General features: G+C 31.1%; 2 protein-coding genes across 3 annotated transcripts; both read right to left on the bottom strand.

The window, feature by feature from the left end:
- Positions 1–30,147: 30,147 nt before the first annotated feature.
- On the bottom strand, positions 30,148–52,057 carry LOC134719378 (uncharacterized). 2 transcript variants are annotated; one of them, XM_063582386.1, is made up of 4 exons: positions 51,930–52,057; positions 32,344–32,541; positions 30,781–31,171; positions 30,148–30,227 (listed from the first exon to the last, which is right to left on the bottom strand). In XM_063582386.1, the coding sequence occupies exons 1-3, from the start codon at positions 52,012–52,014 to the stop codon at positions 30,789–30,791; spliced, it is 666 nt and encodes a 221-aa protein (XP_063438456.1). In that variant the 5' UTR covers positions 52,015–52,057; the 3' UTR covers positions 30,148–30,227; positions 30,781–30,788. The 2 variants fall into 2 exon arrangements, with proteins under 2 accessions (XP_063438456.1, XP_063438455.1); XM_063582385.1 differs by lacking the exons at positions 30,148–30,227; positions 30,781–31,171; positions 32,344–32,541 and adding exons at positions 49,421–49,500; positions 50,197–50,587 and having other exon boundaries at positions 51,732–52,057.
- A 13,440-nt stretch (positions 52,058–65,497) lies between these two features.
- LOC134719377 (uncharacterized) lies at positions 65,498–69,572 on the bottom strand. The gene is made up of 3 exons (XM_063582384.1): positions 69,281–69,572; positions 66,289–66,679; positions 65,498–65,578 (listed from the first exon to the last, which is right to left on the bottom strand). The coding sequence occupies exons 1-2, from the start codon at positions 69,543–69,545 to the stop codon at positions 66,297–66,299; spliced, it is 648 nt and encodes a 215-aa protein (XP_063438454.1). The 5' UTR covers positions 69,546–69,572; the 3' UTR covers positions 65,498–65,578; positions 66,289–66,296.
- Between the last annotated feature and the right edge of the window lie 2,517 nt (positions 69,573–72,089).

Here is a 72,089-nt window from a genome sequence, read left to right as displayed (position 1 = left end):
TAATTTTTTCGTGTAATTGTGTTTTTTTAAAGATGACAGATTAAAACATTTATAATTCTTTAAAACAAAACATGTTGATGATACATAAAGAGAGTATATAACTGCACTTGCAAGCAGTAAATCAGTTAACATCAAGCAATTTACCGTGAACAGTCATTTTCAAATACAATTAGTTGTTCTCAATTGAATTGTAGTCCATGTTTTTCGGTCATCAAAGTTATGCTGTAATTAGTGCTTAAGGTAGATGGGGTGTCTAAATCTTAATTCATAGAACTTTTTAGTAATTTACCAAAATGTATGTTATGCTTTTTTTTTTAAAGTAATACAAAGATTGGGTCACCAGGCTTATTTTCATGCTACACGATGTTCAAAATTGAAACGTTTTGTATAGATTATGCCTTATAACACATTCTATTAAAGATCTAGACCTTGTTTTCTTTTGGTATTTCCAAATCCAAGATGGAGGAATACACCCTATTTACCTTAAAACAAACATTGTGCACTCTGACTCAAACATAAAATTCTATGACTGGAAGCACAATCAGCAATGCTGTAGTTGGTGTCTAGAGAATAGAGTGTATACCTCGATGAAAAATCATTGTTATAAGATCATGAAAAATCTTATTAAAAAGTTGCAGTCATCTGCCTGTACAAATTTGTTTTTTACAATGTTAATACAACACAGCATATCAAAGATTTAACTGAACATACATTTATAATTGAAGAAATGATATACTAATACACATACATGGAGTTAAGCAACGAAGGCAAATATACAAACACATTAAGTGATACAACCAAAGAGTAACATGAAACTTCGAACAGATGAACAATAGTCCACAATAAATACAACTAGTATACATACATACAGCATCGAGTGAATGCAAAAAAGAGGATGGAAAACAGACAACTTAATATTAGTACGGACCCATATAAAACAAACTGCATTAGTGAATCTATTTTTGCATTTGAGATGCATAAATTATTGACACATAGGTGTTCGATATATTACAGTTCGAAACTCATCCATCTAATATTCGATAACGTAATTATCTAGTTATCATACGTTACATACGTATTTTACAAAGTTTTGTAAATTTTCTAAAATGGGTAAAAACGTTTCATCCTCGACACACCTACCGATCTTTTTGCAAATGCTATATAGTAAAGACATTGTTGTTCTTATGGATCAACCAAACCACATTATCCAATTAGTTAGAATTCACTTATATGTTCAGGCACTCTTTGACTATGAAGAGAATATATTCAATGAGATAAATTATATTTCATTATTGTATTGATTTCCGAGTTGAATAAAAATCGATAGTTTCACGTGTGAAATAAACGTGCTTAGTTCACTCTCTGACGTCATTCAACAAAAGGTGTTGTCAAGACGTCGATAACGGCGGATCAAAACAAACTGTAAATGCGTAGAAAACAGATATAATAGCATGGTTTACATTAATTTCTTTTTAAGACGCCATTTGCCAATGAAATAAAAAGAATAACTAAATTCAAATATCGAAAAATATTCAACTTGTGACTGATATTTAAGTCATGCTCTAAGTGCATTAGTGAATTTATTTGTTGTTTGGTTACTCATTGAATAGTTTCCTCTTTTTGAATTATTCGATAAGAGATTCTATAATTATCCGATTATTTATAATTATAAATAGACGATGTTGTATGATTGCCAATGACACAACTGTCCACAAGAGACCAAAATGACACAGACATTAGCAACTATAGTTATCCGTACGACCTTCAACAATGAGCAAAGCCCATACTGTATAGTCAACTATAAAAGGCCCCGATAAGACATGTTAAACAATTTTAAGGTTAGGGTTAGGGTAAGGGTTAATGTTAGGGTTAGGATAAGGGTTAGGTAGTCAACATTCACTCATATCATGTTTAGGCTTTCTTTGACTATGAAACGAATATATTCATTGAGATTTTTTAAATGTTTTTAGTGTTCAAAGCGTAATGGTGTTTACAAATAGCGGGACAATCGATATAATAGAAATATCAATGCCGCAGAAAAACTTAAAAAGAGGGCCAAACTTTAACAGTGAACATTCAAACTCATAAATAGAAAATTAACTGACAACTCTATGGCAAAAATAGAAAAACACAAGAACAGAAAAAACACAACATAGAAAGAAAGACTAACAACAACTATTAAATCATTGCTGATCTCAGGTGCTCCGGAATGCTTTAATTAGTATGGGCTCTTCATGCAAGTACTTTAACTAAATCATCTTAGATGCATTATGCAGAACTTTGTCAAACTATGGGTTCTTAATGTTTTCAAGCTCCCACTATGTTGCCCTTTTGACCTTTGTGACTCATGCATCACTTCTAGTGCATCTGGTGTACAAAATGACAAGGTTGGTTTCATGGAAGAACAAATAAAAAGAAAAGTCATTTCAAATGTAGTATCAAATCAGGAAAAAAAGAATTTGTTTTATTTGTTTATTTGTCATCCCATCAATTATTATGGAAAAAATGGAAAAACAATGGATTGATCCTTCAAATTGCAGTAAACCCATTCGGTGTAATCTAGAGGAATACGTGAATAATATTGCACCTTTTTAATAGTCATCCTTGTGAAATGGAAGTGGAGATCTCTCAGCCTTTTCCTTTGCAATATCGTTTTAGTATATAACGATTTTACCTATTATGTACAGTATGTAGTATTGTTTTGCGTGTGATATTTCTATATTGGCTAGAAGTATGGGGATGGGGTTGAGAACTAAAAAACTTTTTTAACCCGTCGTTCTTTTTTGAGACTGTCATAAGTCAGGAGCCTCTTGCTCTTGTAAGTCTTGTCGCTTTTTTTAATTTAAGATTCTTGTGCATAACTCGGAGTTTAGTATGATGTCCATTATCACTGAACTTGTATACATATTTTTTAAGCGGCCATATGAAGGTTACCTCCGGGTCTGGGAGTTTCTCGCTTCATTGAAGACTCATTGATTGCCTTCGTCTATTGTTTGGTGTTTTCAATTGAATGTTTATGTTATGGACACATGGTACGACTGTCAGAAAATGAAAGATTGCTAGGGATAAAATCAGGGTTAATCTATCATATTTTACCTTAACAAATTGTCAGTACTTAGTCAGGAGTATGACAGTTTTCATCCATTCGATTGATGTGTTTAAGTCATCCTTTATGATATTTTAAATAAAGGCAACAGTAGTATACCGCTTCATTTTTTATTGTTCTATTTATATTTGTGTTGTATACACATTTTGTGCATGTTAAAATAACAGATTTAGTTTCAAGAAAAGTATTAAAAAGAATGACTATTATGAATTTCACCACACTCAAAAGTCCATCCGACAACTAGTGACATTTTTGTTGATGACAAACATTTTGAGTACAGTACTTGCAACCTTAGGCGTTACTATTTCAGCGATCAGTCAGCGGTCATCGATCAGTCACCGATCAGTCAAGTTCGCGTCAAACTCACGTCAGCAATCCGTCAGACTTATAGTAAAAGTAATTGACTGATCGGACTGATCGGACTGATAGAACCGATCGACCTTGATGACGGATTGACCTGTAATACGTCACATGATAAAATAATGCAAATTACGGAATCTTAGTTTCGTTTAGTTTAATTAAAATGGCGACAAGTGAAAATCGAACGTTCAATGATCATGATGATACATTTTGTTTCAATAATAATTATTTAGCAAAGTTTTATTGAAAAGAAATGTACAGATAAAACTTAACATAAACATTATTATTAAAGAATGGTATTTTTGTTTTATTTAGGCTATATATGTTCAAACACGGCGGGTTTTAAAACGGTGTCTTTTTTTATTTTCCAAACATCCTCGGGTAAAGCAACGATTTGTATAGTAAGAACAAGGATTTGCATAGCTATACAAATCCTTGTTATCATCATAAAATTCATTAAAAAAAACTTATCATAATCAAGGACTTTCTATAAATATTCCTGTCACAATCGAAGCCTATAAAATTTTAATAAAAAGAAGACTAATTTTGGATATTTTAAACAACACGAAATAAAATGTCAGTAAGATTTATCTGACACTCTTAATTTCATAAAAAAAAACCTATTCTAAACTATAAAGAGTACAAAAATCCAATGGTGGTCAATAATTTTTAGTAAAATGAAGAAATATTTGCATTTAAGTCTATAAAAATTACAAAAAATACAAAGGCGGTCAATAATTTTTAGTAAAATATTTGCATTTTAGGCAACGCGTACAAAAATTCAATATTTTTTTCCTTAACATAGGCATATTTTATGAAGAACAGCCAATTCTGATGTACAAAAAGTACTCAAATCATATGACGATTAATAATGTGTATCAAAATAAATCAATAACTGCATTCTTGTTCCACAAAAATAAAAGTTTAAGTATTTTAATTCTCATTATTTCTCAATTCTGATTACAAGACTTGTCTTAAGATGGTAAAAATAACTGATTTCAAATAAAATAAAATCATTTCTAACAAAAAGAAGACTAATTTTGGTTATTTTAAACAATGCGAATAAAATTTTAGTATGATTTCTCTGACACTCTTTTAATTTCATGAAAAAAAATATTCTAATCTATAAAAAGTACAAAAAATACAAAGGCGGTCAATAAATTTTAGTAAAATATTTGCATTTTAGGCAACACGTACAAAAATTAATTATCTTTTTCCTTAAAGTAAGCATATTTTATGAAGAACAGCCAATCTTGATGTACAAAAAGTACTCAAATCATATGACGGTTAATAATTTGTATCAAAATAAATCAACAACTGCATTCTTATTCAACAAAAATAAAAGTTTAAGTATTTAAATTCTCATTATATCTCAATTCTGATTAGATGACTTGTCTCAAGATGGTCAAAAAATGACTGATTTCAAATAAAATGGCATCATTTTGAATAAAAAGAAGACTAATTTTGAATATTTTAAACAATGCGAATAAAATTTTAGTATGATTTCTCTGACACTCTTTTAAATTCATGAAATAAAACCTATTCTAATCTATAAAGTACAAAAATCCAATGGCGGTCAATAATTTTTAGTAAAATGAAGAAATATTTGCTATGAAGAACAGCCAATTCTGATGTACAAAAAGTACTCAAATCATATGACGGTCAATAATGTGTATCAAAATAAATCAATAACTGCATTCTTATTCCACAAAAAATAAAAGTTTAAGTATTTTAATTCTCATTATATCTCAATTCTGATTAGAAGACTTGTCTCAAGATGGTAAAAATGACTGATTTCAAATAAAATAGCATCATTTTGAATAAAAAGAAGACTAATTTTGGTTATTTTAAACAATGCTAATAAAATTTCAGTATGATTTCTCTGACACTCTTTCAAATTCATGAAATAAAACCTATTCTAATCTATAAAAAGTACAAAAAACCAATAGCGGTCAATAATTTTTAGTAAAATGAAGAAATATTTGCATTTTAGGCAACGCGTACAAAAATTAAATATTTTTTTCCTTAACATATGCATATTTTATGAAAAACAGCCAATTCAAATGTACAAAAAGTACTGAAATGATATGACGGTTAATAACGTGTATCAAAATAAATCAATAACTGCATTCTTATTCCACAAAAATAAAAGTTTAAGTATTTTAATTCTCATTAGGTCTTTCCACCTTTCCGTGGAAAGACCTATTGAATTTGTTCTGATTATTATTATTATTATTTTTAGGTCTTTCCACCTTTCCGTGGAAAGACCTATTGAATTTGTTCTGATTATTATTAGGTCTTTCCACCTTTCCGTGGAAAGACCTATTGAATTTGTTCTGATTATTAGGTCTTTCCACCTTTCCGTGGAAAGACCTATTGAATTTGTTCTGATTATTAGGTCTTTCCACCTTTCCGTGGAAAGACCTATTGTATTTGTTCTGATTATTATTATTATTATTAGGTCTTTCCACCTTTCCGTGGAAAGACCTATTGTATTTGTTCTGATTATTATTATTATTATTAGGTCTTTCCACCTTTCCGTGGAAAGACCTATTGAATTTGTTCTGATTATTATTATTATTATTTTTTTTTTTTTTTTTCTTCCGCCTAATTTTTTTTCTTGCGTATTATTGATGTTTCAAAAGATGTCGCTTAGATATTTGGAATATGGTATCGTATAGTTTATACGCTTTAAAACTTTACAACTGTGTAACAAAATACTTTACGTTGTAAGAGTTATCTCCCCAAACACTGTTTTTCTTGTGGCCACTACTCCTTCGCAACCGTTAAAGATTACGACAAATTTATTTTACCAAATTGCTCGTTACATCTTCAGGATTAGGATATTCATTTGGACCGAAGCTTTACGGAGACTCCATATGAGAGTTATTCCCCCTTTTCCATTTAATTAAGTGATATGCATTTCTAAATGGTAAACCATAAGTGATAAAGACATAGGGTCTTTAGATTTTGGGTCCTTGGTCGAAAATAATAAAAATGAGGTCAAGGTCAAAGGTCAAGGTCATATTCTAAATTTTGATTTTGGCTTATTTTCATTTATTTTCAAATACCTTATGACATATCTACAAATAATTTTTCATAAATTGTTAGTTGCGACATGTCCTTACTTGTATATTTTGATTGAAAGGGTGCGCAGACAATAAATGGAAGTTTTTGCCCATCTTTCATTTAGAATTACGCGTAAAGTGATATTACTAATAAACCAAACATATTAAAGACCTTGGGTCTTTTGATTTAAGGTCCTTGGTTGGTGACCTTGAAATTGAGGTCAAGGTCATAGGTTAAGATGACGTTCTAGATTTTGACCTTTGCTTTAAATTCATATAAATACATCATAAAGCCATAGGAACTAACATTTTAAACTGATTTTTCATATTTCAATATCAAAATAGATCTTTACTAGTGGAAAGACCTACAATTGTTCTCTGAACAATTGGTTTTTAATTATTATTATTTTTTTTTTTTTTTTTTCTTCCGCCTAAATTTTATTCTTGCGCAGTATTGATGTTTCAAAAGATGTCGCTTAGATATTTGGAATATGATGTCGTATAGTTTATACGCTTTAAAAATTTACAACTGCGTCACAAAATACTTTACGTTGTAAGAGTTATCTTCCCAAATACTGTTTTTCTTGTGGCCACTACTCCTTCTCAACCGTAAAAGATTACGACAAATTTATTTTACCAAATTGCTCGTTACTACTTCAGGATTAGGATATTCATTTGGACCGAAGTTATCCGGAGACTCCATATGAGAGTTATTTCCCCTTATGCATTTGATATAAGTGATACGCGTTTCTAACTGGTAAACCATCAGTGATATAGGCCTAGGGTCTTTGGATTAAAGTTCCTTGTTTCAAAAAAATGAAAATAAGGTCAAGGTCAAAGGTCAAGGTCATATTCTAAATTTTGATTTTGGCTTATTTTCTCTATTTTCAACAACCGTGAAAGATATTGACAAATAATTTTAACTAAATTGTGAGTTGCGACATGTTGTAACTTATAAATTTTGGTTGGAAGGGTGTGTAAACAATAAATGAGAGTTTTCGCCCATCTTATATTTAAAATCATGCCTAAAGTGATATAACTCATTAACCATACATATTACAGACCTAGGATCTTTTTATTTGAGGTCCTTGGTTGGTGACCTTGAAATTGAGGTCAAGGTCAAAGGTTAATAGGACGTTCTGGATTTTGACGTTTGCTTTAAATTCATATTTATACATTATAAAGTCATAGGAACTGACATTTTAGATTGATTTTTAATATTTTGAAAAAAAATAGATCTCGACTTGTGGAAAGACCTTCAATTGTTCTCTGAACAATTGGTTTTTAATTAGGTCTTTCCACTTTTCCGTGGAAAGACCTATTGAATTTGTTCTGATTATTATTATTATTATTTTTTTTTTTTTTTTTCTTCCGCCTAATTTTTTATCTTGCGTATTATTGATGTTTCAAAAGATGTCGCTTAGATATTTGGAATATGGTATCGTATAGTTTATACGCTTTAAAAATTTACAACTGCGTAGCAAAATACTTTACGTTGTAAGAGTTATCTCCCCAAACACTGTTTTTCTTGTGGCCACTACTCCTTCGCAACCGTTTAAGATTACGACAAATTTATTTTACCAAATTGCTCGTTACATCTTCAGGATTAGGATATTCATTTGGACCGAAGCTTTACGGAGACTCCATATGAGAGTTATTCCCCCTTTTCCATTTAATTAAGTGATATGCATTTCTAAATGGTAAACCATAAGTGATAAAGACATAGGGTCTTTAGATTTGAGGTCCTTGGTCCAAAATGATAACAATGAGGTCAAGGTCAAAGGTCAAGGTCATATTCTAAATTTTTGATTTTGGCTTATTTTCATTTATTTTCAAATACCTTATGACATATCGACAAATAATTTTTCATAAATTGTTAGTTGCGACATGTCCTTACTTGTATATTTTGGTTGATAGGGTGCGCAGACAATAAATGGGAGTTTTTGCCAATCTTACATTTAGAATCACGCGTAAAGTGATATCACTAATAAACCAAACATATTAAAGACCTAGGGTCTTTTGATTTAAGGTCCTTGGTTTGTGAACTTGAAATTGAGGTCAAGGTCATAGGTTAATATGACGTTCTAGATTTTGACCTTTGCTTTAAATTCATATAAATACATCATAAAGCCATAGGAACTAACATTTTCAACTTATTTTTTCATATTTCAATAACAACTTAGATCTTTACTTGTGGAAAGACCTACAATTGTTCTCTGAACAATTGGTTTTTAATTATTATTATTTTTTTTTTTTTTTTTCTTCCGCCTAAATTTTATTCTTGCGTAGTATTGATGTTTCAAAAGATGTCGCTTAGATATTTGGAATATGATGTCGTATAGTTTATACGCTTTAAAAATTTACAACTGCGTCACAAAATACTTAACGTTGTAAGAGTTATCTTCCCAAACACTGTTTTTCTTGTGGCCACTACTCCTTCGCAACCGTAAAAGATTAAGACAAATTTATTTTACCAAATTGCTCGTTACTACTTCAGCATTAGGATATTCATTTGGACCGAAGTTATCCGGAGACTCCATATGAGAGTTATTTCCCCTTATGCATTTGATATAAGTGATATGCGTTTCTAATTGGTAAACCATCAGTGATATAGGCATAGGGTCTTTGGATTAAAGTTCCTTGTTTCAAAAAAATGAAAATAAGGTCAAGGTCAAAGGTCAAGGTCATATTCTAAATTTTGATTTTGGCTTATTTTCTCTATTTTCAACAACCGTGAAAGATATTGACAAATTATTTTAACTAAATTGTGAGTTGCGACATGTTGTAACTTATAAATTTTGGTTGGAAGGGTGCGTAAACAATAAATGAGAGTTTTCGCCCATCTTATATTTAAAATCATGCCTAAAGTGATATAACTCATAAACCATACATATTACAGACCTAGGATCTTTTTATTTGAGGTCCTTGGTTGGTGACCTTGAAATTGAGGTCAAGGTCAAAGGTTAATAGGACGTTCTAGATTTTGACCTTTGCTTTAAATTCATATTTATACATTATAAAGTCATAGGAACTGACATTTTAGATTGATTTTTAATATTTTGAAAAAAAAATAGATCTTGACTTGTGGAAAGACCTTCAATTGTTCTCTGAACAATTGGTTTTTAATTATTAGGTCTTTCCACCTTTCCGTGGAAAGACCTATTGAATTTGTTCTGATTATTATTATTATTATTTTTTTTTTTTTTTTTCTTCCGCCTAATTTTGTTTCTTGCGTAGTATTGATGTTTCAAAAGATGTCGCTTAGATATTTGGAATATGGTATCGTATAGTTTATACGCTTTAAAATTTACAACTGCATAACAAAATACTTTGCATTGTAAGAGTTATCTCCCCAAACACTGTTTTTCTTGTGGCCACTACTCCTTCGCAACCGTAAAAGATTACGACAAATTTATTTTACCAAATTGCTCGTTATATCTTAAGGATTAGGATATTCATTTGGACCGAAGCTTTACGGAGACTCCATATGAAAGTTATTCCCCCTTTTCCATTGAATTAAGTGATATGTATTTCTAAATGGTAAACCATAAGTGATAGAGACCTAGGGTCTTCAGATTTGAGGTCATTGGTCCAAAAAAATGAAAATGAGGTCAAGGTCAAAGGTCAAGGTCATATTCTAAATTTTTATTTTGGCTTATTTTCACTTATTTCCAAAAACCGTATGACATATCGACAAATAATTTTTCATAAATTGTTAGTTGCGACATGTCCTTACTTGTATATTTTGGTTGAAAGGGTGCGCAGACAATAAATGGGAGGTTTTGCCCATCTTACATTTAGAAATATGTGTAAAGTGATATTACTCATTAACCAAACATATTAAATACCTAGGGTCTTTTGATTTAAGGTCCTTGGTTTGTGACCTTGAAATTGAGGTCAACGTCATAGGTTAATAGGACGTTCTAAATTTTCACCTTTGCTTTAAATTCACATTAATTCATCATAAAGCCATAGGAATTAACATTTTAAACTGATTTTTCATATTTCAATATCAAAATAGATCTTTACTAGTGGAAAGACCTTCAATTGTTCTCTGAACAATTGGTTTTTAATTATTATTATTTTTTTTTTTTTTTTTCTTCCGCCTAAATTTTTTTCTTGCGTATTATTGATGTTTCAAAAGATGTCGCTTAGATATTTGGAATATGATGTCGAATAGTTTATACGCTTTAATAATTTACAAATGAGTAACAAAATACTTTACGTTGTAAGAGTTATCTCCCCAAACACTGTTATTCTTGTGGCCACTACTCCTTCGCAACCGTAAAAGATTACGACAAATTTATTTTACCAAATTGCTCGTTACGTCTTCAGGATTAGAATATTCATTTGGACCAAAGCTATCCGGAGACTCCATATGAGAGTTATTTCACCTTATGCATTTGATATAAGTGATATGCGTTTCTTACTGGAAAACCATCAGTGATATAGGCCTGGGGTCTTTAGATTTGAGGTCCTTGGTCCAAAAAAATGAAAATAAGGTCAAGGTCAAAGGTCAAGGTCATATTCTAAATTTTGATTTTGGCTTATTTTCACTTATTTTCAAAAACCGTATGACATATCGACAAATAATTTTTCATAAATTGTTAGTTGCTACATGTCCTTACTTGTATATTTTGGTTGAAAGGGTGCGCAGACAATAAATGGGAATTTTTGCCCATCTTACATTTAGAATTACGCGTAAAGTGATATTACTCATTAACCAAACATATTAAAGACCTAGGGTCTTTTGATCTAAGGTCCTAAGTTTGTGACCTTGAAATTGCGGTCAAGGTCATAAGTTAATATGACGTTCTAGATTTTGACCTTTGCTTTAAATTCATATAAATACATCATAAAGCCATAGGAACTAACATTTTAAACTGATTTTTCATATTTCAAAAGCAAAATAGATCTTTACTAGTGGAAAGACCTACAATTGTTCTCTGAACAATTGGTTTTTAATTATTATTATTATTTTATTTTTTTTTCTTCCGCCTAATTTTTTTTCTTGCGTAGTATAGATGTTTCAAAAGATGTCGCTTAGATATTTGGAATATGGTATCGTATAGTTTATACGCTTTAAAAATTTACAACTACGTCACAAAATACTTAACATTGTAAGAGTTATCTCCCCAAACACTGTTTTTCTTGTGGCCACTACTCCTTCGCAACAGTAAAAGATTACGACAAATTTATTTTACCAAATTGCTCGTTATATCTTAAGGATTAGGATATTCATTTGGACTGAAGCTTTACGGAGACTCCATATGAGAGTTATTCCCCCTTTTCCATTGAATTAAGTGATATGCATTTCTAAATGGTAAACCATAAGTGATAGAGACCTAGGGTCTTCAGATTTGAGGTCCTTGGTCCAAAAAAATAAAAATGAGGTCAAGGTCAAAGGTCAAGGTCATATTCTAAATTTTGATTTTGGCTTATTTTCACTTATTTCCAAAAACCGTATGACATATCGACAAATAATTTTTCAGAAATTGTTAGTTGCGACATGTCCTTACTTGTATATTTTGGTTGAAAGGGTGCGCAGACAATAAATGGGAGTTTTTGCCCATCTTACATTTAGAATTATGCGTAAAGTGATATTACTCATTAACCAAACATATTAAAGACCTAGGGTCTTTTGATTTAAGGTCCTTGGTTTGTGACCTTGCAATTGAGGTCAAGGTCATAGGTTAATAGGACGTTCTAAATTTTCACCGTTGCTTTAAATTCACATTAATACATCATAAAGCCATAGGAATTAACATTTTAAACTGATTTTTCATATTTCAATATCAAAATAGATCTATACTAGTGGAAAGACCTTCAATTGTTCTCTGAACAATTGGTTTTTAATTATTTTTTTTTTTTTTTTTTTCTTCCGCCTAATTTTTTTCTTGCGTAGTATTGCTGTTTCAAAAGATGTCGCTTAGATATTTGAAATATGATATCGTATAGTTTATACGCTTTAAAAATTTACAACGACGTAACAAAATACTTAACGTTGTAAGAGTTATCTCCCCAAACACTGTTTTTCTTGTGGCCACTACTCTTTCGCAACCGTTAAAGATTACGACAAATTTATTTTACCAAATTGCTCGTTACATCTTAAAGATAAGGATATTCATTTGGACCAAAGCTTTATGAAGACTCCATATGAGAGTTATTCCCCCTTTTTCATTTGATTCAAGTAACATGCATTTCTAACTAGTAAACCATTAGTGATAGAGACCTAGGGTCTTTAGATTTGAGTTCCTTTGTCCAAAAAAATGAAAATGAGGTCAAGGTCAAAGGTCAAGGTCATATTCTAAATTTTGATTTTGGCTTATTTTCACTGATTTTCAAATACCGTATGATATATCGCCATATAATTTTTCATAAATTGTTAGTTGTGACATGTCCTTACTTGTATATTTTGGTTGAAAGGGTGCGCAGACAATAAATGGGAGATTTTCCCCATTTTACATTTAGAATTACGCCTAATGTTATATAACTCATTAACCAAACTTATTAAAGACAAAGGATCCTTTGATTTAAGGTCCTTGGTTTGTGACCTTGAAATTGAGGTCAAGGTCATAGGTTAATAGGTCGTTCTAGATTTTGACCTTTGCTTTAAATTCATATAAATACATCATAAAGCCTACTAGCATTTTAAACTGATTTTTCATATTTCAATATCAAAATAGATCTTTACTAGTGGAAAGACCTTCAATTGTTCTCTGAACAATTGGTTTTTAATTTTTTTTTTTTTTCTTCGGCCTAATTTTTTTTCTTGCGTATTATTGATGTTTCAAAAGATGTCGCTTAGATATTTGGAATATGGTATCGTATAGTTTATACGCTTTAAAAATTTACAACTGCGTAACAAAATACTATACGTTGTCAGAGTTATCTCCCCAAACACTGTTTTTCTTGTGGCCACTACTCCTTCTCAACCGTTAAAGATTACGACAAATTTATTTTACCAAATTGATCGTTTCATCTTCAGGATTAGGATATTCATTTGGACCGAAGCTTTACGGAGACTCCATATGAGAGTTAATCCCCCTTTTCCATTTAATTAAGTGATATGCATTTCTAACTGGTAAACCATAAGTGATAAAGACATAGGGTCTTTAGATTTGAGGTCCTTGGTCCAAAATGATAAAAATGAGGTCAAGGTCAAAGGTCAAGGTCATATTCTAAATTTTGATTTTGGCTTATTTTCACTTATTTTCAAATACTTTATGACATATCCACAAATAATTTTTCATAAATTGTTAGTTGCGACATGTCCTTACTTGTATATTCTGGTTGAAAGCGTGCGCATACAATAAATGGGAATTTTTGCCCATCTTACATTTAGAATAAAATTTCAGTATGATTTCTCTGACACTCTTTCAAATTCATGAAATAAAACCTATTCTAATCTATAAAAAGTACAAAAATCCAATAGCGGTCAATAATTTTTAGTAAAATGAAGAAATATTTGCATTTTAGGCAACGCGTACAAAAATTAAATATTTTTTTCCTTAACATATGCATATTTTATGAAAAACAGCCAATTCAAATGTACAAAAAGTACTGAAATGATATGACGGTTAATAACGTGTATCAAAATAAATCAATAACTGCATTCTTATTCCACAAAAATAAAAGTTTAAGTATTTTAATTCTCATTATATCTAAATTCTGATTTGAAGACTTGTCTCAAGATGGTAGAAATAACTGATTTCAAATATAATAGCAACATTTCTAATAAAAAGAAGACTAATTTTGGTTATTTTTAACAATGCAAATAAAATTTTAGTATGATTTCTCTGACACTCTTGTAATTTCATGAAAAAAACTATTTTATTCTATAAAAAGTACAAAAAATCCAATGGCGGTCAATAATTTTTAGTAAAATGAAGAAATATTTGCATTTTAGGCAATGCATACAAAATTAAATATCTTTTTCCTGAAAGTAAGCATATTTTATGAAGAACAGCTAATCTTAATGTACAAAAAGAACTGAAATCATATGACGGTTAATAATTTGTATCAAAATAAATCAATAACTGCATTTTCATTCAACAAAAATAAAAGTTAAAGTATTTAAATTCTCAGTATATCTCAATTCTGATTAGATGACTTGTCTCAAAATGGTAAAAATGACTGATTTCAATTAAAATAGCATCATTTTTAATAAATAGAAGACTAATTTTGGTTATTTTAAACAATGCGAATAAAATTTTTAGTATGATTTCTTTGACATTCTTTTAATTTCATGAAAAAAAAGCTATTCTAATCTATAAAAAGTACAAAAATCCAATGGCGGTCAACAATTTTTAGTAAAATGAAGAAATATTTGCATTTTAGGCAACGCTTACAAAAATTAAATATTTTTCCCCTGAAATTAGGCATATTCAATAAAAAGAAAAACAATTTTGGATATTCTAAACAATGCGAATAAATTTTGTATGATTTCTATGACATTCTTTAAGCTTTATAAACAAACCATTAATTTTAAACTATATACAGTGAAAAAATCAAATTGTGATAAATAATTAATTTCCATTCAAATTAAGAAATGATCGCATTCTGGTTCAACAAAATTAAAAGTAAAAAGATACTTCTTCTTCAAATATTCAAATTTTATACAAAATTTGTCAATAAAAGGAATTTATAGCAACAGTTTGAAATTGAAGTTACAATATTTTCAAATATGAGAAGAAAAATTAGCATTTTACGCAACGTGTACATAAATTTAATATATATCTTTTTCCCTAAAGTAAACATAATTTATGAAGAACAACAAATCCTAATGAACAAAAAGTACTGAAATCATATTGCGGTTGATAATTTTTATCAAAATATTGAATAACTGCATTCTTATTCCACAAAATAATAGTTTAAGTATTTTAATTCTTTTTATATCTCAATTCTAATGAGAGTATTTATCTCGAGTTGTTGAAAATAACTGATTTCAAATGAAACAGTGTCATTTGTAAATAAATAGTTTTGTTTTGGAAGTTTTAAACAATGCGGATGATATTTAAATATGATTTATCTGACATTCTTTTAATTTTATGAAAAGCGACCTTTTCTAAACTATAAAAAGTTCAAAACTTCAATGGCGGATTATCGGCATTTTCGAAGGTAGAAGTTCATGTTAACTGAGACATATTATGTATTATATATATTTCTAATGTTTACAATATGTAATACAAAACTATTAATCAACAGAAACAATTTAACGCTTTAATTAAGCATCTAATATAACTGTTATACTATTTTTACTTTTATATTGCAACCAAATTAACGTGTAAATTATGGTGTCTTCGTCGAGGTCCGCGTTCATGGATCGTAAACACTGTTGAGTTCGGTTTACATAAGAATTTGAAATATATACGTATCCGTCCGATCCGTGCATAAATTTGATTTACTGATCGATCGATGACCGTTGTCACGGTAACTCCCACACAGGTTATTTGACTTATCTGACGGATCCTATGGGTCACCGATTACCGATCAGTCATCGATCAGTCAAAAATCCGTCACCGATCATTCACCGATCAGTCAAGTTCACGTCAAACAGTAACGCCTAAGGTTGCAAGTACTGTAACTAAACAATAAACAGGATATTTTTCTTACATTATCCGTTTATTTAATAGAGAACAAATACAAAATTGGTTAAGTTAAATATTGTTTTTGTTGAATATATGTTAAAATTGATGAATATAGATAAGGTTTAGCTAAACATACGGAAAATCTGTGACTGTGTCACTTTAAAAAGGTTATGTCACGTCAAAAATCACTACATAACAATGAAATGTGGCATTCAACAGTTGTTACATTTTATGCACTAAGAACTTATATATGACATTTTAATAATTATCTTTTCATAAGGTTCACACCCTCAACATTGATAATGACAGTTGTGCAATTGATGGTTAAAAACATTAACAAAGATACCAGGATTCATATTGTGTTAGCTAGAAGCCAGTTTATTTGCAAAAGAAGGGCAACAGATACCAGAGTGATATACACACTCAGAGGTCAAAAACTGACAACGCCATGGCTACAGAAGAAAAAGACCGACAGACAAACAAAAGTACCAACAAACACAACGTAGAAAAATGAACACTCAGCAACACAAACCACACACAAAACTGATGCTACGGAAGGGTTACAAAGATCCGGCTTCGACGTGTAGCGACAATCGTGGTGCTTATGTTATTATAAATCCGGTAAATGGTTAACTATCTGATATCATCTGTGAACCGGATATTTCAAAACGATGAACTAACTCGTGAAGGCGTTTGTAAAATTCACGAATGAATGTTTTCAACTTCCAATTGGGAACTCTTGGTTTTAAAGCTTTCTTGTGATTGCAAAATATTCAAGTAACATCAAGTCAGAAATTTAGAAATAAATAAAACGTCGAAAGGACACAACCCCGACAGAAAAACAATATTTAGTGTTTTAAAACAATTCAGTTATTTGAAAGTATGACCAGATAATGCTAATACGATATATGTAGTACATACAAATCAAAATCTGTTTCGATGAAAAAAGAAGAAGATATACTAAAATAAATTAGCAAGCAGCTAAACAAAAATCAACTTTATACATATACTATATACTTTATCTATTTTCTTGTAAAATGATATACCTTTCTGATGCACAAATAAATTAGTCCATTATTCCTACGCATATTTATTGTAATGTTTAAGCCTTGCATGTAAGTTTTTTTTTAATTGCAAGAAAATCACAACCAAAATGAATGACAGACGGACATATATACAAAACTTAATGAATAATTGAAATCAGACATATTTGCTTTATTTCTAAAAGATTTGTGTTATAGGAAGAAAAATGAAAACAAAATATTTGACGCTAATAAGCTTCCATACTATATCATTGAAAAAACCTTGTTGTTTTAAATTACAGAACTGATCTGAGATATTTATTTTCATTTGTAATCATTTATGAAAGTAACAGCTAGAAATAATTGGCTATTACAGTAATCATTTTTTTCAATTTAGTCAATGTAAGCTACATCGCTGATGAATAAATCCAGTACAAGTTAATAATATCAAACTATTGAATCCGTACCCTTCAATTTAACCCAATACCTGTTGATGAATTTGAAAAAGCTAAGAGTGTTTGGATATCAAAAGGGAAATGATTGTCCATATTAGAATTGAGACATTTGTTAACCTTTCGGTTTACCACAAATAATTGTTTGTAAACAATAAAAACGCTGATGAAGAAAAATTTCCCACCTATAATTGAGGAACAACTGTAAAATTTATTCCGACTATGAAGAATTAACATCAACAATGTGGTGAACACTAAATGATCCGCGTAGAGGGTGTGTTTAACATGTGCACCACATTTTTTTTATTATTTCAAAAACTATTACTGTCATTCCTTATAATTTAATTATAAATTTCATTTCAAACCGGAGTAAACCATGAACAAACGTTCGTGACGCCACGGTCACTTGACAAAATTAAGTGTATGCGCTGATAAACACAACAACGTCAGTTAAACAGAAAACGCGTTACATCCAAAATTAACTTATTAGGGAATCAACGGACCTAGACAAATCCATTTGCACGTGTACGTTATATATCATAAAATTTAAAAAAAACGTCGACACTGATCTTTGTGTTCATTTATAAGGTTTTGATTTTGTAAGTTTAAAATGTGTTATTAAATTTAGATATACATGTACGTTTTAGTATTTAGTAAATTAAATGTGGAAGTTAGAGAGGAATCGGGGAAAAAGACAGGTAACTGTATGAATCAAAATATGCTGTTATAAAGAAAAAATCATTCAGGAAAATTTCAATCATTAAATATTAATTACATTGGGTATTCATTAATATTGGAGAATAATGAATCACTACCGTGCTGGTAAACTGCTTTATGTGAACAAGGTTAACATGATTTAAATTGTTTGAAGTTACTTGACCTGTTTGTTTAAATTCTACAGTCAATAACTTTTGTTATATTATGGCGGTTTCCTTCATTGAGTCGAAGCTATGAGTTGGTAAAGAATGACCAAAGTTAAATATTTGCATGTCCATATTTAACTAGACTACACTGTTTATATATATATATATATATATATATATCAATTTCATCACATGTCTATAGATATGGGATGATGTGGTGTGAGTGCCAATGAGACAACTCTCCATCCAAATAACAATTTGAAAAAAGTAAACCATTGACTATATATTTCAAAAGACACATTATAAATTATATTGGTTATATATTATGACAAAAAGCTTCATAAAAACATTCTAAACTATCTCATCTTTTTTAAATTGCCCGTTTATAATTATTTTAGATAATAAGGTTTCAACTGATTTTGTGATTGTTAGATCCAGTTGGTCGTATATCCTTCAACTTTTTTTTATTTAAACATCCATGGCTTACATTTTTGCGCTAAGCGTTCCTTATGAAGGCAAAAAGAAAAAAAGTGCTTTGAACAGCATATTGCATTCATTACGTGTTAGTTTCATATTCTATTGGAACAAGATGTATATACTCAATCAAATACAAGGACATGTACTTTACACTCGAACATGTCTAAAAACATTGCTATAAATAAGCTGAGCCAGCGTTTTTACTATAATGGATTATAATACGCCGTAAATACTATTTAGAACAAAACAAGATGTTCTGAAAACCTATTTAGAATTGCATGCAGAAAAAAACAGTGTTAAGTGTTAAACATCATCTAAAGGTAAAATAAAAAATTGTGTGAAACGCAAACTCAGCAAATCATCTTTAAGTAGCTAACGTGTCATACGAAAATATATGAAGTACTATACGATGAATGTTGAACTTTAATTTCGTACTCTAACAAGTAAGGAAAAAAAATGCCATATTTAATTATATATGTTTTATTTATTCTCTAATTATATTAAATAATTGTAATGTAAATTAAAATTGTTTTGTTTAACATGAATTGGAAATGCATCAACATGATTTGTAGTATATTTGCTTTTAATTTGCTTGGGTCGGGTATATGTTTTGTTCAATTGGTCTACTTATATTACAGAATGAATCATCGATTACTATAAGACAAATAACTAAACACAAGCAAACAAACACCAACTATAAAAAAACAGCAAAAAACAACGTATTGTACAGAGAAGACGTGAAAAGAAAACGGACACCATTCCACAATGTATACAATTAGAGCATCAATGATGGAAAACCAGACACCTAAGTATAAATACGGCTCGCTATCAATCAAAATACATACTTATATATTTAATCTAAGATGCATTAATTTTTGACAGATATTTGTTAAAAATAATATAATATAATTCAAAACATACCCATTCATTGTTATATCGTGTAATTATAGAGTGATTTTATGTTAAAATCACTTTTAAGTTTGACTTGAAAATTTTCTTCAACTGTTAAAAACCTGTTACCTTCGAGAAAAAAAATCAAAACGTTTGAAACTGATGGTTAATTAAGTGAAAATGGATCTCTTCTTCTGAATTACATTTAAATTTTATTATCCATTTATATAACATTTACTCAGTTAATATTCAGGCCCTCTGTGACAAAGACAAACATTAAATGAGATGTGTTTATGTCTTTTATTTATGTTTAAGAAAGAAATAGAATTGTTTTCCAAATTCTTTGGCACCTTGATGTTAATAAATAAAGGTACTCCATCAATTATTCTTGAAATAAAAAAAAATTATAGATCTATTTTTTGATGGGGTTCATGTTGCTCAGTCTTAAGTTTGCTATTCTGTTTCTTGTGTATTTGTCTGTTAGTCTTTTTCATTTTAAGCCATGGCGTTGTAATATTATTTTCGATTTATGTGTTTGACTGTTCCTGTTGAATCTGTTGCCCCTCTTTTAAAATTGAGAGAAAAGTGACATACTTTAAAATTCTGTTCTTGTAAACAAATTGTGCTTCTCTCAATTTTAAATGAGGGGCAAAAGATTCAAGAGGAACATTTAAACGCATACATCGGAAAGTATAGTACAAAGATTAAGGACTTTCGGTTTTGAAATTTCCTCGGAGTTCATTTTTATGATATTACTTTTTATACTTTTTGCTAATTATAAAAAAGAAGAAGTGGTATGATTGCCAATGAGACAACTATCCACTAAAGACCAAAATGACACAGACATTAAAAAGTATAGGTCACCGTACGGCCTTTAACAATGATCAAAGCCTATAATGCGTAGTCAGCTGTAAAAGGCCCCGATAAGAAAATGTAAAACAATTTAAACGAGAAAATTAATAATAATCAAAATAGAATGTTTTAAAAATTGCAAAACTGTTATTTTGAACACACAAGAAAACAGAACAATACAAATGTCTCGCTTATACTGGAAACACATATTTTACAAACACTCTAAAGGTAACACTAGTTTATCCATGTTAGTTGGAACGTCCTGATGATAAACGGTACCTCTCTTTGAATGAATCTTTGCATTTAACAGTTTCAGTACAAATGGCGATATTGGTCTTTATAAAATTTTAAATCCGTACTTTGGCCTGTAATCGTTAATTTGTGTCGTCTTTGGTCACATTTATATCTTTTTATTCGGAAAATTGTCCTGATGAGATATATTAACCAGAGATTTCAATTGTATATAGATATAGGAAGATGTGGTGTGAGTGCCAATGAGACAACTCTCCATCCAAATAACAATTTAAAAAGTAAACCATTATAGTTTAAAGTACGGTCTTCAACACGGAGCCTTGGCTCACACCGAACAACAAGCTATAAAGAGCCCCAAAATTACTAGTGTAAAACCATTCAAACGGAAAAAACAACGGTCTAATCTATATAAACAAAACGAGAAACGAGAAACACGTATATATTACATAAACAAACGACAACTACTGTACATCAGATTCCTGACTTAGGACAGATGCAAACATTTGCAGCGGTATTAAACGGTTTAATGGATCCAAACCTACTCCCTTTTTCTAAAACAATAGCATAACATCACAACATAGAAAAACATAAGATAAAATATCAATTGGCAGACTTAACTCAATCAATAAATTTTATCTGCGATGTCTGAATACAAATGCACAGTTAAAAGTAAAATCACTAAAATACTGAACTCAGAGGAAAATCAATTTGGAAAGTCCATAGTCACATGGCAAAATCAAAAAACAAAAGGCATCAAAAACGAATGGACAAGAACTGTCATATTCCTGACTTGGTACAGGCATTTTCAAATGTAGAAAATGGTGGATTATAACTGGTTCTATAGCGCTAACCCTCTCACTTTAATTAAATATTAGAGACAAACATTCATGACCAAAAAGCTAACAAACAAATTCAAACACAGGACATGACTGAGAAATATTTAACCAATAAATGTTCACTTTAGAAAAGAATAAGTGAAAAATTGAAGATATTACAAATAATCAAAGCTGGTGTACAGACAAGATCCATATAAATAAAAAATATCAAAAAAACATTTGATGTATACAGAGTATTAGATAAGATAACATGGATAAGGAACAAATATAGATATTTATTTTAATCTTTTATCATTATTGAAAGTGATACAGAAAACAAACAAAATTTACTTTTACAGTCATGTTTGTTTTAATTTAGTCAATGCAAGGTCTGATACATCACTGATAAATGAATCATGTACACGTGACCATTACATAATTATTAAATCCTTTACCATGTGATTTTTAATTTACATACTAGCTAGTAATGGATGTTCATCAACTAAGAGTGTTCGAATATTAAAAGAAAAATCATTGTCCAAATGGAAATAAAACAAAAGTTAATCATTCGGTGGACTGATTATATCCATGAATAATCATTTATACGAATGTGACCTACCGAATCAGACTATTTACCCCTATTTGTGACATTTTTACTTATTGTTTTTGTCTGTTTTGTTCACACATCGTTGTCAATACATGTATAATGGAATGTAATGCGACTGTCATACAAGTGAGACGTTTAGCATCAAAAACTAAGGGTGATCTCATGTGCTCTTGAAGGGTAGGAAGATCAAGCCCATAAAACGTTGATACATATTTTTATTCCACCTATCGTGAATTGTCTCTTTATGTTTTTTATTAATTATATATTTGTTGTGATACTACATAAATGCATATGATAAATTTAGTAAGGTCAGGGAGTTTGAACAAATAAAAATTAACAGTGCTTTCATGTTTCTGTCATATGAAATCGTTTGGTAACTGTATTTATAAAACTATTATTAATAATCACCTGCTACATCAGGAAGTAACTAAGGAGGCCACGATTTTTACAATCTCATTTGTCGTTAACTCCCATTATAATTTTGTAACATTGTTTTTTTATAAATATCAACTATCTTTATCTGTATTAAGACTGATGTCCGTACAGTGACCTGTATTTGTTAATTCGTGTCGTATTTGATGAACTATTTTCTTGTTTATTCGGAGATTTCTTCTGATCAGATATATTCAACCAGAAATCTCATTTTATGTTGATACATACAAGGTATTACAAGACGACAAGAAATAACATAAAAATAAATCTATTCTCAATTTTATTCATTAATGTAAGTAATGCAACTGTTTTTAGCTTTTACTGTCATGTTTGTTTCAATTTAGTCAATGCAAGATCTGATTAATGGCGTACAAGTGACCATTACCTAATTATTTTGAATCCTTTACCATGTGAGCTTCAATTTTACTAATAGCTAGTAATGGATTATCATCAACTAAGATTGAAATAAAACCAGGGTAAACCATTCGGTTGACTGATTATGTCCACAAATAATCAATTATTACAGTACAAAGGTTGATTTAGAAAAAATGGAATCTATAATATGAATTCAACAGACCAGATCGTTTGGTAATTCTATTTCAAACAAATATATAAGATGATGTTAAATAAAGCATTGTTTTTTTTTTTCGAAAACATATTTGCGGTGTTTCGTGAATTATAATTTCAAGAGAAATAAAAGAAAGGTGGTTTCCCAATGGAAACAGAGTATGTAACCGTACTAATCAAATTATTGTTGTGCACGTATGCAGAAAGTGAATCCAGGTTAACGTCTGTCAGAATAGTTGTTATAGTTTACATGCATGTAGGGACTATAAATCAATTCACTATGTATTCCCCGTAAGCCTGGTTTAGATTAAATAAGGAACTTGAGATTCGTCAGTTGAGCTCTCCTCCATGATGCTTTTATTCAAGGCGTACTTAATTTAATCAACATACGCCTATATAAGATTACAGAAAGTGGTATACCTTCAACTGATTTTAGCTGGGCGTACTTGCATAATTAACATATTTAGCGGGTTCGTAATGTTTGTAATATATCACCTTATAAACGTTTAGTGTGAGTTAGAGTCTCACTCAATCACTTTAACCACTGAAGCCACAATTCATCAGTTTTATATAAAACAAAACATGTAAATTAGCATAGAAAACAATTAAATATCTATTACATTGGATGCTCATTGATAATGACAAGTAATTCATCACTAGATTACTGGAAAAACAATATAATGTGTACAAGGTTAAAGTGATTGAAATTGACAACTACAATATTGTCGCATGTCAAATTAAAAAAAAAACAATCTTAATGATGAAGACCTATTATGTCATCGCCACATTTCGTTTTACTTGTTTGTGGAAAAACATCAACCCATTTAAAATTGTCAGATGATGATTTGTTTAAATATTCAAAAACTAAAGTTTCAATTAATAAGGTTGTTGTTAGATCTCCTTAGTCGTGTATCTCACCATAGGGTTGCAATTATTTGGCACTGAAGACAAAGAAAAGCGCTTTCGACGAATTTTATGTATAAAGTACTTTTGTTTATATTTCTTTGAACAAATTGTGTATACTGAATCAAAATACAATGAAATGCACTGTACAGTTATAGGACAAACGACAGATTTTGAGCATGTTGAGTTTCTTCAGCAAAATATCCAGAACAGTATCCAATTAACAGCTTATTGATAAATCATTTATACAAACATTTGTTTATTTGTCTTCACAGCAGGAAATCTTCTGATTACCACAATATTTTAGATGACTGACCAGAAATTACCACATGTGTACTATGTACTGTCAAAGTACGGTTCCACATAAATAGATTGTTATCAGAATCAGCTAGTGGCCATTTTGTTTACTTTTCAATTGTATCTATACAAGTTGTTTATGATAAAAGCGTTTGCAATGCAAACATTTAAAAAGAGAATATGTGTGCTCAGTATTTTTTTTATATATTCAAGCGTATAACTAAATCTGCAATATAAATATGAATAAGAAATGACTGATTTTGTAAAATATTTTTTTGTATACTGAAATGAAACTTACATTTCTATTGTATTACTGAATTTGTGTACTTTTGAAAACAACATATTGTTTTGAAACTAAAATAATCTTTCCCCGCTTGTCATGTCACATCATTTTGATTCATTCTTTAGATATTTTTCTCTTTAAAAGGTCAATATTTTGATTACACCTTCACCTTAATTTTTTTACTGACAAACATATCTTCTAAACAATTACAGCATGCAGAGAATTATTTTTGTTTTTCAATATTTTACTTTTATTTAGTCTAGGTTTTAAATAAACAAATACATTGAGTTGTTTGTTTTGCAGTCAACTTTTTTAGTCTAGTCTGTTGTGAACGATTGATTAATTGACTGTTGGTGTTTTAATGCCACTTTTAAGCGAAAAATTGTCCTATTTCTTGTTGGTAAGTTTTTGTTTGGTTGAGGAAGCCAGAGTGCTGGAGAAACCCATCGCTTTTAGATAGGGAAACTCTCAACCCTAGTCAATTAAGGTTGGAGTCGAGCGCAGCTACGCGAGCGGGGTTCAAACTCAAAACATCATAGGTGACTGGCTAGTGATTACAGTAGTAACTACTTAGGCCAATCGGTCATTGAATAAGTTTGCCAAACATTCGATCATGAAATTTTACAAAACTTTGATGAATGCTTCTACATAATCAAAAGATTGAACCCTGAGCTTCTTTGATAATTTACATTTTTTTTCTACTGTAAATAACGATATTCATAAAAAAAAAGTTTTACAAAAATCTTAATTCGAGACTTAAACAGGGTCATATTCAAATGTAACGGTGCCTTGTTGCATGCCCTTTTCAAAATCCTTTATTAATTTAGTATTTCATTTCTGTAAAAAAATCCTTTCAAATATATATATATATATATATATAAAGAACTCTTTCAGAAATATGTATATTATGTCCACATATGTTGTATTCCTGGAAAATATTTCACTATACAATAGTGATCTACAATTATACACTAATATATTGTTTCTGATTGAATCTATATTTGACTCTATGGTCAGTTGTCTGATTACCATGAACAGAGATAAAAGTTTCATACCCATTCATCTGACTTTCTAATGTCTACCAAAAGTGAGTCTGATAAGAGGTTGTAATATGTTGAAAGATTTAATAAACATCAATAATTTGCGCAGTTTGATATTTCCTTAATTTTAGGATGAAAATTGGCGTTTGTCTTATAACTGTGTTATAAATAAGCTGAGACAGCCTTCATACAGTAATGGATGGGAATACTCCGTAAAATATATTAAGAACAGTTCAAGACGTTCTAGCAACCTATATTAGTAAAGCTTGTAAAACAAATCCTAACTTTAGTGTTATAAACTATCTAAAGGTGAAAACATTGTGTATACTAAATCAAATAGAAGGAAATGCACTTAATACTCAAACATGTTACAAAGCGTTACTCCAAATAAACCGAGACAGCATTCATACAGTAATGGATGGTTATACTCCTTAAAAAAATATTTAGAACAGAACAAGACGGTCTGACATATAGGATGTCAAAAAAATCTACAGTTTGTGTTATAAATTATCTAAAGTTAAAACCCAAACATGTGTGAAACGCAAAGTCGGCAAATTATTTTTTAGTTACTAATATGAACAACAATGTTCGAATTGCAGGACAATTAATCGTCCAAGGCCAACGCGTTTTTGTTTTGTAACTTTAAGTAGTACGGGAAATAAATTGTCATAATTTATAAACATGATATAATTGGTTGTGCTCCTTCATACTTTTATCATATATTTAGTAGTGAATACAGTAGATTTGAATATTTGATAAATAGTTTGCTGTTTAATCTATATCGCGCACCTCTATCACATCCTTTATCACACCCTTACTATTTTTTTTATTTCATTTTTAAATAAAGTTCGTTTCAATTTAAGCATGCTTCATTTATGCAAGCTTCTCCAATTTTTTTTCTTTCATCAACATAGGTCCTCAAAGAAATTTTAGGTTATTCGGATGTGACGTAATTTATTGACTAACGTTATTGTTTGGCATGAAGCGTCACAAACGTCGAGTTTTCATATTTTCTGGCACATGAAATGCAATTAAAAAAAATAAATAATTGAATTAAAGAATTAAAATGCAATAATAAACAAACAAAAAATTTCAAGAAACCAAATATTTTTAAAACAACGGCACGGAAATTGGAAGGTAACCCAGATGCTTCGGATGAGTTATTGAGCAAACAATTATTGTGAAGCTTTTCAAACAAGACAATTTAATTCTCAATTTGATGAGTAGAACTGAAGTTAACCAAGGGTGATAGGAAACCAAAGACAGTTCATATTTACTCTCATGATAAATTATATGATAAAGCTTATAAAACATGGCACAAAATCCGTATCACATGCTCTATTACCCTCGACCAATATCATCGACGATACGGCATATGAAACGGATTTTGTCATGTATTACTCTCTATAAACTGTATAATATTATATTGCAAATTGAATACTTCTGTTGAACACAAAATTGGAATTACATCAACATGATGTGTTGTATTATTTTTTTTTTAAATTTGTCTAGGACAGTATTTTTTTGGTGGAATTGATCAACTAATATTAAGGTATGAATACTCCTTTAAAAATGAAAAAAAATGAAGACAAAAAAAACAACAAACAAATGAACAACAACTACCATATTCCTGATTTGGTACAGGCATTCTTAAATGTAGAAAATGGTGAATTAAACCTTGTTTTATAGCCCTAAATCTCTCACCTGTATGGCAGTCGCATCACAATAAATAACATGACAATGATGCGTGATCAAAACCAACAGACACGTGCAATAGGTAAAAATATAACAAACAAGGGTAAAAAGACTAATTAATCACAATCACAATTTGCATGTGAAAAGCGCGAAAAACTATTTACGTGCAGCTGTTATGTCACATCCATTTAGCATTGATATTGGATGAAAGTAAGTTAATACCCATGAATTTCAACTTTAAAACATAACGGGGTTAACAGTATTTGGTAAAATCCAAATTATACACATTATAAAATCATGTCATTTAACATTGTTTTCAATGGAAGTGTAGCAATACTTTTTTCCAGGAGTATAGACAAATAAAACGTTGATGGTTACGTATCCCATGTTAAATTTCTTTAGAAAAATATGAATAAAGAACTCCAGTCCTTCAAAAACTTTTACGCAGTAAACAAGACCTTTGATAGGATAAAACATACTCTTTCAGTATCTAACTTACAAAAATCCTTTTTAAGTTAGAAACTTCCAAGGCAACTGTCCAAGAGAAAGTTGTCCCAGTTTTCCTTAAAATATTAACAGAAGCTTTAGCTTAAGTTTTGGAAAATCCTGTTGTAAAACATTCGTATCTCTTTCTATCAAAGAAGGACAAATGTTACCCGAAGGACAGTCAAACTCATTGATTGAAAATAAACTGACAACGCCATGACTAAAAATAAAAAGTCTAACAGACAAATAATAGTACAGAAGACACAACTACTGCTACACCTGTGGCACCCGTCGTGTTGCTTACTGTGAAAGAACTTGAATTCGTGGTTATCAATTTTCGTGGTTAGATCATTATTTACATGTTTATGGGTTCTAAATTCGTGGATTTTAGTTTAGTATAATCTTGCATGCGGTTGTAGTTCTTTGACTGCTATTACAGTATTCTCAGATTTGACGCAATTCAATATGTGCTCTTAGACTAGATCATATCAGTAGTCAAACCTACTTATGATACTGGTGGGGATCTTTCCACGACTTGATTTGGACAATAGTTGTTTTATTTCGTTGGACACTTAAATTTGTGGATAAAGTCATCCATCCAAACCACGAAAATTGGTACCCCACGAATAAAAGTACTTTCACAGTATGTTATTACCAATCCGGTAAATCATCTTATTCGGTAGGTCACATTCGCGAAATAGCACGGGTATTGGAACACATATAATATTATCTTTAAAACGGTTATTTCATAACGGTCAACCAAATCGTGATGGCGTCCGTAAAAATTACAAAGGAATGAATTCAACTTCATCATTTGGAACTCTTGCATGAATAGCTTTCTTGAATCATCAACCCTCTGCAAATTAAATCATGATATGAAATACAAGAACGGAAATATCGTATCAATTTGTAGATATACATACTCCGTACTCCATATATCAAAATATAAAAAAAATATAAATTGCACAATCCGAATGCAGATCAAACCGCTAATGCCAAACAGCCCTAACCAAATTGATAGATAACTGGTATTAATGTAGAAATAACCACATTGATATTCATGGCAACACAGCAGTTGGGTTGTCGTGCAAAATAAAATGGCGCGCCAATGAATAGCTTTTAGGATGTATTATATAGGGGCTTCCCACTGTACGTATTTGAAAATAATCAGGAACAAGCGGTTTTGTCATTTTATTTACAAATACAAAATCATTTTTGTTTTGTGGTTTGTATTACAAAATACAACTGGTATTTGCGACCTACTATGTGGTAAAATTATTTGTCAAATACCACAAAATGTTGTTTCTTGTCAATGGAAAAAAAATCATGACTGAAATTCTAGGACATATTTTTATCGCAGTTTAAGATACTCGAGACTTATGACATAGGAGACAACATCTACAATATGGACAAGACTAGTCTATCGTTAATATTATCCTTCATTTCTTTTAAACATTGCTATGAGAGTATCAGTCTGTATCACTATGTAAGTATGATCTGTACATGGATGGTAACATACTTACGATTTTCTAAACCTACTGCACAAATCATTTGATGTTTGGCTGATATATTAAAATGTAGCACTTATTTGGTATCATAAAAAGCAAAATCACAACAATATTGAACTCTGAAGAAAATTCAAAACAAAATGTCGCTGATCAAATGGAAAAATCAAATGCACAATCATATTAACCGAATGAATAACAACTTTCATGTTCTTGACTTGGTATAGACATTTTTTTGGTAAAAAATGGTGGATAAAACCTAGATTTATAGTAGCTACACTATATATTTACTATACAAAGTGGTATCAAATTTCATCATATTGACCAACATTGATTATCACAACCAGAAATTAGCTAAAATATCCATCGGATTACTTTTAAACTTTTCAATTGGATTTGATGATGACTAATATCAGTTATATTCATTTGATTATAATACTCATGTGACGTATTTGTTACTCAAACAAAGTGGTCACCTATTGAATAAATCTACAGGACCTACTACTATATTGATGCAAGATGAGCAGTTGCTAATAGAAATATAGTAAAAAAAAGTAAAATGAACACAAAAGAAAAACAGTATAATAAACAAATATATTTTAATTGCAAATTCTTATTCCATCCTATACAATGCAGTATTGTTTCCCATTTCTGTTCTGTACATCTACAAAATAATAAGATTTTGCATTCGCTATAATATATGCTTCCACATAAAAATGCACTGGTATTTTAACGATAAGGGTTATATTACTCTTTGTTCATGGTCGTATTACGATACATACTGATTAAATAATGATTCTTTTTTTTGTAGTTTTATCGGTATGCTAAACTGTTATCAAATCCTTCTCCTTGAAATTCAAGACATTGATCTTGATTTGACAAACATCGTTTAAGAAACACAAAAAAAATTGAAATGACGTAATATGTATATTTTGTAAATATTCGTTGTTACATTTTAAAGATAAAATTGAGAAAGGAAATGGATATAGTACGAAACTAGTTATGTTTACAAGACATATCACATCCCCGTCTAAGTTGGTGATACATTACTTGTCTTTTTTATAACCTAATTATTGAAGACGTCTTTTGGTTTACAGTTAAGCATATAAAAGTTGCAATTGACTTGTACTCGATATGTTCGATAGACAAATAGTATTTGCAAAATCCCGTAAATCATACAAGGAATAAAGTATCCGAAAAAATAAAATTGTACATACCATTTAGCTTAATATGACTTTTTTCCTCCACCATATCCGACACCATATCCTCCGCCTAATCCACCACCTAATCCACCTCCTACTCCACCATATAATCCTCCGCCTAATCCACCGCCTAGTCCTCCTCCTAATCCACCTCCAATTCCACCTCCTACAACAACTCCTCCGCCGATCCCTCCGACGATTCCACCGCCAATTCCACCACCGATGCCACCACCAATACCACCTCCGATGCCAACACCGTAGTTACGGCTGGTTACCCACCATGGGAACCACTGACAACATGTATTCCATTGCCATGGAAACAATGGTGAAAGTCTGCATTTTTTGTCCAAAGTAAGCTCCCCTTTACGGCAAACACCTGGACGGCAGGTACACCACCATCTACCAGCTATAATGTAACAAACAATATATACAGGTATCAATGTTAAGTTTGTTAAAGGTAACAGTTATGTCCAGAACGGGAAAATATAATGACATTAATAAATTGCTGAGTCATTAATGAGCTATATACATCATTTCAAATATACCAAACTCACATTTGTTTATTGTATGTAGAAAACTAATTTGTTGTAAATTGACCCTTTAGATTAGTAATTTTAAGTTTGTTTATATGGCGTTACCTTGGTTTTTTTAACTATTATTATAATCTGTTTCTAAGAAAACTGTTCACGTGTCTACAATGTCATAGCCACAATAAAGTATTATGGTATGCCTTTACGCCGTCTATTGGGTATACTGAACGCATTGGTAATTGCTAAAAACCAGATGAATGTCAATATCTGTGTAGGGATAGCGCGTCTCTAGCTCCTGAACTAATATCAGGTTATTAGTCGATTATGCATTGCTATATACTTTGTTCCCTGTGAGGCGATTGGAGACTGTAGATAGATATAGGAAGATGTGGTGTGAGTGCCAATGAGACAACTCTCCATCCAAATAACAATTTAAAAATTAAACCATTATAGGTGCATGATTATTGGTTTACATTGCTGTATAGATAGCAATGTCAATTTGTTAAATATAACGTATCAAAGTCATTTATTAAGAGGGCAGATATGGCCTTTATTGGCAAATCGTATCCAATTTTTTTTGTATAAGATATTGTTAACACTTGCATACAGTTATTACCAGGTTTCTTTGCACATGTTTTAATCTATAATTAAAAACTGGGTGTGCCGTTAACATTGGATATCAATGGAATTCCATACAACAACATACAAAAAGACTTGGGTACCAAATTGTTCTATTATAACAAAACAAAACTTACCACTTTACATACAGTTGAAAAGATAGTCAATTAACTTTTTTAAATAATATTTTTGTTTTCATTTGAATGATTTAAAGTAGTTTGATCACGATAGCAACAGAAGGATTATATAACAAATAACAAATCTTACTTATGGTATTTGTGTTCAGTTTAGTTAAAACCAAATACTTCATAACACATTGATGTGAAACTGTGTATCATTTCAAATGAGTAAACCAACCGCTAATATTCAAATTTGTAACTTTTTAAATGTCACTCAACTAATAAAGAACCCAATGTTAACATTAACTAACCTCCACCAACCCAACCTCCATATCCAACGCCACTTCTGATTAAACCTCCAGCAGCACCTCCGCCTCCAATGAGGCCACCAGCACCGCCTCCTCCTCCTATAAGACCGCCAGCACCACCGCCTCCACCTAGAAATAATCCTCCGCCATCACTTCCGCCTCCACCGCCTCCACCTAGAGCGATGACCCCACCACCTCCTCCTCTACCACCACCATAACCATATCCGTAGACAGTTCCAACAACAGCTACTAAAAGTATAGTTAAAACTCCCATGGTTACTTACTTTGGATTTATTCAACCTGATATGATACGTCTTTGAACAACTCTATTTATACCAGAAATGTTTGGAAAAAAATGTACATGCATTGTAATAAACCACTGATAAATGATGAATGATTATGCACTTTTCTTTTGTTTATGGTTTTAAATTCGATGATTAAAGCAAACAATGTGACTTAATTGTAATGTATTGCCGTAACCAAAATATATTTCCAGGTTGGTTTTTATGGTGCACAATACGATTCATTATATGCACTTTTTTTTAATAGGCGACAATTATGAATTGTGAACGGTTTATCGGAACGAACTACAGAATATCACAGTTTCTTAGACAAAGAAAAGTTAATTTGAATAAGATGCATTTTATAAATTGTATTCCTGATTAAGAAAAAGAACGCATTTGGATTGCAATGGGAAAACATAAATGTGTAAGATAGAAAGGAAAACCATTTGATACGTACAGTGATCACTGACCACTTTACCAGTTTGATATGTTTACAGAGGCTTAGTACCGAAATTTGACAAAATCATGCAACTGGTGATAAAGGCAACGGCTTTGGCATATACGTTCATAAGGAAGGACGTTATCTTATTATTTGGGCAGCCAACGTGATTTTGATTATTTCATGGCGACCATCTTGAACTTAAATATGACATCATTTTGCTCAATCGTGGAGATTGAAAAACTGTCCTAACCATTTTAAACTCTAGATATGTCAGGAAAACTATTTGAAATACAATAAAATGATATTAAAATATGCCAAACAGACAACAATTGCAAAACAAAATCGCAATAATAAGGATTCTCAATAAGTGGATTCTATTATCATTGACTTGCCAGTTGAATTAATCAATATGAAAAGTGAGAATACTCCAACCAGAATAAATATATTTTATATTGTAAATCCTCATCTATTTATTTTCATGTTTACAAAATTGCCTTGTCTATATGCCTGTTTTGTATTGGTGTTTTAACACGACGTGGCTATGTACTTATTCATTCCGTCATTGTTTCTTATAACTATGGTAAATGGATGTATTCTTATCCTTCACGTTTGCTTATGTACTATAGATAAAGGAAGAAGTGGTGTGTGTGCCAATGAGACAACTCTCCCGCAATAACAATTTAAAAAAGTAAACCATTATAGGTCAATGAACGGCCTTCAACACGGAGCCATAGCTCACACCGAACAACAAGCCATAAAGAGCCCTAACATTACTAATGCAAAACTAACGGTCTAATCCATATAAAAAACAAGAAACGAGAAACACGTATAAATTACATAAACAAACGACAACTACTGTACATCAGTTTCCTGACGTGCAAAACGAAACCATAAGAAAATGTTTTTTCTAAGTCTGGAACATGGCTGTTGTTATCTATTCGTTTGATGTCTTTGTACTTTTGATTTTGAAATGTGATACGGATTCAACGGTTTTAATTTTCTTCGGAGGTCAGTGTTTTTATGAGTGTACTGTTCACTAATTCGACTGTAACAGAATGTTTGTGTTTTTTTGTTGTTGTTTGGAATCGACTACTTTTGAAATCTTTTGTATATAGACTGTACTCGCTTTGCATTTTTTTATTTAATCCGAGCAATTTGTCAATGCTCTTCTATTATAATTTCCGTTAAGACGAATGACTAGTTTGTGGTGTACATAATGTATATGATACAATTTATTGACAAAGGTAAATAAAATCAATAATTTTCTAACACTATGTTGGTAATGTTTTCTCACCAATCATAATGTTGTGCGTTTCATTTTTTCGTGTAATTGTGTTTTTTTTTTTAAAGATGACAGATTGAAACATCTATTCAAATTCTACCACATTTATAATTCTTTAAAACAAAACATGTTGATGATACATGAAGAGAGTATATAACTGCACTTGCAAGCAGTAAATCAGTTAACATCAAGCAATTTACCGTGAACAGTCATTTTCAAATACAATTAGTTGTTCTCAGTTGAATCGTAGTCCATGTTTTCCGGTCATCAAATTTATGCTGTAATTAGTGCTTAAGGTAGATGGGGTGTCTAAATTTTAATTCATAGAACTTTTTAGTAATTTACCAAAATGTATGTTATGCTTTTTTTTTTTAAAGTAATAAAAAGATTGGGTCACCAGGCTTATTTTCATTGAAACGTTTTGAGGATGGAAAACAGACAACTTAATATTAGTACGGACCCATATAAAACAAACTGCATAAGTGAATCTATATTTGCATTTGAGATGCATAAATTATTGACACATAGGTGTTCGATATATCACAGTTCGAAACTCATCCATCCAATATTCGATAACGTAATTATCTAGTTATCATACGTTACATACGTATTTTATAAAGTTTTGTAAATTTTTTTAAATGGGTAAAAACGTTTCATCCTCGACACACCTACCGATCTTTTTGCAAATGCTATATAGTTAAGACATTGTTGTTCTTATGGATCAACCAAACCACATTATCCAATTAGTTAAAGTTCACTTATATGTTCAGGCACTCTTTGACTATGAAGAGAATATATTCAATGAGATAAATTATATTTCATTATTACATTGATTTCCGAGTTAAAAAAAAATCGATAGTTTCACGTGTGAAATAAACGTGCTTAGTTCACTCTCTGACGTCATTTAACAAAAGGTGTTGTCAAGACGTCGATAACGGCGGATCAAAACAAACTGTGAATGCGTTTAAAACAGATATAATAGCGTAGTTTAAATTAATTTCTTTTTAAGACGCCATTTGCCAATGAAATAAAAAGAATAACTATGAAAAAATTCAAATATCGAAAAATATTCAACTCGTGACTGATATTTAAGTCATGCTCTAAGTGCATTCGTGAATTTATTTGTTGTTTGGTTACTCATTGAATAGTTTCCTCTATTTGAATTATTCGATAAGATATTCTACAATTATCCGATTATATAAATAGAAGATGTTGTATGATTGCCAATGAAACAACTGTCCACAAGAGACCAAAATGACAGAGACATTAGCAACTATAGTTAACCGTACGACCTTCAACAATGAGCAAAGTCCATACTGCATAGTCAACTATAAAAGGCCCCGATAAGACATGTTAAACAATTTTAGGGTTAGGGTTAGGATAAGGCTTAAGGTTAGGGTTAGGGTAAGGGTTAGGTAGTCAACATTCACTCATATCATGTTTATGCTCTCTTTGACTATGAAACAAATATATTCATTGAGATTTTTTAAATGTTTTTAGTGTTCAAAGCGTAATGGTGTTTCCAAATAGCGGGACCATCGATATAATAGAAATATCAATGCCGCAGAAAATCTTAAAAAGAGGGGCAAACTTTACCAGTGGACATTCAAACTCATAAATAGAAAATTAACTGACAACTCTATGGCAAAAATAGAAAAAGACAAGAACAGAAAAACACAACATAGAAAGCAAGACTAAGCAATGCAACACAAAACTATTATATCATTGCTGATCTCAGGTGCTCCTGAAGGATTTTAATTAGTATGGACTCTTCATGCAAGGACTATAACTAAATCTTCTTAGATGCATTATGCAGAACTTTGTCGAACTAGTGGTTCTTAATGTTTTCAAGCTCCCACTATGTTGCCCTTTTGACCTCTGTGACTCATGCATCACTTCTAGTCAATCTGGTGTACAAAATGACAAGGTTGGTTTCATGGAAGAACAAAAAAAAATAAAAGTCATTTTAAATGTAATATCAAATGAGAAAAAAAAGAGTTTGTTTTATTTGTTTACTTGTCATTGTAATCCATTGTGGTATCCCATCAATTATTATGGAAAAAATGGACAATTAATAGATTGATCCTTCAAACTGCAGTAAATCCATTCGTTGTAATCTAGAGGAAAATGTGAATAATATTGCACCATTTTAATAGTCATCCATATGATATTGCAATATCGTGTTAGTACATAACAATATTACCTATTATGTACAGTATGTAGTATTGTTTTGCGTTTGATATTTCTATATTGGCTAGAATTATGGGGGATGGGGTTGAGAACTAAAAAACATGTTTAACCCGTCGCTCTTTTTTGCGACGGTCCTAAGTCAGGAGCCTCTTGCTCTTGTAAGTCTTGTCGCTTTTTTTAATTTTAGATTATTGTGCATAATTTGGAGTTTAATATGATATATAAAAAAGAAGATGTGGTATGATTACCAATGAAACAACTATCCACAAAAGACCAAAATGACACAAACATTAACAATTATAGTATGATGTCCATTATCACTGAACTTGTATACATATTTGTTAAGCGGCCATATGAAGGTTACCTCCGGGTCTGGGAGTTTCTCGCTTCATTGGCGACTCATTAATGGCTTTCGTCTGTTGTTTGGTGTTTTCAATTGTATGTTTATATAATGGACACATGATACGACTGTCAGAAAAATGAAAGATTGCTAGGGATAAATTCAGGGTTAATCTTTCATACTCTACCTTAACAAAATGTCAGTACTTCGTTAGGAATATGACAGTTTTCATTAATTCGATTGATGTGTTTCAGTTCATCTTTCGTCATATTTTACTTATAGGCAACAATAGTATACCGCTGCATGTTTTATTGTTCTTTTTATATTTGTGTTGTATACACATTTTTTGCATTTTAAATTATCAGATTTAGTATCAAAAAAAGTATTCAAAAGTATGACTGTTATGAATTTCACCACACCCAAAAGTCCGTCCAACAACTACTGACATTTTTGTTGATGACGCACGTTTTGAGTATCTAAACAAGAAACATGATATTTTTCTTACATTATCCGTTAATTTAATAGAGAACAAATACAACATTTATTAAGTAAAATACTGTTTTTGTTGAATATATGTTAAAATTGATGAATATAGATCATGTTAAACCATACATGCGGGAAATCTGTGACTGTGTCACTTTAAAAAGTTTATGTCACGTCAAAAATGACTACGTAACAATTAAAGGTGGCATTCGACAGTTGTTACATTTGATGCACGAAGAAATTATACATGCCATTTGAATAATTATCTTTGTATAAGGTTCACACTCTCAACATTGATAATGACAGTTGTGCAATTGATGGTTAAAAACCTTAACAAAGATACCAGGATTCATATTGTGTTAGCTAGAAGCCAGTTTATTTACAAAAGAAGGGCAACAGATACACACTCAGAGGTCAAAAACTGACAACGCCATGGCTACAGAAGAAAAGACCGACAGACAAACAAAAGTACCAACAAACACAACGTAGAAAAATAAACACTCAGCAACACAAACCACACGCAAAACTGATGCTACGGAAGGGTTACAAGATCCGGCTTCTACATGTAGCGACAATCGTGGTGCTTATGTTATTATAAATCCGGTAAATGGTTAACTATCTGATATCATCTGTGAAACGGATATTTCAAAACGATGAACGAACTCGCGAAGGCGTTTGTTAAATTTACGAATGGATGATTTGAACTTCACATTAAGAACTCTTGGTTCAAAAGCTTCATTGTGATTGCAAAATACTCAAGTAACATCTAGTCAGAAATTTAAAATAACCAAATAAAGTAAAACATTGAGAGGACACAACCCCGAAAGATGAACAATTTTTAGCATTTCGAAACAACTTAAATTGTGTAAACAGTTATTTACAAGCATGACTATATAATGCATCTACGATATATGTATTACATACAAACCATAATTTTTTTTGATTACAAAAAGACAAACATATACGAAAAATAAGCTAGCAATAAGAGAGCCGTGGTGTAGTGGTTAGTGCATCGGACTACTAACACAAAGGTTCCTGGTCTGATTCCCGTTTGGAATGAAAATTTCAGGAACTTAATTTTCGGCTCTCCCTTGACACCATCTGCGAGTATGGTCTTGAGGAAACAATAATAGTCCGTCGGAAGGGGACGATAAATGGCTAACCCGTGTTAAGAGAGAGCCATATCTCTTGCACGGTAAAGACACCCTTGTAGATTTCGAAAAAGAGTAGGATTATGCCGCTACAAGGCAGCACTCGCACCCGCTAAGTGGAAAGGGATTAATATAAGTTGCAAAAACTTGTTTCCCAATCCACTATAAGTAAATATGTGAAAACTAAGCTAGCAACACCAAAACAATAAATAAAAAATAAACTTATTGTTGCACCCTTTCTTACTTTTGATTAATTAGCAAGCAGCTAAACGAAAAAAAAATATTTATATGTACTATATACTTTATCTTTATACCTGCAAAATTGTATACTTTTCTGATGAACAAATCATTTAATTTATGTATAATTGCACTTCAAGTATTCCATTATTTCTATGCATATTTATAATAATTATTTGGTTTTGTCTGTAAGTTTCTTTTTATCTAAAAGTAAATAACAACGAAAATGAATGACAGACAGACATGTATATAAAACTTAATGCAATGAATAATTGAAAAAGGGATTATTACTTTATTTCGAAAAGCTTTGTGTTATAGGCTTTATTTCGAAAAGCTTTGTGTTATAGGAGGAAATAAAAAATAAAATGTCTGGCGCTTATACTTGTTTTTTTTCCAAATTGCACAACTCTTCTGAGATATTTATTTTTATTTTCAATCATTTATGAAAGTAACAGCTACAATGACTTGGCTATTACCATGATTACAGTAAAATTGACATGGCTGATGAATAAATCAAGTACAAGTGTATAATCCAAAATTATTGAATCCATACCCTTCAATATAACCTTACCCATTAGCTGGTGATCAATTTTAATAAGCTTAGAGTGTTTGGATATCAAAAGGAAAATGTTTGTCTATATTGAAATTGACACAATCGTTAACCCTTCGGTTTATCGATAACAACCACAAATAATTAGTTTTATACAATAAAAACGTTGATTAAGAAAAGTCAGAACGACTGTAATATTTATGCTGTCTATGAAGAAATAACATAAAACATGTGGTGAACACTAAATAATCCGCGTAGAGGATGGTTTTAAAATGTGCACGACATGTTTTATGTTTTTTCGAATCGACAAAATTAAGTCTATGAGCTGAAAAACACAAAAACGTAAGCCAAACAGAAAACGCGTTACAACCAAAAATTAATTAATAGGGAATCAACAGACTTAGACAAATATATTTGCACGTGTATCTATCATAAAAATTCAAAAAAACTTTGATACAGATCTTCGTGTCCATTTATAAAGTACTTAGTATTGCTTTTGTAAGTTTTAACTTTATTATTGAATCTGGATAAACAGTATTTAGTAAATTAAATATGGGAGTTCAAGAGGAATCGGGGAATGACACAGCTAAATGTCCGAATCAAATTATGCTGGTATATGGCAAATCTCAGGAAAATTTCAATTATTAATTATCAATTACATTGGATGTTCATTAATAATGGAGAGTTAACTGCTTAATGTAAACAAGGTTAAAAGGATTTAAATTCATTATGACAAAATTGCTGCAAATAAAAAAAAATCGTGTTTAGTAAAGACATATCAGTAATGTTTATAACCAATCATATTGTTTAACGATAAAGAAGATGTGTGTCTGAAATTGGATTACCACTATTGATGCTAGATTAGGGACTAGTTACAGCATTTTGAAGCTTCTGTAATATTATAGCTAATGAGTAATTATAATTGCATGTATGTATATTCTAAAAATCATTGGTATGAAGAAAAAAACTATTTTATACTAATTTACTGATCTGTTGTTTGAAGTTACTTGAATTGTTTGTTTGAATTCTACAGGCGATAACTTTTGCTATATTATGGCGGGTTTGCTACATTTATTCGAAGCTATGAGTTGACAGAATAATGACCACCGTTAGATATTTGCATGTACATATTTACCTAGACTACACTGTTTATATATATATATCAATTTCAAACACATATATATGACTGTATATTTCAAAAGATACATTATAAATTATCTTGGTTATATATTATGACAAAAAGTTTCATAAGTTTATTCTAAAATGTCCCATCTTTTTAATATTGTCCGTTTACGAGTTTTGAAATTATTTTAAATAATAAGGTTTCTATTAATGTCGTTATTGTTAGGTCCAGTTGGTCGTATACCCTTCAACTGTTTTGATGTTGGCTTATAATTATTTTTCACTGAGCGTTCCTTATGCAGGCATATACAAAAGGGATTTGAATAGAAAATTGCATTCATTACGTGTTATGTTCATATTCTATTGGAACAAGATGTGTATACTCAATCATATACAAGGACATGTACTTTACACTCGAACATGTCTAAAAACATTGCTATGAATAAGCTGAGACAGCGTTTATACTATAGATTATCTTCAGGTAAAATTTAAAAAAAACGTGTGTAACGCAAAGTCAGCAAATCATCTTTAAGTAGCTAACGTGTCATACACACATGTATGAAGTACTATGCGATGAATCTTGGAAGTTTGATTAAGTACTCTTACTAGCAAGAAAAATGCCATATTTAATTATATGTGTTCTATTCATTCTCTTATTATATTATATAATTGTATTATTTGACATGAATTGGAAATGCATCAACATGCTTTGTTGCACATTTGTTTTAATTTGCGTGGGTCGGGTATACATTTTGTTCAATTGATCAACTTATATCACATAATGAATTATCGATTACTATAAGAAAAATATATACAAATACAAGCAAACAAACACCAAACAAAATTTAAAAAAAGGAAAAAAAAATACTGTAAAAAGAAAACAAGAAGAGAAGACGGACACCATTCCACAATATAAACAATTAGAGCATCAATGATGGAAAACCAGACACCTATGTATAACTACGGCTCGCTATCAAACAAAATACATACTTTAAAATATATTTAATATAAGATGTATTAATTTTTGACACATATTTGTTTAAAATAATATTATATAATTTAAAGTATATCCATCCAATGTTAGATTGTGTAATTATCGATTTATTTTATATTAAATCACTTATAGGTGTGACTTGTAAATTTTCTAAAACTGTTAAAAACCTTTATGAAACTGATGTTTAATTAAGTGAACATTTATCTATTTTTCTGAATTAAACTTAATTTTATTATCAATTTATATAACATTTACTCGGTTTATATTAAGGCCCTCTGTGACAAAGGAGAACATTTATTATATGAGATGTGTCTTTTATTTTTGTTTTAGAAAAAAAACATGGAGTTATTTTCCTAATTCTTTGGTAATTTGATGTTGACAAATAAAGATATTTCATCAGTTATTCTTGAAAAAAAAACATGAATATATCTAGTTGCTCAGTCTTAAGTTTATGATGTTGTTTCTTGTGTATTTGTCTGTTTGTCTTTTTCATTGCAAGCCATGGCGTTGTAAGTTTATTTTCGATTCATGTGTTTGACTGTTTCTCTTGAATCTTTCGCCCCTCTTTTAAACTGCTGAGAGAGGCGACAAACATTTAAATTTTCTTATAGTAAACAAATTGAACTTCTCTCAATTTTAAAAGAGGGGGGAAAACATATTTGCGGTGTTTCGTGGATTATAATTTCAAGAGAAATAAAAGAAAGGTGGTGTCCCAATGGAAACACATTATTTAACCGTACTAATCAAATTATTGTTGTGCTCGTATGCAGAAAGTGCATCCAGGTTAACGTCTGTCAGAATAGTTGTTATAGTTTACATGCATGTAGGGACTATAAATCAATTCACTATGTATTCCCCGTAAGCCTTGTTTAGATTAAATAAGGAACTTGAGATTCGTCAGTTGAGCTCTCCTCCATGATGCTTTTATTCAGAGCGTACTTAATTTAATCAACATACGCCTATATAAGATTACAGAAAGTGGTATACGTTCAACTGATTTTAACTGGGCGTACTTACATAAATAACATATTTAGCGGGTTCGTAATGTTTGTAATATATCACCTTATAACGTTTAGTGTGATCTAGAGTCTCACTCAATCACTTTAACCACTAAAGCCACAATTCATCAGTTGTATATAAAACAAAACATGTAAATTAGCATAGAAAACAATTAAATATCTATTACATTGGATGTTAATTGATAATGACAACTAATACATCACCAGTTTACTGGAAACACAACATAATGTTTACAAGGTTAAAGTGATTGAAATCGACAACTACAATGTTGTCGCATGTCAAATTAAAAAAAACAATCTTAAAGATGATTACCTATTATGTCATTGCCACATTTCGTTTTACCTGTTTGCGAATAATCATGAAACCAACTAAAATTGTCAGTTGATTATTTGTTTACATATTCAAAATCTAAGGTTTCAATTAGTAAGGTTGTTGTTAGATCTCCTTGGTCGCATATTTCACCAACTGCCTACAAATATTTGGCACCAAAGACATAGAAAAGGGCTTTTGTATTAAGTATTATTTTGATATTTCTTTGAACAAATCGTGTATACTGAATCAAAATACAAGGCATTGCACCGTATAATTATAGGACAAACGCCAGATGTTGAGTATCTTCAGAAAAATAGCCAAAACATTATCCAATTAACAGCTTATTGATAAATAACTTATGCCAACATATGTTTTTTTTTCTTCACAGCAGGATTTTTTCTTATTACCACACTATTTAAGATGACTTACCAGAAATGACCACATGTGTACTATGTACTGTCAAAGTACTGTTCCATATAAATAGATTGTTATCAGAATCAGCTAGAGCCCAAATGTTCTAGTTTTAATTTTATCTATACAAGACACCCCTTTTTTATATTACAGGTTTTTGCAATGCAAACATCTGAAAACAGAGTATTTGTGTTTAGTATTTTATCTTTTTATATGCAAGCGTATGACTAAATCTACAATATAAATATGAATAAGAAATGACTGATTTTGTTAAAAAAAAATAATATATACTGGAATGAAACTTAAGAAGTTATCGAATTTAATGTTTTTGTACCATACTTTGAAAATGTTTTCTCTTAGTAACTGTGTTAAAAATCCAACACAAATTTTGATATTTTTAATAGTTCCAGTTAAAAAGTTTGCTATTTGTCAAGCCTGCAAATAAAGTGGCAAAATCTAGACATAACAATGTTCCTTTTGGGAACGAATTTATATACTTTCTTATTGTTTCCAAACCCCTACATTGCTATTGTATTACTGTAATTTGTGTACCTTTGAAAAACAAATATTGTTTTGAAACTATAAAAGCATGCAGATAATTCCTTTTTTCTCTCAATATTTTACTGTTAATTAGTTTTGGGATTAAGTCTCTAATTATCAATTATATAATTTTATCAACAGGGACAGAGTTTTCATCATGACCATCAAATGGCAACTTAACAACTGAAATTCGGGAGGGGGGCATCTGGTTTTACACCTGTCCGTGCCCCCTTTGATCGTTCTGTCTGACTGTCTCATTATGATTATATAGCTTTTCCACACATTTTTTGAAAGTTTGGATGCTAGGAAGTGTCTTCATACTCAATGAGTACCGTACATGTAGAGTAAAATTCGAATGTTAATCCATTCTTTGGTATTAAATAAACAAATAAATAGAGTTGTTTTTTGCAGTCAACTTTTTAAGTATAGTCTGTTGTGAAAAATTGATGTATTGATTGTTAGTGTTTTAACGCATTTTTAAGCGCTAATTTTGGCCTATTTCTTGTTGGCCATTTTTTGTTTGGTTGAGGAAGCCGGAGTGCTGGAGAGAACCACCGCTCTTAAAAAGGAAACTGTCATCCCTAGTCAATTAGAATTGGAGTCGAGTGAGGTTCAAACTCACAACCTCATAGTTGACTGGCTAGTGATTGCAGAAGTATTTAGTTAGACCCCTGTTGTGAAAGATTTGAATAACTTTGCCAAACCTTCGATCATGGAACTTAAAAACAACTTTGAACAATGCTTCTACATTATGAAGAGATTGAACCCTGAACTTTTCTTATAATTTTGACTTATTTACTAAAAATTCCAATAATTTGAATTCAAGACTTAAGCAGGGCCGTATTCAAATGTAACGGTGCCATGTTGCATCCCCTTTTCAAAATCCTTTATTAATTTAGTAATTCATTATTGTAAAAATTCTTTCTAACATGTTTAACCCAGCCACATTATTTATGTATATGCCTGTCCGAAGTCAGGAGCCTGCAATTCAGTGGTTGTCGTTTGTTTATGTGTTACATATTGGTTTTTCGTTCATTTTTTTTACATAAATAAGGCCGTTAGTTTTCTCGTTTGAATTGTTTTACATCGTCTTATCGGGGCCTTTTATAGCTTACTATATGCGGTATGGGCTTTGCTCATTGTTGAAGGCCGTACGGTGACCTATAATTGTTAATGTTTGTGTTATTTTGGTCTTTTGTTGATAGTTGTCTCATTGGCAATCATACCACATCTTCTTTTTTATGTTTCAAATATATATATAATGAACTCTTTTAAAAATATTTATATTATGTACACATATATTGTATTGCTATAAAAAAAAATCATTCTATAAAGTCCTTTACAATAGTGATCTAAAAATTCTGAATTATACACTAATATAACATTTCTGAATTAATCTATTTGTCTCTACGGTCACATGTTTGATTACCATGGTAAACGATAATAGTTTCATACCCATTCCTCTGACTTTCTAGTGTCTACCAGCAGTGGGTCTGATAAGAGGTTGTAATATGTTGAGTTTATAAACATCAATAATTTGCGCAGTTTGATATTTCCTTAATTTTAGGATGAAATTTGGCGTTTGTCCTATAACTGTGTATACTCAAACATGGTAAAAACCGTTGTTATAAATAACCTGAGACAGCCTTCATACAGTAATGGATGGGAATACTCCGTAAAAAATATTAAAAACAGTTCAAGACGCTCTAGCAACCTATATTAGTAAAGCATGTAAAACAAATCCAAACTTTAGTGTTACAAACTAGCTTAAGGTGAACAAAATGTGTATACTAAATCAAATACAAGGAAATGCACTTTACACTCAAGCATTTCACAAAGCGTTGCTAGAAAAATGAGACAGCCTTTACACATTAATGGATGGTTTTACTCCGTAAAAATATTTAGAACAGAGTAAGACGGTCTGGCATAAAGGATGTCAAAAAAATCAACAGTTTGTGTAATAAATTATCTAAAGTTAAAATAAAAAAATGTGTGAAACGCAAAGTCGGCAAATTAACTTTTAGTTACTAATGTTATGAACAAGAATGGTCGAATTGCAGGACAATTAATTGTTCAGGGCAAACACGTTTTTGTTTTTTAACTTAAGTAGTACTGGAAATAAATTGTCATAATTTATAAACATGATATAATTGGTTGTGCTCTTTCCTACTTTTATCATATATTTAGTAATGAATACAGTAGATTTGAATATTTGATAAATAGTTTGCTGTTTAATCTATATCGGCATATTTGATGCCCTCTATCACATCATTTATCACACCCTTACTATTTTTATTCATTTCTAAATAAAGTTCGTTTCAATTTAAGCATGCTTCAATTATGCAAGCGTCTCCAATTTTTTTTCTTTCATCAACATAGGTCCTCAAAGAAATTTTAGGTTATTCGGATGTGACGTAATTTATTGACTAACGCCATTGTTTGGCATGATACGTCACAAACGTCGAGTTTTCATATTTTCTGGCACATGAAATGCAATTAAAAAAAAAAGAATTAATTGAATAAAAGAATTAAAATGCAATAATAAACAAATAAAAAAATTTCAAGAAACCAAATATTTTTAAAACAACGGCACGGAAATTGAAAGGTAACCCAGATGCTTCGGATGAGTTATTGAGCAAACAATTATTGTGAAGCTTTTCAAACAAGACAATTTAATTCTAATTTGATGAGTAGAACTGAAGTTAACCAAGGGTGATAGGAAACCAAAGACATTTCATATTTACTCTCATGATAAATTATATGATAAAGCTTATAAAACATGGCAAAATCCGTATCACATGCTGTATTACCCTCGACCAATATTATCGACGATACGGCATATGAAACGGATTTTGTCATGTTTTATTCTCTATAAACTGTATAATATTATATTGCAAATTGAATACTTCTGTTGAACACAAAATTGGAATTACATCAATATGATGTGTTGTATTATTCGTTTTTAAATTTGTCTAGGACAGTATTTTTTTTGTGGAATTGCTCAACTAATATTAAGGTATGAATACTCCCTTAAAAATGAAAAAAAAATGAAGAAAAAAAAAAAAAAAAAATGAACAACAACTACCATATTCCTGATTTGGAACAGGCATTCTTAAATGTAGAAAATGGTGAATTAAACCTTGTTTTATAGCGCTAAATCTCTCACTTGCATGGCAGTCGCATCACAATAAATAACATGACAATGATGCGTGATCAAAACCAACAGACACAATAGGTAAAAATATAACAAACAAGGCTAAATAGTCTAATTAATCACAATCACAATTTGCATGTGAAAAGCGCGAAAAACTATTTCTGTGCAGCTGTTATGTCACATCCATTTAGCATTGATATTGGATGAAAGTAAGTTAATACCCATGAATTTCAACTTTAAAACATAACAGGGTTAACAGTATTTGGTAAAACCCAAATTATACACATTATAAAATCATGTCATTTAACATTGTTTTCAATGGAAGTGTAGCAATACTTTTTCCAGGAGTATAGACAAATACAACGTTTATGGTTACGTATCCCATGTTAAATTTCTTTAGAAAAATATGAATTAAGAACTCCAGTCCTTCAAAAACTTTTACGCAGTAAACAAGATCTTTGATAGGATAAAACATACTCTTTCAGTATCTAACTTACAAAAATCATTTTTAAGTTAGAAACTTCCAAGGCAACTGTCCAAGAGAAAGTTGTCCCAGTTTTCCTTAAAATATTAACAGAAGCTTTAGCTTAAGTTTTGGAAAATCCTGTTGTAAAACATTCGTATCTCTTTCTATCAAAGAAGGACAAATGTTACCCGAAGGACAGTCAAACTCATTGATTGAAAATAAACTGACAACGCCATGACTAAAAATAAAAAGTCTAACAGACAAATAATAGTACAGAAGACACAACTACTGCTACACCTGTGGAACCCGTCGTGTTGCTTACTGTGAAAGAACTTGAATTCGTGTTTATCAATTTTCGTGGTTAGATCATTATTTACATGTTTATGGGTTCTAAATTCGTGGATTTTAGTTTAGTATAATCCTGCATGCGGTTGTAGTTCTTTGACTACTATTACAGTATTCTCAGATTTGACGCTATTTAATATGTTCTCTTAGACTAGATAATATCAGTAGTCAAACCTACTTATGATACTGGTGTGGATCTTTCCATGACTTGATTTGGACAATAGTTGTTTTATTTCGTTGGACACTTAAATTTGTGGATAAAGTCATCCATCCAAACCACGAAAATTGGTACCCCAGGAATAAAAGTACTTTCACAGTATGTTATTACCAATCCGGTAAATCATCTTATTCGGTAGGTCACATTCGCGAAATGGCACGGGTATTGGAACACATATAATATTATCTTTAAAACGGTTATTTCATAACGGTCAACCAAATCGTGATGGCGTCCGTAAAAATTACAAAGGAATGAATTCAACTTCATCATTTGGAACTCTTGCATGAATAGATTTTTTGAAGCATCAACCCTCTGCAAATAAAATCATGATATGAAATACAAGAACGGAAATATCGTATCAATTTGTAGATATACATACTCAGTACTCCATATATCAAAATATCAAAAAAATTATAAATTGCACAATCCGAATGCAGATCAAACCGCTAATGCCAAACAGCCCTAACCAAATTGATAGATAACTGGTATTAATGTAGAAATAACCACATTGATATTCATGGCAACACAGCAGTTGGGTTGTCGTGCAAAATAAAATGGCGCGCCAATGAATAGCTTTTAGGATTTATTATATAGGAGCTTCCCACTGTACGTATTTGAAAAAAATCAGGAACAAGCGGTTGTGTCATTTTTTTTACAAATACAAAATCATTTTTGTTTTGTGGTTTGTATTAAAAAATACAACTGGTATTTGCGACCTACTATGTGGTAAAATTATTTGTCAAATACCACAAAATGTTGTTTCTTGGACAAAAAATCATGACTGAAATTCTAGGACATATTTTTATCGCAGTTTAAGATACTCGAGACTTATGACATAGGAGACAACATCTACAATATGGACAAGACTAGTCTATCGTTAATATTATCCTTCATTTCTTTTAAACATTGCTATGAGAGTATCAGTCTGTATCACTATGTAAGTATGATCTGTACATGGATGGTAACATACTTACGATTTTCTAAACCTACTGCACAAATCATTTGATGTTTGGCTAATATATTGAAATGTAGCACTTATTTGGTATCATGAAAAGCAAAATCACAACAATATTGAACTCTGAAGAAAATTCAAAACAAAATGTCGCTGATCAAATGGAAAAATCAAATGCACAATCATATTAACCGAATGAATAACAACTTTCATGTTCTTGACTTGGTATAGACATTTTTTTTGTAAAAAATGGTGGATAAAACCTAGATTTATAGTAGCTACACTATATATTTACTATACAAAGTGGTACCAAATTTCATCATATTGACCAACATTGATTATCACAACCAGGAATTAGCTAAAATATCCATCGGATTACTTTTAAACTTTTCAATTGGATTTGATGATGACTAATATCAGTTATATTCATTTGATTATAATACTCATGTGACGTATCTGTTATTCAAACAAAGTGGTCACCTATTGAATAAATCTACAGGACCTACTACTATATTGATGCAAGATAAGCAGTTGCTAATAAAAATATAGTAAAAAAAAGTAAAATGAACACAAAAGAAAAACAGTATAATAAACAAATATATTTTAATTGCAAATTAGTATTCCATCCTATACAATGCAGTATTGTTTCCCATTTCTGTTCTGTACATCTACAAAATATTAAAAGTGTAAAAGCAGGTGAATTTAAGTAATTTGTATTAACTGAACATAATTCAATGAGTATAACCTTTAATATGTGTTTTACGATAAATCTCTTTATTTGATTGGCTAACAACAATTGTTTGTAATTCAAAGAATTAACTTCATATCAACATGAAGATTGTGCATTCGCTATAATATATGCTTCCACATAAAAATGCACTGGTATTTTAACGATAAGGGTTATATTACTTTTTGTTCATGGTCGTATTACGATACATATTGATTAAATAATGATTCTTTTTTGTAGTTTTATCGGTATGCTAAACTGTTATCAAATCCTTCTCCTTGAAATTCAAGACGTTGATCTTGATTTGACAAACATCGTTTAAGAAACACAAAAAAAATTGAAATGACGTATTATGTATATTGTGTAAATATTCGTTGTTACATTTAAAGATAAAATTGAGAAAGGAAATGGATATAGTACGACACTAGTTATGTTTACAAGACATATCACATCCACGTCTAAGTTGGTGATACATTACTTTTTTCTTTTTTATAACCTAATTATTGAAGACGTCTTTTGGTTTACAGCTAAGCATATAGAAGTTGCAATTGACTTGTACTCGATATGTTTGATAGACAAATAGTATTTGCAAAATCCCGTAAGGAATAAAGTACCGAAAAAATAAAATTGTACATACCATTTAGTTTAATATGACTTTTTTCCTCCACCATATCCGACACCATATCCTCCGCCTAATCCACCACCTAATCCACCTCCTACTCCACCACCTAATCCTCCGCCTAATCCACCGCCTAGTCCTCCTCCTAATCCACCTCCAATTCCACCTCCTACAACAACTCCTCCGCCGATCCCGCCGACGATTCCACCGCCAATTCCACCACCGATGCCACCACCAATACCACCTCCGATGCCAACACCGTAGTTACGGCTGGTTACCCACCATGGGAACCACTGACAACATGTATTCCATTGCCATGGAAACAGTGGTGAAAGTCTGCATTTTTTGTCCAAAGTAAGCTCCCCTTTACGGCAAAGACCTGGGCGGCAGGTACACCACCATCTACCAGCTATAATGTAACAAACAATATATACAGGTATCAATGTTAACTCACATTTGTTTATTGTATGTAGAAAACTAATTTGTTGTAAATTGACCCTTTAGATTAGTAATTTTAAGTTTGTTTATATGGCGTTACCTTGTTTTCTTAACTATTATTATAATCTGTTGTTAGAAAACTGTACACGTGTCTACATTGTCGTAGCAACAATAATGTACTATGTTACGCCTTTACGCCGTCTATTGGGTATACTGAACGCATTGGTAATTGCTAAAAAACAGATGAATGTCAATATCTGTGTAGGGATAGCGCGTCTCTAGCTCCTGAACTAATATCAGGTTATTAGTCGATTATGCATTGCTATATACTTTGTTCCCTGTGAGGCGATTGGAGACTGTGCATGATTATTGGTTTACATTGTTGTATAGATAGCAATGTCAATTTGTTAAATATAACGTATCAATGTCATTCATTGAGAGGGCAGATATGGCCTTTATTAGCAAATCATATCCAATTTTTTTGTATAAGATATTGTTAACACTTGCATACATTTATTACTAGGTTTCTTTGAACATGTTTTAATCTATAATTTATAACTTGGTGTGCCGTTAACATTGGATATCAATGGAATTCCATACAACAACATACAAAAAGACTTGGGTACCAAATGGTTCTATTATAACAAAACAAAACTTACCATCAATAACCTACCACTATACATACAGTTGAAAAGATAGTCAATTAACTTTTTTAAATAATATTTTTGTTTCAAACGCCCGGAATCATTTGAATGATTTTAAGTAGTTTGATCACGATAGCAACAGAAGGATTATATCACAAATAACAAATCGCTCTTGTGGTATTTGTGTTCAGTTTAGTTAAGACCAAATACTACATAACACATTCATGTGAAACTGTGTATCATTTCAAATGAGTAAACCAACCGCTAATATTCAAATTAAGTGGATTCCAGACATGTTAGTTAACCATGCATATTTTAATAGTGAAAAAGTTAAACACGACGTAAAACAGTTGAGTAGCAATATCCAAAAAGAAGAAATTAACAACATTTTAGTTCAACTAAGCTTTAGGAACTTGTAACTTTTTAAATGTCACTCAACTAATAAAGAACCCAATGTTAACATTAACTAACCTCCTCCAACCCAACCTCCATATCCGCCGCCACCTCCGATTAAACCTTCAGCAGCACCTCCGCCTCCAATGAGGCCACCAGCACCGCCTCCTCCTCCTATAAGACCGCCAGCACCACCGCCTCCACCTAGAAGTAATCCTCCTCCTCCGCCACCGCCGCCTCCGCCTAGAGCAACGAAATCTCCACCTCCACCTCCACCTCTACCACCGCCATAGCTGCCTCCATACCCATATCCGTAGACAGTTCCAACAACAGCTACTAACAGTATAGTTAAAACTCCCATGGTGACTTACTTTGGATTTATTTAACCTGATCTGATACGTCTTTGAACAGCTCTATTTATACCACAAATGTTTGGAAAAAATGACCATGCATTGTAATAAAACGTTGATTAATGATGAATAATTATGCACTTTTGTTTTGCTTGTGGTTTTAATTTGACGATTAAAACAAAAAATGTGACGGAATAGTAATGTATTGTTGCAACTAAAATATGTTCCCCATTTTAGCCTATGCGACATAGTATGATTCATTTCATGCAATTCATTTTTTTAGACGAAATTTACAAATTATGTACGATTTATCAGACAAAGCTATAAAGTAGTGCAGTTTCTTATACGGAGAAAAGAACACATAACTCTACATGTTCTTATAGATGAACCTTGATTGATTTTCGAATATTCTTATTCAGAATACACTATGATGTTTTGTCTGTTGTGTAAGGTCCAAAACATGTTCTTAGAGATATGCGGTATGATATTTGCTCATTGTTGAAGGCCGTACGGTGACCTATAGTTGTTAATGTTTGTGTCATTTTTGTCTTTTGTGGATAGTTGTCTCATTGGCAATTGTACCACATCTTCTTTTTTATACTTCATTGATTTTCGAAATTCAGAATAACATATGATGTTTTGTCTGTTCTGTCAGGTCCTGATGCCAACTACATATTCAGCAATTAAATACTTTACAAACAGAATTTTTCAAAACACAAAATATCAAAAAACGGTTGATATGATGAATTTGTTTGTATAAGGTAAATTTCTATCCGACACAGCTCAATTATTTGTAAAACGCTTCTGATATTTGAAGAGAGATAGATTGGATTAAACAACAATGATACCATTCCAAGGAGGTTTTTCTATATGAATTTGATTTATTTTGAAACAATAGCGTATTCACGTTTTGGTAAAATGTTTTATGTAAACTTTGTTTTGTTAACTATTTGTCGTTTTATAGTTGTTCTTTTCTCGGAATACAGAATAAAATACTATTTGTTTTCACCTCGTTTTTCGGCCTCTACGCATGTTTAGTGTATATTAGTTTTTCAACAGTCAATAAAACCGCATCATCAAGAGACACTTATTGTATAATATTGAATCATTTTATACAGTCACAGCAATAAACAGTACTCTAGTAGTGATGACTTTTGTATTATGCGGAATTGAACTGTTTAATATTAAAAATGAAGAAATGTGTGTCGGTATTCTTGGTTCTATAAATACACGAATCACTTATATATGATCATAAGAAAATAAAACCGTATTTATCCAATCATTGCATATAAGGTAACCGCAAACAAACACATATATTTGTTGGTTTTTCAAACATTCAAAACCCTTTTGTTATCTTATAAAAGAGTTTGTTATTTTATTGAAATCGTTCGCTATTGATAAATTTTATGAAGACTATACTTGCTTTGCAATTATCAAAGGATAAACAAGACACTGTATGTGATAGGAGGTATACTTACGGGGCAATCGTTTGTCCTCGTATTTTTCTTACAAAAACATATCTAGGTAACGATGTGATGATGTGCATTGAATGATATTGGGACAAATGTAGAGTAAATCTATATTTTCCAGGAATATTGTGACAAAAACTTTTTTTTCTATGTAATAAGTTTATCAAAATATGACAGATTAAAACAGTCAATCAAATGTTACAACATGTTTTTTTCGTAAATCTTGTAAACTGTCAATCCCCCTTTGTTACCTTGTAAACATCTTTATTTCCCGTAGTGTTTTACAGAAACATATATGGTAACGATGTTATGATGTAAATGGAATGATATTTGGACAAATGTAAAGTAAATCCATATTTTCCAACTTTGAATGATATTTTGACCAAAAAAAATATTTTTCTATGTAAATATGTTTATCAAAATATGACAGATTAAAACAGTTAATCAAATTTTAAAACAAGTTGTTTCATAAATCTTTGAAAACAAATTTAGATTACATGAGCAGTTATACATATATGTGTTTACCTCAGTTGTTTTCAGTACACTAATTGACATTGTATTTTTCGAGCACAAATATGATTTTGAACATGACTGTACCAAGTCAGGAATATGACTGTTCTTTATGTTTTTTATGTGTTTTATTATTTGATTTTGTCATATGATTATGGACTTTCCGAATTGATTTTCCTCTAAGTTCAATATTTTTGTGATTTTATTATGTACTCTTTTGAGTACAACATTAAAATTATATGATAAAGAGCTTAGGAAATAAATGGTATTATTGGCCGGTGTAGATAAAACTAAACAATGTAAATACAACACAGCTGGTCGAATATTAGACTCAAGTACAACGTATCAATTGAAACTTGAACAACAGTCGAACATTAATTTACAAAGACAATAACAGCAGTCAATATCATATACCATCATTCATCAGAATGCATGTATCAACGAACGGAAACCCGATGATAGAAATGCATACAACTAATTATACGTTCAGATAGATATAATACAAAACAAAACATACTTAACCTACATAATGATCAATGATATATGTTTTCTATATATGTCGAGACGCCGTTTTAAAATCATCTACTGCGCAAAATTGATTGCGATAGTCTGCAATATTTTGGACTGAAAGGACAACGCGGATTGTATGGCAAACAAAACGTGCTGCGCTAGTAACGCACATAAACAATAGGCTGTTTGGTCTTTGAGTGACTAATACAGGAGCCTAGTGATTTTAGATTGTCCGTAAGCTTTATCATTCACAAATACTTAATCGGTATGATTTATTGATCTTCGTCTTATTTTAGACATTAACAAAAAATGTTGAGTTATTGCCTTACCACACATTTGTCATGTTTGTCAAGCAGAAAAGTTACTTTACTCAGGTTTTGTCATGTAAAATATCACTACGTAACAATAAAATTCAGTTTCCGTCAGTTGTTACATTTTACGTTCAAAGAACTTATGTGATATTTGACCAATTGTCCTTTTTTATAGAATTTGACGCCCTCAAAATTTACAATAGAAGTAATACGAGCGGTGGTTAAATAATTTATCATAGATAAAAGGATTAACATTGTGTACGCAATTTGCCCATGTCTGTAAAGGACGCACGTGTAGCACTACATTAGAAAGTTAAAAAAGACATATAAAGTGCAAAGGTAGGAAGACAACACACTTTCTAGAGATGTCCTAATACGTATAAGTTAAAATATTCCCTGGGTTGACTAGTAATGACTTATACACTGATGATACCGCGGGATGAAAAACCACAACCACCAATGACATCGAACAACAACAATAACCGAAGGAAAAAAAACTAAAATCTAAGATAATCAAAGCTACTTGGTTATAGATACGAAGGGCATTCAAAATCAACGACGATATATACAAAAAAATTATAATAATGTATGAACTTTTTAAAAGAGGGCACATAAGGATGCTTACCCTTCCTGAGCACCTGATTTATACCAACTCGTGATGGCGTCCGTAAAATTTACGAAAGGATGATTTCAACTTCACCATTTGGAACTCTTGATTTAATAGCTTCCTTGTGAGCAGTCACCCTTTATCAAGAAAATCATGATAGGAAATGCAAGCACGGGAATATCGTATCAATATACCCCGTATGCATGTGCTGCTGGAATGTTGCTACTTAGAAATGGAAAGTTCACAATTAGAAAGCTGAAATCATCTCTTTTGTCGTAAAGTTTTGTCTTCAACCAACCCTCATTGTCAATTTCTAGATGTAAGTCAAGATATGAAGCTGACTTAACTGTATCTATAGTATCCTGTATCTCCAATTCGATGGGATAGATGCGTTCCACATAGTCACCAAATTTTGAATTGTTTAGTGAAAGAACGTCATCTATATAGCGGAAACTATAATATAACAATGACCATATTCCTAACTTTGTACAGGGCATTTTTTAAGGGAAAAATGGTGGGTTGAACCTGGTTTTTTGGCATGCCAAACCTCGCACTTTTATGGCCATGTGAAATATAACATCAACATGACAACACAGCTACAATTTAAATAAATTGGAGAACACAATTGACAAAGAATCACACAAACAACAGTCAACAAAAGGCATTAAGGTGACAATTTTAATACACCAGAAGTGCATTGTGTCCACATAAGACCTACGTGTGACGCCCTAACATATTTTACAAAAGAGCTTCGCCTAAATGCAATTGAGGAGATTATCACAGACAGCATGGGGCACAAGAATTATTGGTGTACTTCTTGAATTAACTATAAAATAATAAAAACAGCAGCAGAAGTATTCTGGTTTTGTTTTCATTTTTTAATGAATGTAAAACAGTTTAGAAATAATTTATTTTTAAAGGTTGCTTTAGTTAACTTTTGTTGATACAATCTATATAACATTAATGATAAATGAATCGAATGCTGTCTCAAATTTAACTCCTTTCGCGTCATAAAATTAATGTTATTATGAAAATTGAAACGAGGGTAGACACTTAGTTGATTGATTTGGTCCAGGCCTATCCACTCGAATACAGTTACAAATTATTAAAAGGTCATCGGAACCTAAACTATTAACTCAAATAGACCTAGCAGACTATAGTAGCACGTGTGTGTTATCATACATAAAATACACGAAATACTGACACACCTTTTCGTGTTTATTGTTAAACAAGTGAAAGTTTAAACAAATCTACATTTTCTCAAATCAAAGTCCTGAAAATGTTGCTGTCATATCAATACTTTTTGTAACCGAAAATTAAATAACTCAGATAATATCTCAGAATGTATTGTTTTAATCTGAGACCACATTGTTTGGTGAATTAGTATTTGCAAATAAAGGTAGCAGTCCAATAGAAACAAAACTTAAACCGTATAATTCATAGTCGAATATTTTTTGAACTTATATGAAGCTACATTCATTCGAAAATAAGCTGAAGATATTTAGTTGTCATATTTTTACATTTATTTGTGAAATACAAAATGTATTCAACCTGTAATCTCAAAAAGTTTTGTATTTCATTTTTTTTAAGTAGAAACTCTTCAGTTGAGACTACTTACAAAAACGAGATACCTCAAACGTATGTTAACGTTATGCCTTTCCATGATGTACATACTCAGGCCTGTTTACTATTTGAATATATCACCGCATAAACGGTAAGTGTGATTCATAGTCTCACTCAATCACTACAACCACTAATACCATAATTCATCATTTTTATAAAAAAAATACTTGTCAATTATCTGTGAAAACAATTAAATATCAATTACATTGAATGTTGATTGATAACGACAAGTAATGCATCACTTTTTTACAAGCAATACAACATAATGAATACAGGGTTGAATAGCTTAAAATTAATAACGATACTATTGCCGAATGCAGACTTATCAGTTACGTTAGTTTAGATTAAACATATTTATTTATAGTGGATTGGGAAACACGTTTGGTAACTTATATTAATCCCTTTCCACTTTGCGGGTGCGAGTGCTGCCTTGTAGCGGCATTAGCCTACTCTTATTTGAAATCTACAAGGCTGTCTTTAACGTGCAAGAGATGTGGCTCTCTCTTAACACGGACCAGCCATTTATCGTCCCCGTCCGACGGACTATCATCGTTTCCTTAAGACAATACTCGCAAATGGTGTCAAGGGAGAGCCGAAAATTGAGTTACGTTTTAGTTTCATATAGGTTAGTGCCACGTTCAAATAAACTGACCTCAATTATATCATCACGACATTATGTTATGTTTCTTCTTTTTTTTAGAAACATTAACCTATCGAAAATTGTCAGCTGGCGAATTTTTAAAATATTTAGAAACTAAGTTTTCGATTGATTTCGTTATTGTATGATCTCATAAGTCGTGTATTCTTCAACTGTTTTTGGTTTTATACGTCCTTGGGTTGCAACTAATTGGCACTGGGTGTTATTATGAAGACAAGAAAAGCGCTTTGAATGCTTTTAACAAGTGTCATTTTCATATTTTATTGGAATAAATAGTGTATTCTAAAATAAAATACAGGGAAATACACTGTATATTCAAACACGGTATAAACCGTTGTTATAGATCAGCCCAGACAGCCTTCATACTGTGATAGATGTTAATACTTCGTAAAAAATATTAAGAACAGATCACGACGCTCTAGAAACCTATATATATATCATGTATATCGTATAGCATGTAAAATAAAAACACAACATTTAGTGTTATAAATTATATAAAGGCGAATAAGGTGTTATTTTCATATTATATTGGAACACATTTTGTATACTGAATTGAAATACAAGGAAATGCACTTTATACTGAAACATGTTACAAAACGTTAATACAAATTAGGCTGATACAGCGTTTACACTGTAATGGATTGTAAATACTAGTTTTGAACAGAACAAGACGATCTCGTATATAACATGTAATAAAAAATAAACAAGTCTGTATTATAAATTATCTAAAGTTAAAACAAACAAAATGTGTTAGACGCAACGTCGGCAAATCATCCTTGAGTTTGTATTAACAAAAATGTTCGACTTGCAAGACATTGAAACTTTTTTAAGTTGAACAAGTAAAGAAATAAATAATCACATTATATATAATGCGTTGTGTTCTTTGTATACAAAGAAGTTGCACATTGAAATTATCGCATCCCTACACTTAAAAGGTCAAGATAGTTTACTGAAGCATTTATGAGCTGATCGGTCATTATAATGAAAGCGTGTCAAAAATCATATCTGATAATCTTTCGCAGTCATAATAACCTTCCATCATTACCGAAATGAAAAAAGAAAAAATACGACGGGTGCCGTATGCGGTGAAGGAAATGCTAACCCTTCTGAGCACCTGATTTCATTTCTGGTTCTTAGTGGAGTTCGTGTTATTTTTTATTTATCATTTACAACTGTTGATGCAAATTGTCTTATGGTTTTATGAGTCTTGATTTACTCCTTTGTTTTATTTTTATTGTCTTCTAACCTAAAAGATAAGTCACCAATTAAATGAAGGTTTGCAACATAACTCAGTCCCACAAACACAGATAAACCTGTGTCTTTATCTACGGAGTGATAGATTGTACATTTGTAGTTGTATCCTTTAGACGACCAGTTGCACAATTGAACTGTTATAGCTGTGAAATGGTTAGTGCTCTCTTCGATTCAACGATACTACTGGACTGTGTCGCGATGTTTCGCCAAGCTAGAATATATTTTTTCAACAAAGGAAACTATTAATTGCAGAAAAGATTCATGTTGACAGCTGGTATAGAATGTCATTGTAAGGCTATTCTTTGTATCAATTATACATCTTTACATCATTTTAACTACGTTGGCAATGAAGATGTTTTCGTGTTCACGCTTCAACTATGTGGCCTGATTCAGAGATTCCCTAACACCTAAAAATCAAAAGAACATAACTACCTTGCTTGTGTGCTTTCAGATCAGCTATGAAACCTTTTTAATTTTTTCGAGACGAGTTGTTTTAAAACTTTCTTCTTTGACAAATATATGCAGTTTAAGTCGTTTACTGTACAATAGGCACGATAGGCAACCTTGTAGGTTGGAAAAAATATATATTTCGGATAGTGTGCCGTCGATGTATTCTATCATTTCGACAAGCACATTCGACTGATAACAGATCTCTGTCTTTTATCTGTGTCTTTTCTGACGTATTGCCATGTTGCTATGTTTTATTTAAACAAGAGGCTCTCAAGAGCCTGAATCGTTCACCTGAATTATTTCGGTTAAGTCTCTCATCAATGATTATTATGGCTTTTCAATTTATTTAAATGTTCTTTGGATCGTCTTATTTCCTCCAAATCGAAAAACAACAACACATTTTCTCCTATGTTCTATTTTAGCCATAGGAGCTATGTTTCTTGACAAACAAGGAGATAAAATATAAAATTTATACTATAGATACTCTGAATCTCATTTTCAGCAATTTTCATTAATACAGCAGTTTCAAAGGAGAAGATTTTTTAAAGTAAGTCAACAAGATGAACAAATTGTGATCTTACTTGCTTAACATTTTTGCTATTAACAGTTTATCTGTATCTATAAAAATATTCAAGATAATAACCAAAAACTGCAAAATTTCTTTAAAATCATCAATTCAGGGGCATTTATACCTGAAAAACCAGTTACCCAATTGGGCTGAAAATTTCAGGACAGGTAGACCTTGACCTAATAAATACTTTAACATATTGTCTTATTTGCTCTAAATGCTGGAGTTTTTGAGATATAAGCCAAAAACTGCATTCTACCCTGTTTCTATTTTTAGCCATGACGGCCATGTTTTTTGCATTTTATACACCCTACTGATCATTCAGTTGAAGTTTGGTTGAATTTGGTTGAGTAGTTTTAGAGGTAAAGATTTTTTAAAGTTAGCAAATATGATGAACAAATTGTGAAAAATTGTCATTAAAGGACAATAACCCCTGAAGGGGTCAATTGACAATTTTGGTCATATTAACTTATTTGTAGATTTTACTTTGCTGATCATTTTTGCTGTTTACATTTTATCTTTATCCATATAATAATATTCAAGATAATGACCAAACACTGCAAAATTTCCTTAAAATTCCCAATTAAGTGGCAGCATCCCAACAATGGGTTGTTTGATTCATCTGAAAATATCAGGGCTGATAGATCTTGACCTTATGAACATTTTTACTCTAAATGCTTTCGTTTTTGAGATATAAGCCAAAAACTGCATTTGACCCCTATGTTCTATTTTTAGCAATGGTGACCATGTTTGTTGATAGATCAAAACTTTGGATACAATTTATAAACTAGATACCCTAAGAACATTCAGTTAAAGTTTGGAAGTATTTGGCCATTTGAAATAGTTTACGACGACAGACGACGACAGACGACAGACGACGGACGACGACGGACGCCAAGTGATTGCATAAACTCACTTGGTCCTTCGGGCCAGTTGAGCTAAAAAAAAGCATGACCTTGGCGTTTCACACATTTCTTCTAGTCCATTCGTTCATTTAGATATTCAGCTCCAGTAATTGCAATATTTTTCTTTGATGCTTTTCGACAATGTCAGGTCGTAAATTATATTACATTTAAATGTATACGTAATATGTGTGGTAAAAAGTTTTAGGGCAAACCTATGTAAAACACAAATTTTGAATCAGATAGTTTTATTTCGTAAAAGTGTACATATCTTAATCTAAGATAAGATGGATATCAAGAAGTTAATAGCTACAGTCATTAACATTTTTTTCTGAACTAGTTGTATAAAAAATACAAGTGAAAATGAAAATATCCAATTAATTCAAACTGCAAAAAATAATTTATTGAAAATTCTTGTTTTCAAAACAGCCACCATTGAATATGACTACCAGTATTTTCATATGCAATTTATCCAGATAATAGTCCTTGATTATTGTGATGCATGTGTAATCAAATAGATAGAGCTATTTTTTTCTTCATACTTTTTTAATATTGTAGTATCAATTTCATTTGGACTTTGCAAAAGTTGTAAACTTTCTTAAATCTTTTAAATGTATCTATACAGCCCTTGGATGGTGTAAACTTCCCAAAACAACGTGTATGGTGTAATGGTGTATGGCATATGGTGCAATGGTGTAAGGTGTATGGTGCTATGGTGTATGGTGTAAGGGGAATGGTGTAATGGTGTATGAGGAATGGTGTGATTGTGTAACGTGCGATCGGGAATGGTGTGAATGATAATATACGACCTTTCATTGGTTTCAAACAATTTTTTTTTAATTTCATTTTTTAGGATTGTTAGCATAAACATAATAAAAATCTTAATATTTAAAATTTAATTGCATTATGGGTAATTTCGGATCGTGTAGATAGAATGGGGAATGGTGTATGGTGTAAAGTGTAAGGTGTATGGTGTAAAGGTGTTACGTGTATGGTGTAATGGTACAAGGTGTATGGTGTAATGGGGTATGGTGTATGGTGTAATGGTGTATGGTGTAAGTGGGAAGTTTACACCATCCAAGGACTGTAGCTTTAAATATTTTCGTTGACCCTTAACTTAAACTCTGCAAAGTGGTGAAAACACTATGATAGGATATAATAGACAAGAACAATTATTGTGCGGTTTGACAAGATGCAAAATTAATTCGTTGTGTGAAATTTGTAATGCCAATTGAGAACAATTAGGCAGATAATTTACGTAGGACTTGTATGATATGATAGTCAGTATGTATACCATAGATATAGGAAGATGTGGTGTGAGTGCCAATGAGACAACTCCATCCAAATAACAATTTAAAAATTAAACCATTATAGGTTAAAGTACGGCCTTCAACACGGAGCCTTGGCTCACACCGAACAACAAGCTATAAAGGGCCCCACAATTACTAGTGTAAAACCATTCAAACGGGAAAACCAACGGTCTAATCTATATAAACAAAACGAGAAACGAGAAACACGTATATATTACATAAACAAACGACAACTACTGTACATCAGATTCCTGACTTAGGACAGGTGCAAACATTTGCAGCGGGATTAAACGTTTTAATGGGCCCAAACCTTCTCCCTTTTTCTGAAACAATAGCATAACATCACAACATATAAAAACATACGATAAAATATCAATTAGCAGACTTAACTCAATCAAAAAACGTATGATTATGTATGTTTATTTTAAAATTGTTTTCAGACCAATCAAAGTAATCAAATGATTTATTTTCATCAAATTATGAATTCTAAGAATTACCTATTTCCGCTGAATTTTATTTTTCATGATTTTTCAACATGTTCCCGATGGCCACCATTTTAAACGGATAACATTTTCATGAAAATATTTCAACAAGGACAGTGTCCTGTACCAAGTCAGTTATACGGTCATTGTTATATTATAGTTCGTGTTTGTGTGTGTTACATTTTAACAGTGTGTTTCTTTCGCGTCGATTGTTTCCTTTGTCGTTTGTTTTGAGTGTGAATTCACATTATTATAAAACGTGTCACGGTATTTTTCTATCCCAAATTCATGTATTTAGTTTTGATGGTACATTTGTTCAAGTTGTTATTCTCATAAGATTTTGTTTAATGCTTATTTCGTTTCTGTGTGTGTTACATTTCAATGTTGTGTCGTCATTTTCTTGTATTTAATGCGTTTCCCTCGGTTTTGGTTTATGACCGGAATTTGTTTTTTCTATCTATTTATGAGTTTTATACATCGGTCTTTACTGTTGCCTTTATTTATATAAGTAGAGTCACTTTTTAAACAGTTTTCATGTTAACATCTTTACTTACCTAATTTCCCTGATTTTTTAAAGTATTCTTTTTATATGAAATGTTCACAGTCATACAATGGCTGCCTTTCCAGAAGTATTCGACTTTTGAAGTGGGTCTGAGAACAATTTCCATGACCTATGCTATTATGCAAAATTTAATGCTTTTGTCACATCTAGGTGTAATACTACCAACTCATTGAACGTCATATTCGGTTGTATATGAAAATAGATATAAAGCATATTCCCTTGAATTTGACACTTGTAGGTAATCAATCCTATATGTTATTGCAGGTAAACATTTCTCTGTCATCAACATATGTTTTGAGTATTTCAAAGCACTATCATCTTTTTTTATTTAGGGTTTCTATAGACTGATTTGTAAACTTAAGGTTCGAAGGTTCCTAAATCTTGTATACATGTTGAATTAGGAGGGATATTTGATTGGCTAACTTCCAGTGATGGTTATTTTTTTTATCAATACAATGTTATGTAAAGGTTTTCTATAGAACTGAAAAAGATAAATCTTTATTCATGGAAAGTTTATCTGTATTTCTAACAAAGAGAAATTCTGCTCAATTTTATGAAAATGCAAATTTAACAAAGACTATCAGAAGACAAATCGATGGTGGTATTACATCATTCAGCAATTGTGCTAATATTGTGCACAAAACGACTGCAATATATTTATATTGTATCATTATACTACAAATTAATTAGTTCTGTTTAACACGAAACTGAAAATGCATTAACATGATTTGTAATATCATTTTTGTTTAAGTGTATCTGTGACAGGTATGTTTGTTTGTTTAATTGCTCAACTTATTTTAAGGAATACATACTCCCTTACAAATGAAACAAATAAGTAACAAAGCAAACACCAACAAAAACAAACCCATCCAAAAAAACACTTGTTTGGAGTTATTTATCATACATAAAACGAAGACAAAATACTCAACCGCCACATTCCCTCCATATATCGATCGATTATCAGATCTCATATCGCATTTGTTTAACGATATGACCGATGGAAACAGTCAGTAACACTTGTTCATTCCTGATTATTTCTAAACAAATATTGGGGACACATTTTATTAAATGAAGTGTTTATTGTGTAACATTGTGTGAACTTTTGATTTTCTTTCTTTTTTGTGTTCATATTCTTGCCAAGTATTTTCGTTCAATTGCGAATAATTTACCTTATGATATATATTGTGTCTCTCGATTCATAGGTGTGTGTGTCTCTTGTGTATTTTTGTCTTTTTCGTGGCTCTCATTTTTGGAAAAAGAAATTAAAATTACAAAATACTGACCTCAGAGGCGTTTTCAAAAAGAAATTATTAGAGACTGATGTATACTGTTACTTTTTTTATATAGTACATGTCGTCTGATTGGTATGGTATACTCCAATTATATCCAAAATATTCAGGGTCATCTATAGGTTTATCGTACAAAATATAATGGCGCGTCAATGAATAGCTTTAAGGATGTATTACATAGGGACTTCCCATTGAAGACAAAAAACAGGAACAAGTGGTTGCTTCATTTTATTTACAAATAACTGTTTTTGTTTTGTGGTTTGTATTACAAAACACTACTGGTATTTGCAACCTACTCTGTGGTTAAATTACTTGTCAAATTCCACAAAATGTTGTTTCTTTTCAATTGAAAAAAATGAATAAAATTTTAGGACATTTTTTTTTCGTAATTTTAGATACTAGAGATTTATGACAAATGAGACAACATCTACAATATGGACGAAACTAATCTATCGTTAATATATAGTGTTTGTAATAATATTATTCTTGATTTCTTACCCTTGTCTTATTTAAACATTGCTATGAATGTGTCAGTCCATATCATTATGTAATTATAAGATTTTCATGAATGGTAACGAACTAACGTTTTCCTAAACGTACTGCACAAATCATTTGATGTTTGGCTGATATATTAAAATGCAGCATACATTTGGTATCATAAAAAGAAAAAAAATATTGAATTTTGAAGATTTATATCTTGCTACACCTCTCAACTATATAAAGTGGTAACAAATTCCATCATATTGACCAAAAATTATTATCACAACCAGGAAATAGCAAAAAAATATCTATCGGACTACTTTTAAACTTTTCAATTGGATTTTGTGATGACTAATATCAGTTGTCTGCATTTGATTATAATCAACATGTGACGTAAATCTGTTATCCAATCAAAGTGTTAACCTACCACTATATTGATGCAAGATGAACAGTTGCTTATAACTTTTTTTAAATGTATCGTAGAGGTGAAATGAACACAAAAACAGTACTATAAACCAATATATTTTAATTGCACATTATTATGCCATCCTATACAATGTAGAATTGTTTCCCATTTCTGTTCTGTACATCTACAAAATATTAAAATTGTAAAAGCAGGTGAAGTTAAATAATTTGTATTAACTGAACATAATTCAATGATAATAACCTTAAATATGTGTTTTACGGTAAATCTGTGTGTTTGATTGGCTAACAAATTGCTCGATATTCAAAGAATAACCTTCATGTCAACATAATGATTTTGCATTCGCTATAATACATGCTTCCACATAAAGGTGCACTGGTATTTGAACCAAAAACGTTAACTTACTTTTTGTTCGTGGTCTCACTACGATAAAAATTGAAATTATAAAGTAAATAATGCTTCTTTTTTTGTAGTTTTATTAGTATGTTAAGCTGTCGTCAAATCCTTCTCCTTGAAATTCAAGACGCTGCATCTTAAGTTCACAAACATTGAAAGTATGATTTCAATGTATGCATACATAGTTCAAGAAACACAAAACAATTTGAATGACGTATTGTGTAAATATTCGTTGTTCAATTTAAAGATAGTACGAAACTAGTTATGTTTATCAAAATGTTATCAAGACATAACACATTCCCGTCTGCGTTGGTGATGCGTTACTAGTGCATCATGTTTATTACTTTATTATGGAAGACGTCTTTTAGTTTATATACCAATTGACCTGTTCTCGATGTATTCGGTAGACACATATATTTTGCAAAATCCCGTATATCCTACAAGGAATACAGTATCCGAAAACAATAAAATCGTACATACCATTTAGCTTAATATGACTTTTTTCCTCCACCATATCCGACACCATATCCTCCGCCTAATCCACCACCTAATCCACCTCCTAATCCACCACCTAATCCTCCGCCTAATCCACCTCCTAATCCACCACCTCCTATTCCTCCTATTCCACCTCCTACAACAACTCCTCCACCGATCCCGCCGCCAATTCCACCGCCAATTCCACCACCGATGCCACCACCAATACCACCTCCGATGCCAACACCGTAGCTACGGCTGGTTACCCACCATGGGAACCATTGACAACATGTATTCCATTGCCATGGAAACAATGGTGAAAGTCTGCATTTTTTGTCCAAAGTAAGCTCCCCTTTACGGCAAAGACCTGGACGGCAGGTACACCACCATCTACCAGCTATAATGTAACAAACAATATTAGGTATCAATGTTAAGTTTGTTAAAGGTGACGGTTGTGTCCAGAACAGGAAAATGAAATGACATTCAATTTAATAAATTGCAGAGTCATTCATGAGCTATATACATCATATCAAATATACCAAACTCACATTTGTTTATTGTATATAGAAAACAAATTTGTTGTAAATTGACCATTAAGATTCATAATTTTAAGTTTGTTTATATGGCGTTACCTTGTTTTTAGTTTAACTATAATTATTGTCTGTTTCTAAGAAGACTGTACACGTGTCTACGTTGTCGTGGCCACAATAAAGTGCTATATAAAAAAGAAGATGCGATATGATTGCCAAAGAGACAACTATCTACAAAAGACCAAAATGACACAGACATTTACAACTATAGGTCGCCGTACGGCCTTCAACACTGAGCAAAGCCCATAACGCATAGTCAGCTATAAAAAGGCCCCGATTAGACAATGTAAAACAATTCAAACGAGAAAACTAACGGCCTTATTTATGTAAAAAAAATAATTAAAAACAAATATTCAACACATAAACAAACGACAACCACTGAATATACAGGCTCCTGACTTTGGACAGGTACATACATAAATAATATGGCTGGGTTAAACAGGTTGGCGGGATCCCAACCCCCTCTTACCTGGGACAGTTGTATAACAGTACAACATAAGAACGAACTTATAAAAAAAAAATGAAAAAGACTCAACTCATCAGATGGACAAAAATACAAGTGGATGTTATGCCTTTCTGCCGTATATTGTGTCTACTGAACGCATTGGAATTTGCTAAAACTAGATGAATGTCAATAAAAACAAATTGGATCACGCGTCTCCAGCTCCTGAATCAATCCCCGGTTGTTAGTCGATTATGCATTGCTATATACTCTGTGCTTGTTTATTGGTTTACATTACTTATAAACAGCAATTTATAAAGTGCCAATTTGTTAAAAAGAACGTGCCAAAGTCATTCATTACATGGCCTTTTTTGGCAAATCCTATCAAATGTGTTTGTATAAGATAATGTTTTCACTTTATCAATTAAACTAATCAAGCTATTACCAGGTTTATTGAACATGCTATTATTTATAAGTGGGTGTGCCGTTAACCTATGTTTTTCAATGGTAATTCATATAACAAAATAATTAAGACGTGGGTACCAAACTGTTCTTTTCAAAACAAAACAAAACTTACTGTCAATGACATACCACTATACATGCAGTTTAAACATTTAGTAAACATAACATGTATTTTGTTGGTTAGCAAATACTAAAGGATTATGAATAACAAATTGCATTTATGGTATGTGTGTTCAATTTAATTGAAACAAAATATTACAAAACAAATTGATGTTAAACTGTGTATAATTCCAAATCAGAAAATTATCCACCGATTTTCAAATGAAGCAAATAATCTTAGGCAACCGTGTATATTTTAATTGTGAGAAAGGTATATACGACCTAATACAGCTGAGTATAAAGGAAGAAAAAACTACAAATTCCAAATATATGTAAAGTCAACTAAAAGTTAAGGACATGCAACTTTTTAAGATGTCACTCAACAAATAAAGAATCCAATGTTAATATTCACTAACTAAATTATATTTTGAACAAATTAAAGTGTAAAGTAAACTGGATTGCTGAATTTCATAAATTGAAACAATCCATTCCACAGAATTGGATTGACATAGTTAAACAAGAAAATTCTGTCCAAAGTAAAGTAAATATCCAGAGAAATAAGACCACATGGAAAGATCGTTATTTTGAGACTACATTTTTGTCAAATAAAATGTTATATGACTCTCTAGTGAATAGTAAAAAAGAAACGTCAATAGGGATAAACAGATGGCTCAATATTTTACCATTGCAAGAAGAATCAAATATGAATTCATTAAATAACTTTATTTTCAAATACTTAACTGAAAATAAATTAAAAATATACAGATGGAAACTACTACAGTTTATTGTACCAACCAAAAAGCATTTATTACAATGGAAAATAACTAATAACAGTCTTTGCAATTTTTGTAACTTAGAAGAAGACTATGCTCATTATTTTTTCAATTGCTCTTATTTAACAAGATTTTGGCAACAATTTAACGAACTTTTAAAAAAGAGGAATTTACATTTTTCAATAAAATTACAACACATGATATTTGGATACAAAATTACAGACAGCAAGTATTACCCGATACATTTTTTGATTACAATTATTAGTTTTTCAATATACAAGTCGTACTATGTATCTGAACAGAAAACAAAAAACATAGACGTATTCAGAATTTTTATTAACGAATACACAAAGAGAGTAGATACCAATCTTAATGGACATAAGGCAATAAGTCCAATGTTACTTTCAATAAAAAGACACATAGTCAATGAATAATATTTTAAAATTGTTAATATAGAGATTTGTAAAAAATGTATGTCAATTAATTTAATCAGCTGACTATTCCCTGGGTAGTCAGTGGATTATAACAGGGTACGTCAAGAGAAGCTTGGAATCTAGATGGTTTATGTAACAAGCAATATTTGATGAATAAAATTATTATGTAGTAAAAAAAAATAAAAAAAATTCACTAACCTCCTCCGACCCAACCTCCATATCCGCCTCCACCTCCGATTAAACCTCCTCCGATGAGGCCACCAGCACCACCTCCTCCTCCGCCACCTCCAATGATACCTCCAACTACACCTCCGCCGCCCAGAACACCTCCCCCGCCTCCGCCGCCTCCTCCTAGGGCAACGTAATCTATATCTCCACCTCCGCCGCCGCCTCTACCACCACCATAGCCATATCCGTAGACAGTTCCAACAACAGCTACTAACAGTATAGTTAAAACTCCCATGGTGACTTACTTTGGATTTATTTAACCTGGTCTGATACGTCTTTGAACAGCTCTATTTATACCATAAATGTTTGGAAAAAATTACCATGCATTGTGATAAAACATTGATTAATGATGAATAATTATGCACTTTTGTTTTGCTTGTGGTTTTAATTTGACGATTAAAACAAAAAATGTGACGGAGTAGTATTGTATTGTTGCAACTAAAATATATTTCCCGTTTTAGCTTAAGCGACATACTAGGATTCATTTCATGCAATTTGTTTTTATTAGACGAAATTTACAAATTATGTACGAATTATTAGACAAAGCTATACCATTGTATACAGTAGTGCAGTTTCTTATACAGAGAAAAGAACACATAACTATACATGATTTTACACTAGTAATTGTGGGGCCTTATACATGTTATATAGCTTGCTGTTCGGTGTGAGCCAAAGCTCAGTGTTGGAGGCCGCACACTGACCTATAGTGGTTTACTTTTTTTAAATTGCTATTTGGATGGAGAGTTGTCTCATTGGCACTCACACCACATCTTCCTTATCTATCTTATAGATAAAACTTGATTAATTTTCGAATATCAAAATTCATAATAAAATATGATGCTTTGTCTGCTCTGTCAGGTCCTTATGCCAACTACATATTCAGCAGTTAAATATAAAAAAGAAGATGTGGTATGATTGCCAATGAGACAACTATCCACAAAAGACCAAAATGACACTAGCATTAACAATTATAGGTCACCGTACGGCCTTCAACAATGAGCAAAGGTGATAAGAATACTTTACTTACAAACATAAATTTTCTAAACTCAAGATATGAAAACGGTTGATATGATGAATTTGCTTGTGTAAGGTAAATTCCTATCCGACACAGCTCAAATATTTGTAAAACGATTCTGATATTTGAAGAGAGATAGATTGGATTAACATCAATGATACCATTTTGAGGAAGTTTTTCTATAAGAATTGGATTTTGAAACAATAGCGTATTCACTTTGAGGAAAGAATTATTCACTGCGCTTAACCTTGCGCGCTTTTTCATGCAACGTTATGGTAAAATGTTTCATTTAAACCATGTTTTGTTATATATTGTCTTGAAATACTGGGTTTTTTTTCTCGGAATATGGAATAAGAAAAATAGTCGAACTTTAGAAAAACACTGATATTCACCTCGTTCGTCGGCCTGATGCGTTTTGTTATTTGATTTTGCCATGTGATTATGGACTTTCCAAATTGATTTTCCTCTGAGTTCAGTATTTTTGTGATTTTACTTCTTAATAGATATAGAAAGATGTGGTGTGAGTGCCAATGAGACAACTCTCCATCCAAATAACAATTTAAAAATTAAACCATTATAGGTTTAAGTACGGCCTTCAACACGGAGCCTTGGCTCACACCGAACAACAAGCTATAAAGGGCCCCAAAATTACTAGTGTAAGCATGTTTAGTGAATATTAGTTATTCAACAGTCAATAAATCCGCATCATTAAAAGACAGTTATTGAATAATATTGAATTATTTTATACAGTCACAACAATATACAGTACTATTATAGTGATCACTTTTGTATTGCGCGAAAGTGGACTGTTAAATATTTAAAATGAAAAATTGTTTGTCTTTATTCTTGATCGTATAATTAGACAAATCACTTTATATATTGTCATAAGAAAATAAAAAAGTGGTTGTCCAATTATTGCAGCTAAAGTTACTGCAAACAAAAAAATATATGTGTTGGTATTACAAACAGTCAATCCCCTTTTGTTACCTTGTAAAATAGTTTGTTATTGTGTTGCAATCGTTCGCTATTGATAAGTTTTATAAAGACTGTTCTTGATTTGATTTGATAGGAGGAAAAAGCAGTGGTGTGGCAATCTGTTGATTCCGTAGTTTTCTTAAATAAACATATCTTCGTAACGATGTGGTGATATAAATTGAATGATATTGGGACAAATGTAAAGTAAATCCATAATTTCCAACTTTGAATGATATTTTGACAAAAAGTCATTATTTTCTATGTAGATATGACAGATAAAAACAGTAAATCAATTTTTACTACACGTTTTTTCGTAAGTCTTGGAAAATAAGTTTAGATTACATAAGTAGTCACACATATATGTTTGCACTTTAGTTGTTTGTAGTACATTAATTGACATTGTATTTTCCGAGCACAAATATGTACTCCGACAAGTACAATATTGAAGTTATATGCATTAACTCCTCATAGATACCAGGACTTTAATTTAATAATCAGGAATTACAAATTACAAATACAAAAAGGTGCGGTTTTTGAATTTGAGTCAAATGTTCGGACTCCTTGGTGTTTTTCCATATAATACAATGTAAAATATGTTGCCCCATAACACCCAATTATTTTTTTATTATAAGACTTAAAATAGCTTATGAGCTAATTTACCAAAATTTTAGAAGACTCTTGAATTTCTTTTTGTTTTGTGACCCAAATAATACCAATGCAAATATAAGGTAAAAGTGCAAGTCAGCCTTTTCCTGCCACATTTTAAACCTCAAATATCTCGAATTGAGA

This window comes from Mytilus trossulus, chromosome 5 (assembly GCF_036588685.1).
Source record: "Mytilus trossulus isolate FHL-02 chromosome 5, PNRI_Mtr1.1.1.hap1, whole genome shotgun sequence".
In the NCBI taxonomy this organism is placed as follows: domain Eukaryota; kingdom Metazoa; phylum Mollusca; class Bivalvia; order Mytilida; family Mytilidae; genus Mytilus; species Mytilus trossulus.
Note: the sequence above shows the minus strand (reverse complement) of the source record. Positions and strands in the feature narration are given on the sequence as shown.

What these genes read in the sequence shown, in the direction of transcription:
- LOC134719378 (XM_063582386.1), bottom strand. Translation starts at nt 52,014, where the DNA reads ATGGGAGTTTTAACTATACTGTTAGTAGCTGTTGTTGGAACTGTCTAC. An exon ending in CAGCTATGGCGGTGGTAGAG is followed by an intron (nt 32,542 to 51,929) that starts GTGGAGGTGGAG and finishes GTGGTGGTAGAG; the next exon opens with GAGGAGGTGGTGGGGTCATC. An exon ending in TGGAGGTTGGGTTGGTGGAG is followed by an intron (nt 31,172 to 32,343) that starts GTTAGTTAATGT and finishes GTTACATTATAG; the next exon opens with CTGGTAGATGGTGGTGTACC.
- LOC134719377 (XM_063582384.1), bottom strand. Translation starts at nt 69,545, where the DNA reads ATGGGAGTTTTAACTATACTGTTAGTAGCTGTTGTTGGAACTGTCTAC. An exon ending in TGGAGGTTGGGTCGGAGGAG is followed by an intron (nt 66,680 to 69,280) that starts GTTAGTGAATTT and finishes GTTACATTATAG; the next exon opens with CTGGTAGATGGTGGTGTACC.